The sequence below is a fragment of the Rhinopithecus roxellana genome, chromosome 7, assembly GCF_007565055.1.
Source record: "Rhinopithecus roxellana isolate Shanxi Qingling chromosome 7, ASM756505v1, whole genome shotgun sequence".
NCBI classification, from domain to species: Eukaryota; Metazoa; Chordata; class Mammalia; order Primates; family Cercopithecidae; genus Rhinopithecus; species Rhinopithecus roxellana.
The window spans coordinates 62,523,493-62,595,581 of NC_044555.1; the positions used below are offsets into that span (position 1 = coordinate 62,523,493).

Below are 72,089 nucleotides of genomic sequence, written 5' to 3' on the forward strand. Positions count from 1 at the left end.
TTGAACCAAACTTCAGAATCTGGCCAGTTTTAAAGATTACAAATTTTTCATTTAAGCCACAAAATTTTCATTTTCTCTCTTCAAAGAAAAACTGTTTTCTCCTTGACCAAATTTCAAGTGAGTGAAAAGGTTTCAAACTCTAAGAAATAAGACAAACAAAACCTTTACTGCAGAGAAAAATGAAAACGACAAATATGCAGTCCACAGAATCCCTAGAATAAAAGCTCTGCTTTAAAGTAGGAGTTTTCTCAAAAGACTCCTCTTGAGGAAACTCCTACCTTAAAATCAGAGCTTCAATTCCAGCTCCACTGAGCATGGAATTGAGTTGCTTGAATAAAGTTTCAATCTCAAACTGAAATCAGGGCAACTGAAAACCTGAGAGGAGCTCTGACAGAGACCCCCATCAGCTGCAACAAGGTCAGGTGAATGAAAAGCATTCCCTCTTGACATAATTAATTTAGCGAGTCCTGAGATTTTATTTTCTTTTACATGTACAAAATTTAGAAGTTTTTTTCTATAAACCCAAGTATTATTAAATCAAATTTAGCCTAAAGCAACCTCCTTACATAGTTTAAGGTCGGCCTAAAAGTTTCTCTGTACATCATGAAGTACAACTTAAATGGAGTTGTATATAGACTGTAGTCCACTCTTGTGCCAATCACTGAGTTTTGGTCAATCAACCGTGGCCAACGGTTCAAACCATATTCAAATAAGGCAAACCCTGAGCTGTAACCAATACCAAAATCAAATTTCAGCTTCAAAAATCAATCTTTTTTGACCTCTAACTTTGGGATGCTACAGAGAGCCCCTGAAGCATCCAAAAGAGAGGTAAACAGGATTATATGACATGTTAAGTTACATGCAAAGCATTGCCAAATAAGAAACAATGTTTAACTTTCTTCAGCCTATATTTTAATGAATGTTATTAATATATGTTCCAAAATTGTATGGAATTTCTAAGATTCCAGTATGTCTGAGTATATGCCATCAATCGTAATTATGGTTAAGTTACTGTAGACCACAGAAATAACCACATTTCCTTGTCAATTGTATCCTTAACTGTGACTATTTAAAGCCATTTCCATAGTTAACTGCTTGATTCTGATGCAGTTTCTGAAAACTTCACAAGCATGCAACATCCAAGAATATGATGTCTTTAAGGAGGTTCAGGAAAGGATGGAAAGGACCCTGAGAAGTACTCCTCAGTACAGGTTTCTAATAACTTTAGAATCATATCATTTGGACTGGGTAAGAATTCCCAGAACTTTAATGAAGAGACTGACTAGTATATAAAACTGCTCACCCAAGCAGAACAAAAATTAATTAATATCAAGAAAATATTTTGTAGGTTTTCATGCTAAATCAGCCAGTACCAAAAATGTTTAGATATACAATTTGAATGAACTCCATGGTCTAAGTAAAATTTCCTATGATAACCCATCAGTAATCAGTGCTATGCACCTAAATTGGAGAAATCGCTAGTATTCAAGAAGACACTAGTGTATTGTTAAGTATAGACTCATGGTAAGCCAGGATGGCTGTCTTGTCCTTCTTAAGTCCTTAAAGCTATGGTTATTAAAAGTTCTGAATCCAAATTAAATATATATATTGGTGTGGTGACTTCTCAGTTGCTAAAATACTTTATGACCAATGCTTGGTTTGTCAAACCCATATTCTTGGGAAGACAAAAATTTCAGGTACATTCTACTGTCTGATGGGCTACTTAAACACTTCTAAAGGGATTTCATTCGATTGTCATTTTCAGTTTATGTTTTCCGGTTGTACAAAACGTTCCTATGCAAGAAGGCTAATGTTATAACAGTAGCTCATTATACCAAAGTGTCTTTTCGCCAGGTAAAGAAAGCTTTTAATGGTTCACTGAGAGCAATTAACCTCTTCACAATATAGAACATGAAGATTAGACCTTCTAAGAATATCATTGAAAGACTACCCTTGCCATCCACACTGCAGCAAAACTTCTGGACCTTGAACCTTGAGTTCATAATCTCATGACTTAGAGGGGTCCCTCCTCACTCTTGGAACTATAAACACATTGGAAACCTTAAGGTAAAACTAGTCAGGGAAGTTTCTCCTCAGAAGAAGGTGGCATCCTTGATGTAGACAGCTTTATCTCAACATCACAGATCAAGACTTCTCTACTATCATGAGACTCTTATCTTTGACTATTTTTCCCTTACTTATGCCTCTATGAATGATAGAAGTGAAAGGGGGATCTGTTGTGTACACTTGTGGGGTATACTTTTATCTGTGAAAAATTTTGCAGCCAGCCTTATACATGGATAACCTCACGCCTTGATAGATGGAAGATGAAGGTCTAATGTACTTGAGAAATTGTAATGATACATAATTTGCCTCACAGTCAGTCAGAAACAGAACACTGGTCCACTCCTCTAAACCTATATTATAGGCTAAAAAGAACACTGCCAGGAGGTCTTCACTCTTCTGAAGGGCATTGTTTGTTAAGTCCTTTTTTCCATGGTTTAGAGTAAACGTGGTAATGATGAGAAATTGATCCCTCATGATATGCTTTATAGCAGATTCTACTGTAGAGGCTATGGTTACATAACAGACTTTAAAGTCTCTCATGAAAGTTATGCTGAATAATAGAATTGCTCTGTATTACTAACTAGCTAAACAGATGTATCTATGCAACTGCTGGAAATTCTTGTTGCCCATGAAGAAATACATCACATCCAGTATTACAGAGATTCAGTTATAGGGTATTAATGAAGAGATGGCTTAAAGTGAGTAGACTCTTCATCTAGCTCATTCTTTGGTCTATTTCATTTTAGTTGGTTTGATTTATGGGGAACCTGGCTAAGGAGCAGACTCCAAACTCTTGGTATTATCCTCCTGATAGTCTTAATAGCAGCTCCCTGGTACACTGTATTCTCTCAAAAGTTTTAAATACTTCCATGCAGCCATCTCTAAAATGTCAAATGGTCTCTCTTTAACTGGAATGACAAGAGCTGAAAGAAATACATGACCAAAAAGGCACTGTCACCCATGAATGACATGCTGAGACCAGAAATTCAAAATGATAGTAACTGAGAATGGCACTAAGGTCCTAAGTTTTGGTCACACTCTCATCGTGAGAATCTGACCAAAAGGGGGGAATTTTAAAACAAATTATGGGAGCCCATTGTTTGCCCCAGCAGACCAGATGAAACCAAAATGTAGTCATTTATGCTAAATGTGACATAATCAAACTAAGACTTTAAGGAAACACACAAGATTTTAGAACAGACCACGTTTTGTTTCTGTCCTGCAGCATAAGAAGGTATTCTCTACTCTAAACCTTACAAAAATAATAATAGTAATAACCTTAAGATCTTGTTTCCACCTTACAAAACCCGCAGTTCTGCTATTTCCCAGTGGGTTTCAAAACCAAGTAAGTACATTTACAATGGCGATAGCGACATCAATTACTAAAGTTTTGGTAAATCTCTCACAATTAAGAGGATGGCAAAATGGTGGGAATTGTTAAATCAAGTTTAGCCTAAAGCTATCTCCTTATATATTCTAAGTTCAGCCTAAAGATTTCTCTGTACATCATAAACTATAACCTAAATGGAGTTATAGATAGACTGTAGCCTACTCTTGTGCCAATCACTGAGTTTTGGCCAATCAACGATGGCCAACTGTTCAAACCATGTTCAAATAAGGCAAATGCCAAACTGTAACCAACCCCACTGTTTCTGTACCTCACTTCCATTTTCTGTATGTCCTTTCTTTTTTCTGTCCATAAATCTTCTTCTACCATGTGGCTGCACTGGAGTCTCTTAGTCTTCTCTGGCTCAGGAGACTGGCTGATTTGTAACTCATTCTTTGCTCAATTAAACCCTTAAATTTAATTCAGTTAAAGTTTTTCTTTTAACAGTACATATGGTCAAGTAATTTTCTACAAGGCCACCAAGAAGACACAAGGTAGAAAGAGTAGTCTCTCCAATAAATGGTGCTGGGAAAACTGGATAGCCACACACAGAACAATGAAACTGGTCTCTTTACACCATACACAAAAATCAACTCAAAATGGATTAAATACCTAAATATAAGACCTGAAATGTAAAACTGTTTAAAACAAAGGGGATGGGGAAGTTATTTGACATTGGCCTTGGCAGTAACTTTTTGGATATTACACCAAAAGCACAGGCAAAAGCAAAAATAAATAACTAGGACTATAGAAAACTAAAAAGTTTCTCCACAGAAAATAAAACCATTAACAAATTGAAAAGGCAGCTAATAGATTGAGAGAAATTATTTGTGAATCATATATCTAATAAGGGGTTAATATCCAAAATATTTAAGGAACTAAAAGGAAACTAAAACTATTTTCCTCAAAATACACTTTTTTGGTATATTTTGAAATGGCTATTCAGAGGACCTGCAGACAGGAATAGCTCTGAAAAGCTGTCATTTGTGGAGTATATATGCATTGCTACATTAGCAAAATAAATAGTCAGGCTTTCTTTGAGGCCCTACCCCTTATTCAGATCTGGAAATAATTAACTCAACCACAAGCTGCTACCTATTCTTTCTGATAGCTGTTGCCTTTGAGGTTTCATCTACATGACAAGATTGCCTTTACCCCTTGCCTTTATTTCTCTCTCCCTCCCATAACCTTGAAGCATGGTCTTGCCATGCTTTAAGCCCCTATTCTTCTGTTACCTCAAGATGGTATAAAAATGTCAACTCTCTGGCCCTGTCTTTGAGATTGTCATATTTTGTATGACTCCCACGCACACATGTGCATATTAATAAATTTTCTATGTCTTTTCTCCTATTAGTCTGCTTTTTGTCAGTTAATTTTCAGTGAATCTTCAGAGGTCATAGGAGACATTTTTCCTTTTAGCCCCTTCAGAACTCACAAAATTTTATAGCAAAATAATAATAATAATATAATTAAAGAATGGGCAAAGGACCTGAACAGACTTTTTCCAAAGAAGGCATAAAAATGGCCAATAGCTATAAGAAAAGATGCTCAACCTTATTAATCATCAGATAAATGTGAATCAAAAGCACAATTACATATCATCTCATACCTGTTAGGAAGGATATTACCAAAAGGCAAGAGATAACAAGGGTTTTCAAGGGTGTGGAGAAGAGGGAACTGTTGCACACTCTTGATGAGAATCTAAATTGGTATCGCTACTATAGAAAACAGTATGGAGGTTCCTCAAAAACTTAAAAATATAACTACCTTAAGATCCAAAAATTCCTCTTCTGTGTATATACTCAAAAGTTGTCTGTGCTCCCATGATGAGCATTTTTCACAGTAGCCAAGATATGGGAACAACCTGAGTGTAGTGTGAGTGGGCAGTTGAACGGATAAATTGTGGTAGATATATAATGGAATATTAACCTTAAAATAAGAGATACTGCCATTTGTAACAACATGGATAAAGATGGAAGACACTTTGGCAAGTGAAACAAGACAGACACAAGAAGAAAAATACTGCATGATCTTGTATGTGGAATCTTTTTTGGAAAAAAAAAAAAAAGTCAAATACTTAGCTCAAGGAGGAAATGGGGATGTGTAGGTCAAAGGTACAACTTACAGTTATGTGGTTTAAATAAATAAGTCGGAGATCTAATGCACAGCAAGAGGACTGTAGTTAACAATATTGTATACTGAAATTTTACTAAGACTTTATTTTAGATGTTCTTATCACAAACAAAGGTAAATATGGATGGATGGTGATGGATACGTAAAATTGCTTACCTGTGGCAATTATTTCACTATGGATATGTACATCAAAACATCTTGCTGCTCACCTAAAATTAATACAATTAAAAGGGAAATATGCTCCTGACCGGGCAGGAGGAGAAAGCTAGGTGACCCGGAGCCAGCGTGGCTGGGTACCTAGCGTCTTCAAGGAACTGCCACGCGCTACCAGTCGGGGGCACGGGCTGGGCTCCCTCCGCGGGCCAGGGGCGCGGTAGGGGCGGGACCCGTGCGAGCCTCCGGCCCTGGGAGCAGAAGCCGAAACCACCGGGTGCTGGCCCTCCGTCCCTCCCTGTTCGGCACCACCTCCCGCAGCCTGGGGAGGGGCCGGGACGGAGCTAGCCTGGTCGCGTGGGGCGGAGCGGGCGCGGGGCCGGCGGCGAGGGTCCTGGGTGGAATCGACGTTGCTGCGGCTGCCGACGACCCCCACCCGGCCGGCTGCCTCCGCAGACCCACCTTGGCCACGCCGCAGGGGGCACGCAGAGCCCCGAGGGAGCGAGTCCCAGCGCATGGGGTCTCGGCGGCTTTCCCCGTCGGGAGGTCGGGCTCCTGGCTCCCCGGACCCGCCTGGCGTCCTCGGGCGGCAGCGGCGCCCAGGAATGGCTTCGGTGGGCAGCGGCATGGAGGAGGTGCGCGTGTCGGTGCTGACCCCCTTGAAGCTGGTCGGGCTGGTGCGCATCTTCCTGACGCTGTATCTGGACCTGGGGGCGGTGCTGAGCCCGGCCTGGGTCACTGTTGACCACCAGTACTAACTGTCGTTGTGGGAGTCCTGCCGGAAACCCGCCAGCTTGGACATCTGGCACTGCCAGTCCACGCTCAGCAGCGGTGAGGGCCCGGCGCACCGCGACCCCTGCCTCCCGCCCCGGACTGCCTCGCGTCCCACTGCCAGGAGAGCCACCACCTGTCCCCACCTCTTCGCGTCCCCTGCCCTGGCCCGTCTCACCGTGTCCAGGCCCTTCTCGGATCCTGGGGCTCCAGCCACCTCCCTGGCGCCCGCCCCTCTTCCCTCCCCATCCCTGGCCGCCAAACCTAAAGCGACAGCCCACGCCCTCTCCCTCCCCCGTGGCCATTCCTCCTGTTCTGCAGTAACACGTAACGCTTATTTTGGGTATTTGTTATTATTTGAGGCAAGAACCATGTGGCTTGTAAAAAATGCGACGCCTTCCACACCCCCGTTAAAAAAGAAGCAGGCAAAAACTCCCCAACTCCACCGAGATGCTGCGGGCGTTCTCTGTTCGGTCTTCCCCACTCTTTTTTCCCTCCTCTCTCGAGGACGAATTTGCCTAGGTTTACCTCTTAGTGTTCACATTTCTGCCTGTTCCACTCCACCTTATCTGGATTTCCACCAGTTAACTCAGATTGGGATTTTATTTCCTTAAACTTTTGGGAGATATGAAGAGTTGGGAGAGGGAGGGGCTTACTTTCTTTTGTGGTCTTTGGTTTTGAGTTGCCCTCCCATTTCCCCAATCCAAAGTACCTCTCCTCTCCAGTCAGACCTTTATTTATTTCTCCTTTGCAAGAGCTGCTCACAGATAGCCTGGGACTTTATAGCTTATTCGGCCAGTACTAAAAGCTGCAAATGGATCCCCACTGTGGGAGATCCCAGGACGGAGTTGTCCGACATTGGAGCTTGGAGTGGAAACAAAATGGTATAAAGACATTATTGGAATGATTGTTCAGTTTAAATAGGGATAGTTATTGTATAATTAGATAATATTGTATTAATGTTGAATTTCCTGATTTGCTCATTGATAGTGGTTAAATAAAATAATGTGTTTTCTGGCCAGGCGCGGTGGCTCACGCCTGTAATCCCAGCACTTTGGGAGGTGGAGGCAGGCAGATCACCTGAGGTCAGGAGTTCGGGGCCAGCCTGGCCAACATGGTGCAACCCCGTCTCTACTAAAAATACAAAAAAATAGCCGGGTGTGGTGGTGGGTGCCTGTAATCCCAGCTACTCAGGAGGCTAAGACTGGGAGAATCGCTTGAACCCAGGAGGCGAAGGTTGCAGTGAGCCAAGATCGCCATTGGCAACAGAGCCAGACTCTGTCTCAAACAAACAAACAAACAACAACAACAAATATATATATATATGTTTTCCTTTTTTTAGTCAATATACACTGAAATATTTAGGGGTACAGGGTCACAACATCTGCAGCTTACTCTCAAATGGTAGAAAATATGTATATATGGTAGAGAGAAAAAATGATAAATGAGACAATGTTAAAAATTGATGAATATGGGTAAAGGACTTTTCTTGTACTATTTTTGTACTATTCTTGCAAATTTTCTGTAAGTTTTAAAGCATTTAAATTTGTAATTAAAAATATTTTTCCCAGGTATAAAGTACTTTTAGCACAATGAATTCGAAGTGCTTGCCGTTTCTATAAAGGAGAATGACAAAGTAGGATGAAAAGTTATTAAGTGTGTGAAAACCGTTAGATTATCTAAAATTTATATTTCTTGAAAACATACAGTGTGAAAAAACAGATTTTATGTCTTAAACATATGAACCATATTGAACTCTAAACATTCCATGATATTTGGTATAGATAGTGAACGCTTTCACAATAACATTTAGATGACATTTGCAAATAGTACTTTATTCTATTTAGAATATATAATAGCTCATGATTGGTCTAGGAAGGTGAATACCTTAAGACAAAGCCAGTTATGTTAAAACACACACATATATGCATGTTCAACCACACACTCAGAGAAAATTGTGTGAAGCCCTCCCTATTAGAGTGAGACACAAGATGTATTTGTCTTCTAGCACATGTGACATCACTTGTGTAGCGTCTAGTGTTATTTTTGTGCTGCCCAGGACTGGATCTTTATACAATGGCTACCTCTGGTAATGGAATTTCCAGCTGTGGAGCAGTTCTATGGAATTTTCACCCCCACCTTGTGCTTTCCTATCCATGCTCTCTTTGAATAGCATGTAGTCTAGAGTAAAGAATGGTGGGCCAGGCGCAGTGACTCACACCTGTAATCCCAACACTTTGGGAGGCCAAGGCAGGCTGACCACCTGAGGTCAGGAGTTCGGGACCAGCCTGACCAACATGGTGAAACCCTGTCTCTACTAAAAATACAAAAATTAGCCGGGCATGGTGGCAGGGGCCTGTAATCCCAGCTACTTGGGAGGCTGAGGCAAGAGAATCACTTGAACCCGGGAAGCGGAGGTTGCAGTGAGCCGAGATCGTGCCATCGCACTCCAGTCTGCAGGACAAGAGCGAGACTTCGTCTCAAAAAAAAAAAAAAAAAAAAAAAAAAAAAAAAAAAAAAAAAGAGTATTCTCTTAGAGTGGGAAGGGAAGTCCAGATATGTCTTTTCTTTTGCATGAGAAGTAAAACCTTTTAAAATACTATCAGCATCTATTAACTTCCTTCATACTTTGTCTCTCATTAGGCAAAGCAATGATGTTATCTATAACCTTCTAGAACAAAACTTTGTGTGAATCAAATCCTTCCCCCTGGCCAAGGTGATAAATCCTAGCTCACCAGAGTCCTATAGAAATGGGGCTCTCAAAGACAGTCCAGCACACAGGAAAGTGAACCTAGTTCTCCAACCCACATAATATTATTAGTTAAAAGCATCTTCCAGAGTTCCTAACAAGGGTAATTTTTGTTTGTTTGGTTTTGTTTAAAATGCCCAGGCGCATTTTAGTAATAAAAACTAACAGTGCCAAGTTAAACAAGTCAAACAATTAAAGTCTCTTTATATTCCATAAAATATTACAGAAAAGTTTGTGTTTCAATAAAAAGACTTTCATTTTAGAACAGGGACCTAATAGCAACTGTGCAGTTAATGGGTTTTGTGAATAAATTTTAAAAGAGACTACTGCCTGTCCTTAAATTCCTTGTTCTTTTTATTAAAAAAAAAGAACTATTAAAAATGATTGACAAATTTTGAGTTAAAAATTGTTAAAATATCCTCTATATTTAATTTCAATTTTATAAAAGATTACAGGAAGATGCTTATGAAACAAATACATTTGTTTCAGTACATGTCTTTAAATGATAGACTGATAAGTATGTAAACAGCTATATAATAAAAGGTTTCCAAACGTTGCCTGTAAGAAATCAGGCAAATTTTACCATAAGCAATAAACCATTCCAAGCCTTCCAAACAGTCTCCATTGCCGCACCAGCATGGCAATAAGCTTTAACCAAGTGAAAACAAAGAAACAAAAGCACTTTGCAATTTGTTGCTGCAAAATAGGGAGAGAAAAGAGTGTATAAACTTGATGGAATCATGACAGTCAATATAATTTAAGGAAAAATAAAGTTAATAAGGTTGATGGTGTTTATTGTTTAAAAAGTCGAATTCTGCTGTTTGCTTGGGGCTCTGGACACCGTACCACTGAACAAATGGAAAACTCCACAGAGTCTCGCTATCTGCCAGTGGGGTCGCCGTGCAAACTCAGGGCAAATAAACGGCATCAGGTGCTCACCATCCACAACAGGAGGGCGTTTTATTTTCATGCATGTGGATGAAATACAATTTCTTCAGCAAACTCAGCAAAAACTGTTAAGGGGCAAAACTGAACTCTGCACTTAAAGAAAAATAGAAAATGAAAACACAAAATACTCAAAAGTAAATAAACACTCTGCATCAGCACACTGGTATCAAAACACATCCACAGCACGTCCTAATCCTACGGGAAACAATCCTTGCTTATTAAAGGTGCACATCTAAATTCAGTAGCTTACCAATGTCTTCTTGGGAGTAGGAAAAAAGGGAACAGAAAACCCACATTTAAAAAAAAAAAAAAAAGTTTCTTTTCCCTAAATGTTTTCCTGAAGCTGAATTTGAAGTGGGGAGGACGTCAGTCGTCCTTGTCATTCTCATCGAAGTCATCATCCTCCTCCTCGTCCTCCCCGACGTAGGACACCAGGGTCTCCCCCCTGGAGCCGCTGTACTGAGACTCGTTGGAGCTTGTGGCCAGCACCCCATCTGCACCGTTGGTCAGGTCACTGGCAGAGAACCTTGTGCCTTTAGACGTGGAACCTGCCGCTGTGATGAACACGCCTCCAACAGTTCCCTGAGCCATTTCTGTCACATACGGCTCCAGTGCCTTTGGGACCAGACTTCTGGCCATTTTAAGGTCTTCAGCAGAGCGGCTCCCGGACTCCAGCCAGCAAGCCATGCCCATCCGCTTCAGCACTTCTATGTCACCGTGGATTTCAAACGTGTTGTCAAAATTAAACAGATACTCGAGTTTGTCGTTGGAGATGCTGCAGTCGATGACGGTCTTCTTGCTGGTGTTGACGATGATGAAGGGCAGATGGATGACGGAGTTGGGTGGTGGCGGCCGGCTGGCCTGCTGCTCCGTGTGCCAATTTCTCTGCACCAGGTTCTTGAAGGCAATTTGCTGTAGAATAAGTTCTTGAAGTTGAGACTGTTTCTGTTTTATTCTTTCAAGTCTCCTCTGTCTTTCCACCTCTAAGTTCTGACATTCCTGAGCCGAGTTGGTGGGCAGACCAATCCACTTAATCTCCTTCTTCTCCTTGGAGATGATGTTCATGGCCATCAGCACGTTTAAGGCATCATAGACGCGCCGTCTTATGTTCTTCTGGTCATAAGCTGACTCGTTTGGTAAGATGTGGTTGTTGGCAGCACTGAACTCTGCGACCAGCTCGTCCGCCACTTCGTTGTAAGAAGTGGTCCCTTTCCTCTGCACCTTCTCGCAGACCTTCATGGAGAAATGCCGCAGGCCCTTGCAATTCTCTCCCTTCCTGATGCGCTTCCCTGCAGACCGAGGTGAGGAGTCAGAAGGCTGGTTCTGAGAGGCAAAGTGAGTGCTGGGGGGGTGTGGGCTTCCTACCGCCAGGCTGTTTGACGCTGCAGGTCTCTGAGGCATACCAATCACCACTTGCTGGGCAATGCTGACATTGGACTGTCCAAAGGCTTTTGGCAAAAGCTGCTTCCCGAGCGGGTTGACTGTGGAGGGGTGAACGGCCACGAGGGACACCACGCCTTTCCCGGGACTAAGGTTCTGATCTATGAAGACCTTGAGTTCTCCGTTGGCTTCAATTAGACCGGCATCTTTTGCCATGTTACCAGATCCGGGAAATCAAGGCTACAAATGTTCACCTTCCCAGAGAAGAAAAATGATTTTTCTGGGCGCAGTCCCGGGGTCCCGGCGCAACGTGCAGGCTCGCGGCGTCCACCCCGGACACTGGCGGCGCCGGCCCGGCAGACCGGTAACTCTGACAGGTGGGCTTCCGGGGTCCTCGCCGCGCGCCTCTCACTAGGCCTCGGGCCGCCTCCGCGCTAGGCGCCTCCCGCGCGCGCCGGAACCAGGTCCCCGCGGGCCGCCGTGGGGCGGCCTCCCCTCCCCCGCCCTGCGCGCCTCCGGCCGACCCTGGCCCCGGCCCCCACCTCCGGCGCCGGGCGCGGGCGCTGCTGTCTGCCGGTAGGGCCGGGCCCGGGACCCCCGCCCCACGATTACCTGGGTAGCCCCAACCAGCGCCGAGCGCGCGGGGTCCCCGAGGCACAGGGGCGCGCGGGGCGCGGGAAGGCGCGGGTCGGGGCCGCGCGGCGCCTACACGTGGCCAGGGCACAGGGTGGGGTGGACAGGGGTCCCGCCCGCGCCCCTGGCCCCCGCTTGTGGCTCCCGCGGCATCCCCTGCCGGTCCGCACCTGGTTGCCCGATACAGCCGCGCGGGTGGGGGCACGGTGCGGGTGCGGGTGGGGGCGCGGTGCGGGCGCGGGGAGGCGCGGGCGGGGGCCCAGCCGGGCGGTCCGGGTCCTGGCGGGGTCCCTGCCCTGGGCCGAGCGGCGCCGAGACCACAGGGTAATTTTTAATTACTAGCAGTGTACGTAATTCAGGGATGCAGATTTCAAATATACACCAAAAAGGTAGGCAAATCTGTGCGAATTTTTCTTTTAATTCCCAATATACTTACTTTTTTAAAATTATTTTCAAAAGCTTGTCTTGCTTCTTTGAATGTGCAGACTTCTGTGTACTCGCCCTCAATCTTGGCTAGCATTTTAATACTGAATTGGCTTTCTTTCTGTGAAGAAAACTAAAAAGATATATAATTATAAGCAAAAAAATAATTTTTTTATTGAGACAGTATCTCACTTAGTCACTCAGGCTGGAGTGCAGTGGTGATTATGTCGCACTGCAACCTTGACCTCCCAGGTTCAGGTAAGCCTCCCATCTCAGCCTCCCGAGTAGCTGGGACCACAGTTGTGCACCACCACCACACCTGTCTAATTTTTATATTTTTTGTAGAGACTGAGTTTTGCCATGTTGCTCAGGATGATTTTGAACTCCTAGGCTCAAGCGATCTGCCCACCTCAGCCTCCCAAAGTGCTGAGATTACAGGCGTGAGCCACTGCACCTGGCCAACAAAGAGTAATTTTTTTTTTTTTTTTTTTTTTTTTTTTGAGATGGAGTCTCACTCTGTCACCCAGGTTGGAGTGCAGTGGCGTGATCTTGGCTCACTGCAACCTCTGCTTCCTGGGTTCACGCGATTCTCCTGCCTTGGCCTCCCGAGCAGCTGGAATTACAGGTGTGTGCCACCACGCCCAGCTAATTTTTTGTATTTTTAGTAGAGAGGGGGTTTCACCATGTTGGCCAGGCTGGTCTCGAACTCCCGACCTCAAGTGATCCATCCGCCTTGGCCTCCCAAAGTGCTGGTATTACAAGCGTGAGCCACCACGCCCGGCCGAGAGTAATTTTTTTTAAAAAACCCACATGGAAAGTTAATATACCGGATGAAAACTGCTAGGTGCTCTCTAGAAAACAGCCAACATCCTAAACCTCTTTCTTGGAGTCAGCAATGGAGTAACACTTAATTCCAAACTACTGTATCTGCTATCTTCCTCATCATGTGAGTACCTCCTTTCAGTAGCAGTTGCCCTGGGCAGGGACAGTGACATAATTAACTGTGTTATATTAAGACATTAGCACATTCCTGCAAACCAAGGGTGTTTATGATAGCACTATTTATACTCATTAGTATAAGTAGATACCCCAAGGCATTCTGCTGTTGGACAGAAGCAACCAAATCAAAACCCAGCCTCTAGACAATGTCTTTGTCCTGCTTCCTGAAAATAAATAAAACTTCAATTGACCCATATAATATAAACCAAGAGAACCATTACTTGTATGAAAAGACAGGTGACAAAACAACATTGAGGAGTTAAGATTCATTTGGCCAAACCCATTCCAAAAAAGAAATAATAGTTTTAAATAAAATTTAATTATGTATAATGTGACATTTTAACACATACAACCCTATTCCACTGCCCCTCAGAAAAAGAAAATTCTTCTCTGTGATGTATGGAGATATTGCCACATAGATAATCAAAATTTATACCCATGATACCCTGTGCAGTAAATAAGGCAATGGCTATATATGCACTCATGGAGAATTATTTTTACTTTTCTATACAAGTAAATATAAAATGTACTTCAATTACGTATTTCTAAAAAGAAATCTTCCTTGTTTGTATACATAAATAAAATGCCACTGGAATTAAATCCCTGTTAATATAAAAGGCTTACAACATTTCTTAATCTTATAAATTTCTAACATATGAAAAGTCACATTAGTACAAGATTTTTTTTTAATTTGTATTTTCCAAAGGACTTTTTAAAGTATTCATTTTCCAGAGAACATTTTGAAATAAATGAAAAACAGAGGTGCTTTTTTAAGAATGAATGTCCAATCAATGAATTTAAACTTTACTTAATTATGTGTATTTCATATGACAGAAAACAGATTTTTAACCTAGTATTTTTTTAAGTATCCAAATTGAATCAGCTAGATGACACACAGTAACAACAACAGTAGGCCCACAATGAATGTTTCCATCCTTCCACACTTCATAAGCATAGCCATCTAAAAACAGTCTTCAAGCATGGCTGAGTGAAGAGGTCAGTGAAGTATCTTTGCAAAAAGCAATGATAAACTGGATACAATTGCCAACAAAGATCAGTACTCTTGAAAATGACAAAAGGCATACAACAAATTGAACGTATTGACTCAAGAAATACAGTGAATTTGTGGCATTATTAGCCTGAGCTCCTGCCATCCTGCCTGTCTACCCCTAGCTCTGTGGTGTAGCACTTCTACTGTGGTGTAGCAGCAGGCTATGAGACTAGATGATGGAGAGGGCTGATTTTAAAGTGCAGAAAAATCTATGCTGAGGGGTGTTGTTGAAAACAATAACGGTTTTAGTGGCAAACAACTGAGGAAGATCAACATCACAGCTAAATTGGGGTTGCAATATGAGTTGGGGTGAGCTACAGATAAGAAAGTCAGCTGTAAATTTAACAGAGAGATCCAGCAATAAGACAGCCACAGTGAACCTTAAGAAGCTCCCATATATCCCAACTGTTATGAAAGGCTATATTCACTCAGGAAAGTCCAGAGATTGCCCTAGCTAGCAACTTGTCCCTGGCTACATGTGAAGCCTTGCGTACCCAGAAAGTAAAAGCCAAGGCAGATTACAAGTTCCTGAACTTCGAATGTGACTATATTTGGAGATAGGGCCTTTATGGCGGTAATGAAGGTTAGATGTAGTCATAAGGGTGGGATACTGCTGACAGAAGGGAAACCTCTAGGTATCCAGGTTTAAAAATAAAAAAATAAGACTTTAAAAAAATGAGTAGAAACATTAATAGCTACACACCACAAGAGAGACAGACCCTATAGAATGAATCTGGGCAGAATCTGTAGCTGCTACAATACAGTACCAAAAATGTCCACTTCTAAAATCAATTATAAGACATGCAAAAAAGCAAGAAACCGACTTGTACACAGGAAATAAAGCATTAAATGAAAACTATCCCTGAAGGAGCTGAGATATTAGACTTAGAAGACAAAAATGTCAAACCAACTTTTATAAATATATTCAAAACTAAGGAAACATATTTAAAGATTAAATGAAAAGTACTAAGACAATGAGTTGTCAAATAGAGAATAAAGACAGAAAATACAAAAATTCTGGAGTACAAAAGTACAATAACTAAGATGGAAAAATTTCACTAGAGAAGCTTAAAAGCAGATTTGAACTAGCAAAGAAAGAATCCATGAAGTTGAAAGTCAATCACTAGAGAAAACTGAATGGAGACTCACAGACCAGTGGAATACATCAAGCACACCAACCAACATATGAATAATTGTAGTCCTAGAATGAGAGGAGCGAGAAAGAAGGGAAGAAAAGGTTTTTGAAGAAATAATGTGAGAAAATCTCCCAAATTTAATGAAAATCAGTCTCACCTAACCTGATCAACCAAATCCCATTTTCAAAAACACAGAGATATGGCTGGGCATGGTGGCTCATGCCTGTAATCCCAGCACTTTGGGAGACTGAGGCAGGCAGATCACCTGAGGTCAGGAGTTTGATACCATCCTGACCAATATGGCGAAACCGCGTCTCCACTAAAAGTACATGTAAAGAGCTAGTTTTAAAATATAGGTTGTCCTTTCTTGAGATTTTTATACTTGAGCCTCAAAGGGAGTTATTTGGTTTCATAAAATTAAAAACACGTCATCTGTATTCCTTCCTTCCTTCTGCAAATATGTATTGAGCATATTCTGTTTGCCAGGAAGGTGCCTGTCATTCCGTTCTGTAGTAGTAAAAAGGCACTGGCAATTAAGAGCTTGGAGTTGCCTCAGCTGAAGGCTCCCTAGGAAACATGTAAGATGAAAACAAAAGTGATGCTGTACGTGCAGTGAGCAATACACCCAAAAGGGAAGCCAGAAATGCCAGAGAAAGGAAACAAGAAAATTATAAAAATGGCTTGTGAGAAAAATAGCAGAAGAAAGTCAGGGAACAAATTTGTAAGAAACTTTTTGCTTAGGCCGGGCACAGTGGCTCAAGCCTGTAATCCCAGCACTTTGGGAGGCCGAGACGGGTGGATCACAAGGTAAGGAGATCGAGACCATCCTGGCTAACCCGGTGAAACCCCGTCTCTACTAAAAAATACAAAAAACTAGCCGGGCGAGGTGGCGGGCGCCTGTAGTCCCAGCTACTCGGGAGGCTGAGGCAGGAGAATGGCGTAAACCCAGGAGGTGGAGCTTGCAGTGAGCTGAGATCCGGCCACTGCACTCCAGCCTGGGCGACAGAGCGAGACTCCGTCTCAAAAAAAAAAAAAAAAAAAAAAGAAACTTTTTGCTTCGTGGTTTATTTCACAACTTGCCATTTAATGTCACTCCACATACTTAACCATCCATGCTTGTCTCCAGCATCGCACTACCAGTCCTTTCAATATGTTCTATTCAGGACTTCTTACATGTATCTGAATGCCTCCCAGACACCTCTCTACAAGTTTTCAAGCTACTTTGGTGAATCTAGCGGTGAGAGTAAGCAACTAATTCAGTCCTGAATCCTTACGACTGGTTTAGAAGCTCTGCCCACTCCCGTGAAAGTTCTCTCAACAAACAAAAACAATTGCCATTCAGTCAACACTTATTGGTATAATTAGGTAATGGGGAATTTTGTTTAACACTATTAGTAGCACCATCCCAAGACAGCAGAAAGTTCATAACTTTGGAGAAGAACTTGAGTTCTGGATGAGGCTCCATCTCTTATCAATTGGGGGCCATAAGTCCCATAGGTAAATCTTGGGTTGTATCTGTTGTTAGACTCCCCACTGGTTGGTGCCTGTCAAAAGTATCCTGCTTGGGCAACAAATGTTATCATTATTCTACTTCTCAACTGTATAACCTTTGGAAAGCTACCTAACCTCTCTGCAATGTTTTCTATTTTCTATTCTGAAAATGAATGTGGTAATAATATCCAACTTGAAGAGATACTGCAAGAATTAAATAGGACAGCTTATGTAAAATGCACTTAGCAACTTAATGGTCTATATAATTACTAGTTTCTCTTAGATGCAGTGACTTGGAAGCATTTTAGGATCTTGGAGCATCTTAGAGCCACTGCTGTGAAAAACTGTTATTCTTGCTCTGCTTTAGATAAATGGTTCAACCAGTCTTTATTGTATGCTAATCATCTATCTTTTCACTTTCAATTATTTTAACTGAGCCCTATTCCCATACCCCTTTTCCCTGGCTAGAAGCTTAATATAGGTCCAGTCCTCATTTTTAACTCAATACTTTACTAGGGAAGGCACAACAGTGTAAATTAAACCATATGAAGATTTGAATCAACACAGAGGTATTCAACTCTTCATTCTACTAATAAAACATCATCATTAAATCTTAATTTATTATGGCTTACAAGGATATCAGGGATATATCAAGCCATATTTTTGATGAGGAAATGTTTGTTGACAAAATTTATCTATAAATGACCACATCATTTCTGTTATTAGATGGCATTCCATAAATGTTCTCTAAGAACACTGTTTAATCATTGGGCAGGAAGAGGGTAAATGTGAGGAACAAAACAGAGTGTGTATAAATAATGGCCAAAAAGCACAGGTAAATTCAGTTAAGGAGTCCTCATTTATTTTCTTGTTGTTTATATCTCAAAGAAATACCTGTTTATTGTTTTAAAAGTCAAGAGTTCTTCAAAATAATAGCAGGCTCCTGCCCCCACCTATTCCCACCCATATATCAACTCCTGTGAGGCAAAAAATTAAAACACTTTCATCTGTATATTTTTCTAGCAACTTATCTCCATATTTTATAAATGACATCCTTACACAACTATTTCTTTATGTGTTCATTTAGGCATTCTATATTAATCTGCTAACATGGAAGATGAAACTTTAGCTTTTTTATAATGTCTCCATACATACATCTCCTTTCTTACCTACCCAAAATAATAGTATCACATTATTTGACTAAGTCAATATTCATTGAGCAATATCATGTGCAATTAGGACTACTTTTGTCTCCTTTTTCTCCCCTTGGTATTAATACCCAGCCGCGATCCTGGACTGTCCTTTTACTACTACCCTGGAAGTTCCCTGTGACCCCCTGGTATTGGGGCCTCAGGTTTTGTGATCCCATATTTTCCAATGTTTTGGTTCATTCCCTCTTTTTGACAAACTACAAAAAGGGTATCTTTTTGGAGACCTTGCATAGCTAAAGATATGTTTTCTACTTTCACACTTGATAATTTTGGCTGCTATAGAATTCTAGTTGACAAAGAATTTTCTCTATGAATTTTGGAGACCTTGCTTCATTGTCTTTTCAATTTCTAAGTTGCTATGAAAAGTCCAATGCTAATCCTTGTATGGAACCAGGTTTTTTCTTTTCTTTTTGGAAGTTTTTAGAGTCTCTTCTTTATTGTTTTTCCATTGAATATGCTGGTGGGTCTCTTAAATCTGGCAACTCATGAATTTCACTTATAAAAAATATTCTTGCTTTTTTTCATAATTTTCCTCTTTCCCTTTGTTCTCTTTTAATTGGCACCAACTATTAGACAGAGGTTGGACTTCTCTAATCTTTTCTCTTATTATCAATCTCATTGTCTTTTGGTTGAACTTTCAGAGACGTTTATTCAACTTATTATTCTCATTTTTGCATTTAATTATTTTTATTTCTGCTATCCTATTTTTTTAATTTCTAAGAGTTCTTTTCTGTTCTCTCAATATTCCTTTCAACAATATCCTGCTTTCATTTCAGACATGTGATTACTTTCCTCTCTGACAATATTAATTATAGATTTGGGCATCTGGAAATTTTCTTATGCAGTATCATCTGTTTCCTCCAAGATTGGCTTTCCTATTTGTATGTTTTGTTACCATCACTGCCTTTTAAATCAGACACGTTCCTCAAATGTCTTTTGAATGATAGTTCCTGTTTAACAGTTTCACCCTAGAAAGCTCCCTGGCAATTCTGGGTATGGGAAAGGGCGAGCTAGTTGATGGGCTTTAGCAGAGGGCGATGAGACAGTGTACCTGCATTTACACTGGGATGGAGTGCTCCTCCAAATGTCAGTATCTGTGGTTCTTTTTCTTGAATGTATCTGACAACCGTATATCCTCCTTCAGCCAACTGCTTGTTGGAAGCAGTGGCTGCCAATGTTCTGAATGTGGATTTGAGGAAGAGGTTAACTAAATGTGTGTGCAGGAGGGAGGTGCCCACAATTCAGCATGTAAACTTTCATGTCATTCTGCTTTCAGTGAAGTACCACATCTCTGCCCTTGACTGTGCCTTGGGCCTCAAAGCTGAGTTTCTCTAATTCAATCTGTCAAAAAAGTGAATCTGAAGGCTTCTACTAAGGTGTGGAGGTCCCAGGTGGAGGAACTGCAGGTTTCCCCACCAAACCTTCTCAGATGCTTCTTTATCAGTTCTTTGAATCCATCCCCCTATGTCCATATACTTTGCTTCTAACAACTCTCACCTGCAGGCTTCTTCAGAGCCCTACTTTTGGGCTACAAGGGCAACTTCAGCAGCATGCCAAGAGAGTCGGTAGTACCTGAAAAGTTACATACCCCCCACCACCAGCTGGAGCTCATCACTGGTACAAGAGTGTACCTCTAGCCTGGAGTGTAACATACACTCCAGAGCTTCCCTACAAGATGAGACAGAGGCTGGAATTTAGCCTAAGATCACACTCTTGCTTCGTTTCCTTCCATTCACTGCTTCCTACTTTCCCCATTCTCATACTGGTTTCTCCTTGGAACACTTCCTTAATAAACAATTCCACATGAATCCACATCTCAGGGTCAACTTTTGGGAAACCTGGCCTAAGACCATCATCTGGTTGCTCAGATTTGGGAAAGTATCTGGGAGTCTAACCACTGTTTATCAAACCTGCAACTAATTCTGTTTTCATACCTGACTCACACCCCCACTAACACCAGAGACACCTGGAACCTCCAATTCCTGAACCTTTCTACTGTTCAGGAGGCTGAGACTTCCAGGCTTTTGGAAGTTTGTGGAAAATGTAGAGCACCTTCCTGTATTGTCATTTTAAGTAGAAACTTTAGAAACATTTTGCATTTGATAGAGTTGAGTTCAGGCTGTTCTTCCAAACGTCTTGGGGTACAAGCCCAAGATTCTCTTAGAAGTGTGTGCTTTAGAAAAAAAAAACATGCAGACGGTTTACCTGACTTAAATCTGTAGAATTTAAGAAGTTATATAGTCAGACAAACGTCGGTTCTACTGCTTTACTAGCTGTGTGATGACAGGCAAGTTACTAAGCCTCTCTAAGTCACAATTTTCTCACCTGTAAAATGAAGAAAATACGCTTATCATAGTGCCTGTCACATAGTAAGTCTTATCCTTTGATTTATTTTCTGGTGGTGATAAGTTTATGGTACTGCTGACATATGCCCTCACCTAGTTCCCACATTTCAGAGATGTTTGGCCAAGGTTAAGGGTATAGTCTAAGAAATTAATTCTCAAAATATTTTCCCCAGACCAGCAGCAGCTGCAGCATCACTGGGAACTTGTTAAAAGTGAAAATTCTCCCTGTAGTGCCAGCTACTTGGGAGGCTGAGGCAGGAGAATGGCATAAACCTGGGAGGCGGAGCTTGCAATGAGCTGAGATCCGGCCACTGCACTCCAGCCTGGGCAACAGAGCGAGACTCCGTCTCAAAAAAAAAAAAAAAGTGAAAATTCTCAGGTCCATCTCCAGAAACTTGGGCAGTGGAGCCCAGCCATGTGTGTTTTAACAAGCCCTTGAGGGATTCTAATGCATTGCAGGTTAAGAAACACTTGTGTCAGAAAAAAATAATAATAATAATAACAGACCCACATGGAGATTAAAGCCAAGACTTAGAACCCCAGTTGGTGTGGTATCAAAGATCATAAGCAGAGCTAATCAATATACATGACACCCCTACCCCTGATTAGGGATAGGGGAACGTCATAATTATAGCTTTATTATTAAAGTAGCATAGTTGTTAATATCAAGAGCATTATGTGATAAATGAATATAAATAGGAGCTAGGAATGAAAGAGTGAAGTGCAGATTTAAGTTTGTAAAACTGACAGTGAGTCTATGCCACGTAGCTTTCAAATACTAATAGAGAAGTGCGTTAATGCAAGAAAAAAATACTTTCTGAGCCCAGAAACTGAAGAAACACTTGAAAGAATCCTTAATTGTATTAACCCTTTTCTGAAACAAGCTAATAAATGTACATGACCTGGAACATTTGCTGAGGAAAACTTATTTGAAGTTGTCACTTTGACAGTGTCACAACTATTGAAATTCCTCTGAAATTCTGAATTAGTGCTATGGAAGCAAATTGTCTCTAGAAACAAAGAAGAGAACTTAAGAGCAAAAAATAGCTCATTGAATCCACCACTCAGAATAGGGGGTTGGAGTGGGGAACAGTAAGAAGCAAATATTCCAACGTCACCTGCATAGCAATTTACAGTATCTTCAAGCCAATCAGGTGATTTACTCCAAGGAGCACAAATCAGAGAGACAGGAAAGCCAATTCTTATAACACTGCAAAGATCCTACAGTTTTTAAAAGAGAAAAGAGCCCTTTCCCTGGAGGAAGTGCAGAGTAATTCACACAAGTCCTTGTTTAGGGGTGATGCCCACCCACTCAATTTACTTTGACATATAATCTGCCTGAGCAGCTCAGCTTAATCTCCTGCATGGCAGAGCAGAGGGCTTCCCCCCAGCCCTTTATGACCTCTGTGTGAAAATCTCAAAGCTTTGCTGTTGCCATCCGGGACACAGCAGCTCTGAATGCCACCACAGGGAATATTAGAAAGACTGGCTGAACATCCAAAAGAATACATATGCTATTTAGTCAATGTAGAGTGCTTTAGCATCCTATGCTGAAGCACACCAATACTCAGAATCAATATCCAGAACACTGGCAGCCACTGTCTTCACCAAGCAGTAGGTTGAAGGAAGGTTTATGGTTATCAGATAGATCCAAGAAAAAAGAATCACAGATACTGACATTTGGAGGAGTACTCCATCCCAGTGTAAATGCAGTTACACTGTCTCATCACCCTATGCTGAAGCCCATCAATACTCAAAATCATGGCTGGCACAGGAAATTCTTAGTCTATGCCTGGGAGCATCCTCTGCCAAGCACATGACCACACATTCTCAGTGGCCCTTCATAGCACACCTATGAGGTAGGTGCTGCTTGAATTGCATTTTTTTGGTGAAGAAATTAAGCCTCAGAGATGCTAAGTAACTTGCTTAAAGTCAACCAAATATTGCAGTGGGGTCCAACAATCGCAAGGCTACCTGAATCTTGACAGGCTGTTCTTAACCATCATGCTTTATTGTCTTCATTGAGAGTCCAGCCTATTTCAACAATTGCAATTTGTAATAAATGTGCAATTCTCTTTGCTTCACAAGAAAAAAAAAAACAACATTTTAAAAAGCAAGATTATGTTAATGATATATGCATAAGGACAATATTTTGTTTCTGGTTGGACACTGGATCTCTTCGGCTTTGGATAGCTGTAAAGTCTGTTAGAAATGTGTCTCCTTCCTAAACTCATTGTGTAAGCAGAGATTCAGCTGGTCCCGACAGTGCTTGCTTTGAGATTGGTGATGCTTTTGTTGCCATAGACACCAGATTTCAACACACCACTGAGCACAGGGAATCCATTCCACACAAAGTAATGCAGTCAGCAGATGGGCACAGGAACAGCTAACTGCATATAATGCCATGACCAATATTTGTTTTGCCACCTCTCATTTAGATGTTTTTACCAATGAAGTCTGTAAGACTTTGTCTCTCATCTGAAAAACAGCTTCTTTATGACCCAGATAGCCATACTCACACTTTAACAGGCCAAAGTCGTTCATTTCTCTGGTTCGTTGAATGGTTAAAGCTATTCAGAAAGGAAAATCTGATCTTACACAAAACACTCCTTCATTCAGCTTGCAAAAAGAAAGATCAAATACTTCTTGAAAATTCAGTTTGTTCAAATGGCTAGCACCCCAAGAATAATAGGCCTGTTATCTTGGCAGGTTTCCCTAGTAACTAAAACCATAAAGAAAATAATTAGGAAGAGTTTAGTGATGTGTGCATGTGTGTGTATCTTATATACACATGCATACATATATCTATGTGCATGTGTGTGTATAATGACAACAACTTGTTTTTTTATGAGACAAACCAAACAATCAAGACATTGTATTTGACTGGTGGTCAGAGATGAACTTGTAAGTTGAATCATGAAGAGAAAGACTTGGACATACCATGAACTGTTGGACCAGTTTACCAAGAGACCATCACCATGTGGGGATACTACAGGACCGCCCTGTCACTTGGAGGAAATCCATTGTATATTGTGTTGCAGCCAATCACATGACAAACGTCATTTACTAAATTAACCAGCAAAAGTGTAATTAGAGAAGTTAGTAAGAAATTAATATAATCTGTCATTTTCACATTCAAAGGCCAATACATTCAATAAAATTCCATTAAAACAATCTTCTTATAGAGCACTGGGAGTTTAGTTATTGGCAAAATAAATAATTAAGTTCATTTAAAGGAATTTTTACGGTGTTTAGTTTTCCATTTACTCTAACAAAAATCATGAACTATGTTCTCTTTAAATATAATACAAATAAGTTTGGGTTTTAGTGGAATGTATATTAACAGATGAAAGATATAAATAAAGTGTATCTAAAGCTTTTTGGATTGAGTAGGTCTGTTAAATCATTGTGATTAGAAAATCAAAAAGAAAATATCTGATCATTTTTAATTTAAATTAATTTAGAGTTGGAAGAGAAGCTGCTTTATGTGATACAGGTAAAAATCAATTGAATGATTAAACAGGCATTGTATCATGATTATCAGGCTCATGTTTTCTGTTTGAGAATAATGTAATGAAGTGTCTCTTGAATTACAATGAAATAATTTAAAACTGCTGGGATATGGTTTGGGCCTTTAAAGGAATTCTAAAAACTTGCTGTATATGGTGAAAAATTACATCTATTAGGAAAAAGAAATCCATGCATTTGCTCATTCATTCAATAGATGTCAGCAGATTCCTTAAACATGCAAGGAGATACACCAGGAAGTGACTCTTTCCTTCAGTATAACATACGAACCGGAGAGCTGCTATTTTTGCACCTATGGAAGAAGTCATCCTTAGAACAAGAAAAAATGATGAAAATCATGAAGTTTGTGGACTCGATTACATTTGTTGACAGGCAACCCCATAAAACTGGGGGAAAAAATTGTAATTCAGAGTGTTGTGCTCAAGTCTGCTCCATAAACCAGCAAGAGCGGCATCACCCAAAGCTCAGTAGAGATGCAGAATCTAGGGGCACACTCCAAACCCACTGAGCTAAAAGCTGATTTTTAACAAGATCCCTGGGGTTTGTATGCACATTAAAATATGAGGATCACCAATTGAAATCACAGATTTGGCAACCAGCCTGGGGAATATGGAACCCCATCTCTGCCACTGACTTGCTGTGTGATCTGGAACAAGTTTCTCAACCTCTCTGTGCCTCAGTTTCCCTACTGGATATGATGGCGGTAATAATGGTGCCTATGTTATAAGGTTGTTGGTAGTATTAAGTGACATATATGTAGAATCTAAAAACGTCTAACTCATAGAAGGTGAGAGTAGAATGGTAATTGCCAGAAGCTGGAGGTGGCTGGGGGAAGATGGGCAGGGAAAGGGTAGAAGTTGGTAAAAGGATACAAAGTTTCAGTTACACAGGAGGAATAAGCTCCGATGATCTACAGCAAGGTGACTATAGTTAACAATAATATATTCTATACTTCAAAGTTGCTAAAAGCGGATTTCAAATGTTCTCACCACAAAGAAATGATAAGTATGTCAGGTGATGGATACGTTAATTAGACTGATTTGCTCATTCCACAATGTGCACGTGTATCAAAACATCACATTGTGTCCCATAAATATATACAATGATTGTCAATTACAAATAATGAAATTTTAACAAACAAAGTTACACTTAGCTACATTTTGAAAAGTGACATAATACATGAAAAATTCCTACAACAGTGTGTGGAAATAAGTGATCAATCATTGTCAGTTAGTATTATATCATTTTAGCACTCACTGGGTTCTGGGTCATGGATAACAACGGGTCTAAGCTGTAGCCCATAGAAGTGCCCGCTTCCTGGTGGATCTGTAACCAGCCAATTAGGAATTGACCCAGCCTACAAAAATCCAGCTTGCCCAACCCTGCTGTCATTTCAAGCCAAATTTCAGGGTTTCAGGGTTTACTTAGGCAGTATGCAACACACACCTGCCTAAAAAATGGGGGCTGCTCAAATCCAAAGACTGCATGAAATCCTACACATGCATTTTGTTTGGTAAAAGTTGAAAGGAACAATAAGGAGACTCAGTTTCTACCCTGGAAACCTCCATCCTAACTTTCTGCTCATCAGTTTGGCATATATTAAAAACTCAGATGAAACCCAGTGAGAACACAGGCACTCCCAAATGCGGGTGGAGGGAACAGAAATTGATGGAACATTTTTGGAGAGCAATTTGATAATCCTCTATCAAATAAAAAATATATGTCAACTTTGACCCAACAATTGTGTTTTCAAAATTTATCCTACATAGATAATTGCAAAAGCAGGCAAAAATACAAATATAGAAAGACATATATATGTGTGTTTCAGTTACCAGCAGACATCCAGGGTCCAAAAATACTATGCAGAAAATTCCAGAAATAAACAATTCTTGAGTTTTAAATTTCATGCCATTCTGAGTAGTGTGATAAAGTTTTTGGACATCCTGCTCCTTCCCACCTGGGACGTGAGTCATCCCTTTTTCCAGCGTATCTACTCTGTAAACCACCTGCCCCTTGGTCACTTAGTAGGAGTCTCTAGGCGTCTCGGTTATCAAATCGAAAAAGCAGTATATGTAGCATTTGTTACTAACCACGGTTTCAGGCATCCACTGGGGGTCTTGGAACGTATCCCTGGCAGATACAGGGAGACTACTGTATATGTATATGCATGTATATTATTTATGGCACTATTTATTTGTGATAGTGAAAAAGAAGAAATGAGTCAACCTAAATGTCCATCAATAGGGTTAAATTATAGTACAACATTAAATGGAACGAGTATAAAGAATGTTACATCTCTCTATATAATATGCAAAGATTTCCAATGTACATTAATCAAGAAAGCAAGCTGTATAATATATGTATAATATGATAATTTGTATAAGTGGATAAAATACAGGTATTTTATGGAATAGCCTGTTCTAAAAAAAGAAAAAAATGTTAACTTAAAACAAATTTTAAATAAACAATTTAAAGACTCATTTTGTTTTAGATCTTTGATGAGAGAAATAATTTTTAAGAAAAACTAGGAAAAATGCAGTTGCTGCCATAAAATATACTCCCCAAACTTTACTAAACTTTACTAGTTTAAATCTTAATTAATAGTTAATATCTTAGCTTTTATTTAATTGGCAGCTAGCTGACAGAAAAAACAAGATATCTTACAGGTGTCATGATGCATGGAGGTGACCTGGAAAAGGGAAGAGAAACACCAAAGGGAGGAAAAGCAAACGGATAAAGGAGGTCACAAGACAGACCTTGCCAAGGAATGCAAAAGGGCAGATGCTTTGGTAATGACCCAGTAGCCATTTCCTTCTTCCTTTTTTCGTATCAGAACCTATGTCCAATGATAGAGGTTAAAAATAAAAACACTAGCCTTCCCAGCCTCCCTGAAACTAGAACTGACTAATGACCAAGTGCTGGGCAATGAGTCAGAAGGGAAATTCTTCTAGGATAGAGTGTTCTACATGACGTTAGACAAAGATGCAGGGGAAAAAAGCCTCAGACTTTCCCTCACTACTTCAGTTAGGGGAACACGATTAGTGTACAATCACTACTTCAGTTAGGGGAACACAATGTTTGCAATGACAGCAGCCATCTTACAACATTGAAAGGTGAAACAGCTCAAACACTGAGAACAGCAGAGAAAACAGCTGGAAAGAGCTTGGATTTGGATAACTCTCCTGAGTTACTGAAACAGTCCTGGAGTGGCCTAGTTTTCCACTCCTTGCTAAGTGAGGTAATAAATATTCTCATTATTTAGATGACTTTTTATTGGACATTTTGTTATTTACAGCTAAAAGCATTGCCCCTTATACAGCTGCCAACCACCTGCCTTAGAAATGAGCCAAAGACCCAATTAACAACTTTGCAGTAATTTGCTGTTGTTGTTGTTGTTTTCAAATCACAGCAGGAAGATAGGTACCTCATATTGAGTATCATTTTCTATCTGATATTCAGAATTACCTTAGGTTTTCTGTTAGTAGTAGTGAAAAAGGCTACCATTGATTCCATTTAGCAGCTACTATGTGCCAAGCACTGTGCTAGGTATTTTATCTAGGACTGCTCATCACAGCAACTTCCAAACCAGTCTCCTTTGGCTGGGGAAATAAAATCACATCTACATGTTTCCCGCCTTACTTAAACAACTTAGCATTTCATTACAAATGTAAACCACAAACCACCAGTTGTACTTGTGACTTTGTAACCTATAGAAATCACAGATATATGCATGCCACGCTGCAGCTGTGGAAGGTATCTCAAAATATCATTGACTCTCATCACTGTTTCAAAAGTATCATCATCATTAGACCTGCCGTAAAATCTTATTTAATGTGTTAATAAAGGAGCACATACGCTACTGCTCACACATTTTAAAAATGTTTTGGTAACAGGGCTGCAATATACTTGACTTCCTTTGTAATTCTGTGCTTTTTATTTTATGCATTTAAAGATATTATTCTAAGAAGAGGTCCTATAGGTTTCACCAGACTGACAAGGAGTCCTTGGCATAAAACGGGTTTAGACCCCCCATAACCAGTCCCCCTTGTTATCATTCTTAATATTGTCAATCCACTCTTAATACAGAAAACCGGAGTCATCTTTCTAAAAGGTAAGTTAGATCAAGATATTTCCTCCTTGAAACACGAAACAAATGCAGACTCCTAACTTGACTAACTTGAGCCTCCAGGATCTGATTTTACTCTGCTCATGTCTCCTTCCATGGTTTCAAACTCCTCTATGCCCTGCTCTCTCTGCTCCAGCCATGCTAGCCTCCTTCTGTTTCTTTGAAATGTCCAAGTCATTTCCTACCTTAGGGCCTCTTGCCCTCTGCCTGGAATGCCTGTTCTTAGAGCAGCCACTTGGTTCCCACGCTCTAGTGATTAGCCAGGACGTTGCCTCCACAGAGAAGCTTTCCTACCAAACAGCAGCCCTCCCCTTTCCCACCTGTCCTCAGTTAGTCCCTGATTACATCCTTAAGAACACTTAACTAGAAGGACTGATGTTATTATTTTCTTCACCAACAGACTTGTATTTTTTGTTCACTACTGAACCCAAGCATCTAGTAAGTTGCCTCACACCATGTAGAAACTTGACGTTCACTGAATGAATGAATGAAAACCGGAACAAGTCAACGAAGAAGCTCTTATTAATCAATTTACAGGTGAGGAAATTGAGGCTCAACGATGTTAAAATATTTTTCCCACTTTGGGAGGCCGAGTCGGGCGGATCACGAGGTCAGGAGATCAAGACCATCCTGGCTAACAGGGTGAAACCCCCGTCTCTACTAAAACTACAAAAACTTAGCCGGGCGCTGTGGCGGGCGCCTATATTCCCAGCTACTCTGTAGGCTGAGGCAGGAGAATGGCGTGAACCCGGGAGGCGGAGCTTGCAGTGAGCCAAGATCGCACCACTGCACTCCAGCCTGGGGGGAAGGGCGAGACTCTGTCTCAAAATAAAATAAAATAAAATAAAAATAAAATAACGTAACATAACATAAAATAAAACAAAATAAATATTGTATATTTTTTTCCAAGATCACTCAGTGGCAGAGTTATTATTTTGACTGAGATCCTAGGTCTCCCCCTAATCCCTCTGCCATTGTCCGCTCCATTTCCACCAATCAGTGGAAAGCCAAATGGACCCAATGTAAGTTTTTCTGGCATGATTTCTTGAGACTTCAATGCCCCATTGCTCAAGGATATCTGCCTAAGAAATCCTTGGAGCTATTCCAGGAAGGCCAAGTTAAGTGAAAATACATGCCTGGAGAGAGGGATTCTCTGTCTCTTGCCACATACACATACATCTTTTTCTTATATCTGAACCTTGTAAACATAAACACAAACAACGAAAATCAAATAAAAAGAAAAGAACCTACAAAAAAGTAAACTAAGGAAGAAACAAATTAGATAAACCCAGGGGAAATGTCTACACATAAAAATAGATCTGCTAAGGTACTGTATGCTAGCTTATAGGGACCACAGTTCTAGCCATACACTCCCTAGTAGCCAACACAAAGTGAGAAACAGAATCAGTTACGTGACATATTTTGAAGATTTTTACAATTCAATCAATTACCAGGAGTCACACAACTATTACTGTCTCTACAATCTGAGAGCAATTCCTCTTGTGGGTCTTTAGAGTGAAAGGTAGGATATAGTAATCAGCATTCTAAACTACAGACCTTTTAAATAAACCTATCAAGCTTCATAGAATGGTGTCTTACAGTATGCCTTAATAGAGGTGGCAATTATAATGCTAAAATCTGTGCAGCATAGTATTGCTCACTATTCAAAGCATGCTCTATGGACCTGCAATATCAGCATCACCCAGGAACTTGCAGCTCTACAAGATCTGCAGGTGATTCCTAAGCACATTAAAGTTTAATAAGCACTGCTTTATTGGTTGAGCTTAAGCCAAGAAAAGTAATTGAAAGAAACTATAATTCATTCATTCATTCATTCATTTAACAAATATTTACTGAAACTTTGGCAGTAGCATAGAATTTCTCTAAACATGACACCAAAACTACCACCATAAAGGAAAATATTGATATAAATGGGGCACCACTAAAATTGGGTGATATTTGTAAACACACACAAAGCTGGGTATCTAAAATGTGTCAGGCAGTCTTGACAATGAACATCAATGAAACCAAAAATGTCTACCCTTATGGAGCTTACATTCTAATTGGCAAAGGCATAAATAAACAATTTAAGTAAAACGAATCATGAAAGGGGGATAAGTTGAGGGTGGTGTTGCAATTTTAAATAGGGTAGTCAGGAAAGGCCTCAGTGAGGAAGCAAAGACCTATATGAGGCCAGGCACAGTGGCTCATGACTGTCATCCCAGCACTTTAGGAGAATGAGGCGGGCAGATCACTTGAGCCCAGGAGTTCCAGAACAACCTAGGCAACATGGTGAAACTCTGTCTCTACAAAAAATACAAAAAAATTAGCCGGTGTGGTGGCACATGCCTGTGGTGTCACCTACTTGGGAGGCTGAGGTAGGAGGATCACCTGAGCCCAGGAGGTCAAGGCTACAGTGAGCCATGGTTGCACCACTGCACTCCAGCCTGGGTGACAGATTGAGACCCTGTCTCAAAAAAATATATACATAGATCAGGTGCGGTGGCTCATGCCTGTAATCCCAGTACTTTGGGAGGCCGAGGCGGGTGGATCACCTGAGGTCAGGAGTTCGCGAGCAGCCTGGCCAACATGGTGAAACTCGTCTCTACTGAAAATAAAAAAAATTAGCTGGACGTGGTGGCACACGCCTGTGATCCCAGCTACTCGGGAGGCTGAGGCAGGAAAATCGCTTAAACCCCGGAGGCAGAGGTTGCAGTGAGCCAAGATCATGCCATTGCACTCCAGCTTGGGCAACAACAGTGAAACTTCATCTAAAAAAAAAAAACTATATATATATATATATAGGGAGAGAGAGAGAGAGAGAGAGAGAGACCTATACAAGGTCAGAGATCTAGCTATAAATATCTAGGGGGAGTGTTCCAAGTAGAAATAACTATAAGAACAAACAGCCTGAGACAGGAAAGTAACTAAAACAGTAAGATGGCCAGTGTGGTTGAAGAAGAATGAGCAAGGAGTAGAGTAGGTGTGTAGGAGGCTAGATCATGTGGGGCCTTCTCAGCTATTTTTAAGAATCATAACTTTAACTGTGAGATGACAAGCCACTGGAGAAAAAGTAATAGGGAGCCACTGCAGTATGCTGAGCAGGGAAATAATATGATGAAAAGTGTCTTTTGAAATATTTGTTTCTTAGGGGTAGATGGAACGGCTTGAGTGGGAGATTCCAGCTCAAAGTATGTTGCACCAATCCCAATATATGGTGATTCATTCATTCAACTCTTTATTAGATGGCAAAGATGTGCCAAGTAATGTGGGGAGGATCTAAATTAGAGTGATAACTGAGGGAACTGCCAGAGGAATGTGAATATAAATGACATCGGAGGGGAAGAAACGCAGGACATACTGACAGATTATTTATAGAGAAATGACACAAATTCGCAATTCAATTTAATCAAGGTTTATGGATCACCTACTGAGGGCAAAGTCCTGTGCTGGCTAGGACTTGCGGGGTGGGGATGGTGTGTAAAACTTGTACTTTCCCCTCAAAGGGCTTCCAGCCTGGCGTGCTTAGCCCTTGCCCTACACCTTTCAAGCCAGAAAGTCTTGAATTGCCACAGCTGCAGCTGGCACTGGAACTAACTGGTTTGCTCAGGTTAAGAGATGGCTGTTGCTTTTGTTGTTGTTGTTGTTATTCTTGACGCTTGTTCCATCTCCTGGGAGCAGGGGCCAAAACACCTCAACTCGATTAGTACAAAAAAAAATAGATCTGGTTTGGCAGGAGGGCAGAAGAGAGGTCTTAATAAATGTCTTTGTGGCTCAGTGTTGCAGATTGGCCCAAACCACCAGTTTTTGGGCAGAGTCCTTCTGGTCTGCTTCCACCTATGTGACCTGGTGGTCACACACTGTTCCCACTCCATTCTGAAGAAATCGCCTCAAGGCATGGAAGGGGGAAGAGGCAAGATTAAGGAAAACAATTGGGAAAAAAAAACTTGAAAATCGCCTGCTGCCAGACTACAAGGTGAGGGGAGCAGATGCAAATACAATGCAAATGATATGTAAATATCTCTGTGGCCTTCTGAAAGGTTTTCTACAACTGGAAGGGCATTTGAATAACTACTGGCAGTAACAGTGACTCAGAAGCACAGCAAATTATTTCAAGACAACTTTGTGACATAGACCTTTGCTGCCCAGCTAACACAGTGCACTTTCTTTAGTCATCTTTTTTCTCACTTGAATCAACCTCACCTGCTATTAAAACAAAAAAAACAAAAAACAAAAAAAAAACCTGTCTGCCTCTGTAGATGTTATCTAAGTTACTCTTTTAAAACACTCTATATACCTTTAATTTTTCTTCAAACGCCTTTCTCACCTAAATAAAGCCAAGTTAAATGTGTCACTTCCTCCCTAGAACAATACTTGGCTCCAGTGGATTATGAATGAAAGTGCCTCTCTCTCAGTTCTAGTCACTATGATCCTTCAGAGTTTTGTTCTTTTTCCTACTCCACAGGAACTGGCATATTCTCTTCCAATAACCACATGCTGATTTCAAAGTGAGTCCAGGAAAAAATATGTATGTGAAAACCAATTCACTTTTAGGAGCCACTGTAAAGTTATTCATCAAGAAAAGCTGCCTGTCAAGAAAGCTGTGGTCTTGCCCATCCTAAGCAAATATGTTTAAGTGAAATAATGCACATGCAACCGCAATGGGGTACATTTCCGGGTACATTTCCGTCTACCTTTATGTATTTTTAAAGGGGACACTCCTATCAGATATGCATTTAATAAGAGCCATGGGTTGAACTGAATAGTAAGCAAGACAGTAAATACATCAGACCCACAGCTGAGCAGTTATTCTTGGTTACAGACCCAGGGCTCCAGAAGCAACTTACCTCCACATCGGCCCCGAAAAGTTCCATTACTTTCTAGCACTCTAACATTCGAGGATGCCTCAGCTTTTGACAGCAGAGTCAAAGGAAAGGAAATCCCTTCCATTTCTGAGGTTTTCATCTTACTTGAAAGGGCCACACTGTCATCCCCCAGAAAGCTAACAGGCATCTGGAGTGATGCCACGTTCAGCGTAAAAACACGGACAAAGCGCAGACGCCGAATCTCAACAAATGAGAGACTGAAAAAGACAGGAAAGATGACGGACAAAAACAGGAGGCAGACCTCAAGAGACTGACGAAATGCTAGCACCACACGAAGAGTAACAAAGAGATGGAGAGCAACCCGGGGCAGTGCTGCCGGAGCCAAGGAGTCCGGGGAAGGGAGGCCGGGCAAGCGGCGAGCGCCCTCCCGCGGCCGGGGCTACTTCTTACCTCCTGGGCGAGTTTCTGTTTGAGCCCCAGCGCGGCACACAGGTAGCCTGCGCGGCCCACGAACAGCTAGTCGGAGCCGCACTCCAGGAAGGAGACCGGCGCGCAGACGGCACACAGAGCCCGGAACTTGCCCAGCGGCTGCACGTAGTCGGACCGGCCCAGGGCGTGGTACACGAGCGTGGCCACGGCGTACACGCCCGCGCCCCCGAGCAGGAAGGCAGCGCGGGTGTCGGCGTCCGGCTCGCCCCACTCCTCAGCGCCGGCGCACGCGTCGATGAGGCGCATAGCTGAGCTCAGGTAGCGTTCCCGGGGCTCTGCGAGACGTGGTAGAGCATGTAGGCCACTTCGGCCACGCCGTCAAAAAGCCACCCCTGGCAGCCGCTAGCCCCGGCCGTCGCCGTTCGGGCCTCGGCGCTGCCCCAAGTTGGGGAAGCTCCTGGAGGATGCGCTGGATGGTAGCGGTGACCAAGGGCGCCACCGCCTCCTCACACTGGCCCGCCAGCAGGCTGCCCTGGTAGTCATCGAAGCGATTGGCGAAGCAGCGCTTGGTGTCCATGCTGTTACCCGTGCCCCCTAGTGCGGAGCTGAGGGCCGCTTGAAGTCGTGCCCTGCAGCCGCGCACACCACCTCCGGCTCTCTGAGGCACTCGGATGGCGGTGTATGCGGCGGGGAAGGAGCGAGAAGGATAAGACGGGAGGTGACAAGAGGAGGCGGGCAAGTAGCGGATGGCCAAGTGGGGCGCCGGGCTGCGATCGCGGGGATGCGTATCGTGCGCCCCCCTCTCAGAGGCCGCGCCCTCGCCGAACCCGCCCCCTCCTGCCCCGCAGCAGCTCAGCGGCCTCTCCAAGGGGCCGAGGTGATCTCTGGCAGGACCCACGCGGGGCCCGCGCCACGCCTCCCGCTCCGCCCCCGGCTCTTCCCCTCCTGGCGGAAGGCCGGGGACGTGCGGGACGCTGATCTGGGACTCTGGGACTCAGCATACACACACCTGGTGGTATAAGTGACAGTCTTGTCCCTTGTATACTCAAAGTGTGGTCCTTGGGTTAGAAGCATCAGCATCACCCGGGAGCATGTTAAAAACGCAGCGTCTCAGGCTTCGCTCCAGACCTATTGAATCGAAATCTGAATATTCAGCAAGATCCCCAGGTGATTCGCGTGCACATTGAAGTTTAAGGAGCCATGGAACTAGGCTAGAGTACCAAGACAAAACTAGGCGCCTTCTTTGACGTTTGTATTTCATCTTGGTCGCTTCGGAGTTCTCATTATGAATGTTTCAATCCCAAAGGCTGCGGTATTTGAGCACATCATGTTTAATGCATTAAAACGGTGAAATACCCCGTACGGGAACTTTTTTCCCAGCTTTGGTTTTTGTATTGTTTTCTTCGAGTATACAGGAGTAAAAACTCAAAGAACCACACCAGGTTAAGGCAAGGAAGGGGCACTCCCCTCCTGCCATGCGTGCATAGTAAAAGTTCAATACATATCTTGAGGTCGTTAACTAGTTAATATTAGGATAAACGCTCTGTGATAATTTAATTAGGCTTTTTATCTCCCCCTTCCCTCCCTTCTTTCCCATGTTTGTTTTCTTCTGCTTTTTTCCCAAGGGCGTTATGGAGGGTCTCCTATGTGTCCTGAAACCTGGAAATAGATGGATGAATAAAATTTGACATGGTCCTATATTTCTTGGAAATTACAATTCAGTAGGAAAAACAGAAAATGAACAATTACAAAAGCTAGTAGCCTTTCTTATACTCAGCTGTTTGAAATAATTCTGACTTTTCCAAAGTGTTGACTGTTGAAGACTAAAGAGGTCACGTCTCCCAGGAGTATTTGCATTTTGATAGGGACTATGCAAGACACAAAGGAGTAAGTGGCTCATAGAACAGTTTCTGATACTTTGTGGGGAGAGTAACTACTCCACTTACTTGAAAGGCCAGTTTGGATGCATTTTTTTTTTTTTTCCTCAGAAATATTAAATGTCACCATGATTGGGAAGAAGAAATTAAATACTCTGCCCCTCCACCCTTACATAATGTAGTCTGGGAAAGAACCTTAGTTTGCCAACATGATTGCCAGGACTGACACATCCACATAGTTCAAGGATAGTATGGCTATCATCCCCCTTTGATGCTGCCAAAACAGGTTTATTTTTAGTAATAATAATAATAAAAGTCCACTTTAGGCAGGGAGCTTGATATGTTAAAGGAAGGAGAGGCATCAAAGAAGCAACAGGAAAGTTGAGTTTCTCCTTGAGACGTCCTTCCTCATCCCTCAACCACAACAGGCATTAGAGGTGATTTTTGTCCCCTCAGACAAGGAAACATAAAATGAAGCCTTTACCAGCAGAAATCAAGCCTTATTCCACTTCATTCCTCCACACCTCACTCACCCTTGTCATGAATCTAGAGGCAACTCTATTAATTCTGACTCTGATTATTCTTCCGAACACTCCAGCCTAGAGGTAGCGCCAGCAACAACAGGGATCTGCTAACTGGCTTCAAAACAGAACTGTATGTAAACGCGTCTCTGAGAAAAGGAGCTCTTCTGCTTTTTCCCAGTTGTGTCATCTGTCCATTGCCCCAAAATGCTGTATAAAAAGCAATCACAAAATCTTATGGCATATGACAGTAAGTTTACTGTTCATGCATCTGGGATCTTGGCTGGGCTCATTCAGGTGTCTGGAGGTGGGTTGGATCTTGCTTGGGGAGACTGAAGTGACTGGTCTGTAGCCCATGTGTCTCTTGTCTTTTAGCTGACCAACCCCAGCATGCTTGCATGGCAATGGCAGAGGGGCTAAAGCAAAAGCAGAGACATGCAGGACTTCTGAGGGTCTAGTCTCAGGACCACACACTATTTTCTGCCTTAGTCTATTGGCAAATCACATGAGGAAATATAAGGTGTTTTTGTTGAACTTCAAAGTTGTATGACAAAGGGTATAGACACAGCATAGGGTGAAGTGTTAGGGTTCTTTGAAACCCCACACCTAATTGTCCTATACTTAATTTGCATGCAGCGTTATTTATTTTAATACCATTACTCCAGTAGAATATACTCCCCGTGAGGGCAGGGCTTTTTCTTGCATTTATTTACTGATATGCGAGTCTAGAATAGTCTCTATTCTACTACTACTACTACTACTACTACTACTACTACTACTACTGCTGCTGCTACTACTACTGCCACCACTACTACCTGTAGTAGATATTTACTAAAAGTTTATGAAATAATGAATGAATTACAATGAGAGTGCCATGAGAGACTCAAGGTACCCTAAAGTGTAGAATACAGAGTGAGGCCTTTTTTGAAACCTCAACCTGACATGTCTAAACTCCTCCTATATTCTTGGATCCTTTTCCTCTTGTGAGTACAAAATGTAAACATTCTGCAGTTTCTGCTCTTGTCTGTTTCTCTATAAGATATAGTGACTTCTATACTTTATCTTGAATTCAGGGCCTTCACACATTCTACTTTTGCTAACTAACCCTGTGCAGCAGCTTATATTTTTCCAATATGGCTACAACAATATCTCCTATGCCACATGTTCCTCTACAATCCATGTGACCGTGACATTCCTCTCATCAGGAGGGAGGTACATGTAACCTCTTCTGAACTCTGGGTGGGCTGATATCTCATCTGTAACAAATAGAATGTGATGGAAATAACACAGTATGGCATCCAAGGCTAAATTATAAAAAGTAATGCAGCTTCCATCTTAAATGTTGCAGCACTCACATTTGGAGCCTTGGGCTACCTTGTAAGAATCTGACTACCCTGAAGCTGCCTTATCGGGAGGAAGCCCAGACAACATGAAGAGGTCACTTGGAAGTGCCTGGATTGACAGGCCGAGGACAGCATCAACTGACAGCTATGTGAGTGAACCACTTTGGATATATCCAGTCCAGTCAAGTCTTCAGATTACCACCATCCTAAACTCTTCCAGAATTCCTGACCCAAAAAATTACAAACAAAAATATAGTTGTTATAAGCCTCTAAGTTTTAGGATAATGTGTTATGGAGCAAGGTAACTGGAATGTCCTGCTAGCTTCCCATAATCCAATGCTATGGAAGTCCCCTCTAATCAACAGTCTACACTCAACAGGGCAATGAGCAGTTAGGAAGATAAATATTTTAGAGAAATCTGGAAGACAGAGAAGTATGCAGCCACCCGAGAAGATGTGTTCTGAAATAACAATTCCAATTGGATTCTTTAAAAGTAGTGATGACCCCACAAGAAATATGCAGTCTGTACAAAATCTTGCCAAGGCCATTTATTTTACCATTATCTGCAAGATTTGTCCTGATAGTCACAGAATTTCTAGGAGCATTTGCTGACAGGCAGCTCCCAACATATGTTTCTGTGATCTTGCTGAATTGCTCAGTTCCCAGTTCTTCTTCAGTATGTCCTTATTATGCAGATTATGCAAAACTATGGATGGAAGAGAGTATTAGTGGGTTCATCAAGGAAATTGCATAAAAATTATGCAAAACTATCTAGAAAAGAGAGTATTAAAATCAGGGTTTCTCTTATGCAAATTATTGCTCTCTATGGGTGAATATGAAAAAAATCAGTAATTGTTTAACTGTCAAACCTTACCAATTAAGGTTTAATACATTTAAGGAATAATGCATCTTAGAAATGCTTTCAAAAGATTTTCCAAAGTTTTGCTCAAAGGGTGCATCCTAGAAATGCTTGAGATAACTGAATAGTGCTTTGTTCATTCCTTACAGCATATCCTCTGTGGAGACTCATCCCTACTTTATTAGATTAACAGCATAATTGGAAACTTTCCCTAATTCTGCTCTTTGCTTTGCAGTTTTCTCTCCTTGGAATACTCTTCAAAAATATTACCTCCTGGCTTGCCTCTTCACCTCTTTCTCAATGAGGTTGTCTCCAACTTGTTATTTTAAAGTTACTACCCTTCCACCAACCATGAGTATCTAACGACTATATATTTTACTTACTTATTTTGTTTCCAATCTATCTCTCTCCACTAAAATTTAATCCCCAGAAGAACAGGAAATTTTGTCTGTGTTGTTTCCTCTTCTATGCTCAGCATCTAGATCAATGCCTGACACATGATATGTGCTCAGTAGATACTTATTGATGTCTGTGATGCTCTTCATAATGTCAAAATTTTCTATCCATCCATGGCTGAGTTTTGCTGTCTGCTTTCCTGACCAGTTGCTTGATTATACACCTCTGCCACAAGCAGTCACAAAAATGTGCATTCTAACATAGGATTTGATTCTCTTTATTGTCTTTTTCCCTCTACTTCCAGTTTTATCAATTTATAGTACTTTGTTAGCCATTATAGGCTAATCATGATTGCCAGTACACATGTAATCCCAGAATTAAAAGCCACCTGAAATAAGCAAGCAAAGTGGCACTCGCCACTCCACCTGAAGGAGGGGTAGCTAAGTTTGATTGGATCACATTGGCCAAGAACGAGCAATGGTGCACACCCAAGCTTATTGGATATGAAGGAAGTGTATGTCAATTATGCCCTTGGGTATTACAATGTGTGTTTATGGATGAGTGATTTGAATGAACATTGCTGTATGGGACACTGCTAAAACAGGTATTCCTCCCTTGTAAACTAATGCATCTGTGTAAGGTACATTAAATTGGCAAGTGGGGATGTAGGTGTTCCTTTAGGTAGAGTAAATTATTTAACTGGAAACGTTTAACAGCTTCCTACATGTGGTCATTTCTAAGGTTTTCACCAGCATTCAGAAGGGTAGGAGGAAAAGTGATTGTAAGTTCTTACGGTGGTATAGTTCACTGGCTATTAAATAACCTAATAATAGCCTAGTGTTGATAATGCATTAACATATCTGCTTTTTGTCTTATGGTACACTAATATTTTTCACTTGTACATTTGCAGTTCTCCTTATTGTAAGAAGTTCCAATGTCAACAGCATAAGGTAGAAGTAATTCTCATATATAATTTTTAGACATTTGCATGAATGCAAATGGTGGTAGTCAAAAGAGCAGATATGTTCCAAATAATTCATATTGATTTATACTCTGGAATGGCCATGGTCACGCTTAGCGAGCTGTTCTCAATATGAGATGACTGCTCAACAGGACTTGACCCAGCATTCTCATGAGATACAGTAAGAGGCGATAACCAGAAAAACACAGGGTCCATAATCCAAAAGGTAGACAAACCAATTACCAAATGATTAAACAGAGCTAACTGCTTTAGGATGGCAAGGATTAACAGAATCATGGAGCTGGAGATCATCTCCAAGAGATCATCTCTTTATGCCTTTCCTTTAACAATAAGGAAACCAAGGTCCATGGAAATCATACAACAGGGAATCGCTGAAAGGCTGTTAAGAGGAGAGTCGTGGGATCACATCTGTGCTTTAAAAAGATCAGTTTTCTTGAAAATTAGAGAACATATTTGAAAGGAGGCTGATATGTCAGAGTGGTAAGTAGAATAATCAAGAAATGAGGAAATCTGAACTAGGGCAATAAATAGCAGGAAGGGTGGCAAGACTTGAAAGAAGTCGAGAGATCTGAAGCGAGCAGGTTTACAGGGTTTTATGAGCAACGGGCTGTGAGAGTAAAGGAGGATAAAAGTAAAAGATTATGGCTGGTTTCTTCTCTGGACAATTGGACCAACAAAAGTACTATCCACCATGCCAAAGAATACATGCAGTGGAATAGATATGAGGCATAAAGAAGAAGGAAAATAGCTAATTCAGTTTTAAAACCTGAGTGTGGCTTTACAGTCCCATGATGTAAAAAGAGAAACAATAAGGCAATAAAATGTTAACAATATGTCCTGAAGGTTAAAAATTCAGTACAACTGATTAAAGGAGGTTGATAGAGGTGAGCTTTGGAAATTGGTTAATATAGGGATAGTACGGATAAAGGCATGTAGCTAGACTTCAGAATGAGGAAGCTTGACCACCCAGCTTTAATGGCCTTCTACTATCAGCAACATCTTGAGTTTATTTGGAGAAACCACCATTCACCATTCCTAGAACATGTGATTTAAAAGAAACGATACCATTTCCATGTCCCCAAGGGGGACCATATATCCCAGGTCTTCCCAAGGAGAAGCAATCCTGAACTTTCTTGGCTAAAACGATTGGGAAAGCTAAGATTGCTAATGTAGAAGGATTAAACCTACAGCTACTGCTGGCCCTCTTATGACTGCAAGGAGAAAGCATGTTGAGGATTAAACCACACACAGGAAAGCAGAACTGTGCAAAAAAAAAAAAAAAAAAAAAAAAAGTATGACATGCTATAACAAGATGTCTTAGAATAAAAAAGAAAAATAAAATAATAAACCACTAAAACAAAAATTATAATAAAAAAAGAAAAAAAGTATGACAAAAAGTGTGACCCATGACATTATTAAAATGCCTGCATCTGGCCTTACCTGAAAAACTCATCAACTATGGAACCCAGTACATTCCTTCTTTTACTTAAATGTGGGTATGTCACTTGGCAAAAGAAGGAGACCTGGAATAATTCAGGGTTTTTTTGTCCATTTGAAGTAGTTTGCTGTGATTCCGTTAGAGAAGCTAGGTAGGCATGGATGAGAGCAAGAAAAATATTTGCTGAAGTCACATTTGAGAGGATTGTTGACAACAAAGAATTCTATGAGCCTGTGAGCAATGAACGAGTGGAGGTGTTGAAATGAGACTTGATGTCAAATTCCTGCCCCATCAAACCTCACTGTGTGTCCTTGGGAAAGTTATTTAACCTTCCTAAGCCTTGGTTCTCTCGTCTGTAAATTGGTAAAGACAATGGAATCTTTCTCGAAGTATGGTTAGGATAATGCCTATAAAGGGTTTAACTTGATGTCTAGCTCTGAATAAATGTTAGCATTTGTCCAAAATCATTATTATTCTTGATGGAGTTGCTTTGAGAAGTGGATTATTACTGCGTGCTTACGGCCTAACCTCTTGCATCTTCCTCTTTTTCTAAGTTGGTTCTCCTTAGAAAAGAGTCATAGGTTTTTGGTTTGTTTGTTTGTTTTGCTTATTCTTTCTCAATGATTCCTAAATAAAATGTGTTCCGTTTACAAGCCTAGCTATTTTTTTTAGGTGACAAATTCAACTTCTAAGGTGAAAAAAGAAATCATGTTGTGTTTCTCAGCTTTTATGTGATCACCGGTAATAAAGATTCAAGTTGACAACTTCAGTTGCTGATGCATGAGACAGAATAAAGTTAATCTTTTCAAGGCTATCTGGTTCTGCAGCAGTAAGAGTAAACAGGAAAGCAAAAGCATGTGACAGAAAGCTATGTGGGTGAGCAGATCTGCAAAGAGAGGATAAGCAGATAATATCTGAGGGGGCACTCTTAGTTATTTTCAATCTTTTAAGTTCTGTGGAAGTTTCCCACAGTTTCTCTTTACCAAGCTCTGTACAGTCTTTGCAACTGGTTCATAAATCAAAAATTATTCTAAAATAAAAGGTTTCCAATTTAGACTATATATTGCATCATGATAAATTATCAGCAGTCTAGATGTTGCTGTGGAGGTATATATATATATATATAAAGAGAGAGAGAGAGAGACAGAGAGAGAGGGAGAAATTTTATTGGTTTATGCAACTGTGGGGGTTGGCAAATCCAAAATCTGCAGACCTGGTTGCAGGTTAGAAATTCAGGCAAAAGGTGATGTTGTAGTCTTGATTCTAATGGCTGGAAACTGAAATGGATCCGTCTTCTTGGGGGAACTTCTGTCTTTTTCTTGAAGGCCTTCAACTGATCGGATGATGCTCACCCATCCTATGGAAGGTAAATCTGATTTACTCAAAGTCTACTGATATAAAATATTAAATGACAACTTAAAAATCTCTCCACAGCAACATCTAGACTGTTTGACCGAATAATTGGGCACCATAGCCTAGCCAAGTTGACACAGAAAATTAACCATCCCAGAAAGTAAACTTATCAAGAGCTAATAAAAGCAAAAGAATTCCAAAGTGGGTTGGATCAGAATGAAAATGATTGGGTATCTGAAAAAGGCTGGCAGGTGCTGCATGTGGGTGGAAGAGGCAGCAAGGCTGCAGATAATGTGAGTCTGCTGGAGGGTGAAAATTGTGTCCTGAGTTAAGTTTGCAGTAAAGGTTGTAAGTAACTAAGAGCAGTCAGAGGCACACAAAGATGTCAGAACTGAGACTACTTAAGGCTCCATTAAACCAATGCATTTCATCACATTGATTTTCATTGTTTATTTTAATTTTCTTGTATACTTATTCATTATATGCTGCTCTACTCAGAGCATTTTGACTTCCTTGAACATTTATTTATTAGCTTGTTGGTGTTGGTTTCGCTTGTCAGCTGCATTATTCATTTCTGGAGTAACACTTCATACTAAGGCGATTGTTGCTTGTTGATTGAACAGGCCAGTTGTAATTTCTCTGTACTCTATAGTGATGTCAGTTTTCTTTAACCCAAGAAGTGCTGTTTACACAAGTTGCTTTCACTCCTAGTTTTTTTTTCACTGCCAGTCAGGTACTCACCAAGCTTTGTATCTTCTTTACTCTTCTATCATGACTTCATTATCCTGTGGGCCCACCAGTTATGTACATGTCATCTAAGTGAATGATTTTGTCCACTGGCTCCACTATCTGATTTTTACGTTCCCATATAGCACTTGCTGAAATTTAATTTTCTCCTAATTTGGTGACTTTGGATAATACCATAACTACTGTGGTTTTTAAACTCTTTGAAAGTCTTCGGGGCCTATAAAAGGCACAGGGCTTTAGAAAAGTAATTCTCACCTATTGGTGTGTATAATTTAGAGACCATGTAAAATGTAGATGACTGGCTCCACTTTGAAAAAATTATGATTTACTATATATGGGGACAGAGGGGCCACAAGTATGCATTTTAAAGAAGCTATAGCTTTCCCTCGTATATGATTAGTAGTGATTTGCTGATAATTTATCATGATGCAATATATAGTTTAAATTGGAAATCTTTTATTTTAGAATAATTTTTGATTTATGAACCAATTGCAAAGACTGTACAGAGCATTTTCATGCACATTTTACCCAGTTTCCCCTAAAATTAATATCTTACATGGTACATGCATTTAAACTAAAAAATTAACATTGACATATTACTATTAACTAAACTTCAGACTTTATTCAGATTTGTAGATTTTTTATACCCATGTCCTTTTCAGTGTCAGGATACAGCTCGGTCTACCACATTGAATTTAGTTTTCATGTCTCTTTAATCTAAAGTCTATGTCCAGTTCTCAGCTTTTACTTGTTTCCCATGACCTTTATGATTTTGAGGAATACTTGAGAATTTTGTAAGATGTCCCTGGACTTGGGTTTGTTAGATGTTTTCTCCTCAGTAGACTAGGATTCTGGAATTTAGAGAAGAATACTACAGAGATGAAGTGTCTTTCTCATCACATCCTATCAGAGTAGTGCATGATACCAATGTTACATCTCACTGCTGATATTAACATTCATCACTTGGTTAAGGAGAGAACTGCCAGGCTTCTCTACTAAAAGGTCACTATTTTTCCCTTTCCATATTCTATTTTTTAGAATCCAGCCCACACTCTGGGGAGGACATTTAAATTCCACCTCCTGGAGGGAGGAGTATCTATGTACATTTTTGAAATTCTTCATAAGACAGATTTGCACCTTTTTTTTTCATTTATTTATTTGTACAATCATTTGTATCAGTATGGACTCATGGATATTTTATTTTATATTGTGTTATAATTTTAAAATTTTAATTCTCATGTTGCTTAAATTGTTTTAACTTTGGCCATTGAGTGCTCTTTCAGTTTGGCTCCTGATCTGCTTTTATTCTTTTGTTTTCTGAGAACTTCCTATTTTCTGTCATTACGTAATACTCCAGGCTCATCTTGTGTTTTCACTGCCGCAGGCCTAGAATTACTCATTTCTCCAAGGATGTCTCGTTTTGCTTTTGTTATTTTGGATAATTGTATTTAGAAACCAAGATCTGGGCAGTGGATGTACTTTTCGCTACTTGGATGTCATTTTTTTCTAGTTTCTCAGCAGACAGAGCTATAAAATATATGCATGTATACTAACCAATATGTGCACACAAATATATGTATTTCTTTAAGTATGTATCTCTATACAAGTTAAGCTATTATGTATTATACATTTTGTTTTGTGTTCTCTGTTGTCTTACTGTTAAGTTTTAATAATTATTTATGTACTCTGGATATGAATCTTTTGTATAATATTCTACTTTGAAAAATGAAAAAAATGAAGTGGCTGTAAAGTACAAAAACTTTTAATGAACAGCCACATGAAAAATTTTGGAGATGCCCAGTTGACCTTTAGGAGCTTCAATGTGTGTTTTTCTCTGGGATTATTTAGAATATAGAAGTTTTATTCAAACCCTCACCCACTTTAGATAAATGAGAACTCATATGAGCTTACTAGTTAGAGTACTGTTATAGAGAATTGTTGAAATATTGGCTCTTGAATTTAACATACATTCCATGGAATTTTTCCAAGTGAGAAAGTTAAAAATAAATCCTTACCAAAATGGTCTTAGCAACTTCACATTATGAAATCTACTAAATATGTTGAGAGTTTAACAGATTCTTATAACTGATAAATGAAAATATTTGTGACATATAAATAGATCTGTATGATTTCTGCTTCTCCTTTATTTAGGCACTGAATGTAGAATATTTTTATTTTCAAGTTGTAGTAATCCTATATAAAATAACAGTACTTTACTGGATGCTTATTCTGCGCCAAACACGATACAAAATCAAAACAAAAATATATGTTATATAGATTATCTTGATTTACACATAAACCATTTTTTGCATTAATGAGAAACCTAAGAGGAATATATATTGATCTATTTTACAGAGGAGGAGCCACAGGGAAGAGAGGTATTGATCATGCCTTATTTACAAGGAGGAACTAAGGCATACCTGCTAGTAATGGTAGAAAACATTGTTCAGCTGCGCTTAACAAGGGAAATAAGAAAATTTCTTTTAAAAATGAATAAGAATGTACAGAAAAAAATTACCATGTGATGAGAAAATAATATGCTTAAGGAATAATGCAAGCTGAATTTGTCTATAATTAAATTTTTTATAAAAAATCTTTTTCATAGTTATAGTTTTAAACACCATAAGAGAGATAAAAATTTCACTGATATTATTCAAAGGAAAATCAAGGATTGCAACTGGACTGAGCAGAGGGGATGAAGATACTCAGTTTGGAAAGAAAGAAGGGAAACTGTCTTTATTCACAGAAGACATTATCATATATATAGAAAATTCAATGAACTCTACAAAAATGCTCCTGAAAGTAATATGAGAGTTTACCAAGCTTGTATGATACAAGATGGATATACAAAACTCAATATTTATATATACTAACATCAAAAAATTGGAAATTTCAATTTAAAAATACCACATATAATAGTATCAAAAGCAATACTTAGAAAAAATCTGGGAAGAAACAATGTGAAAGACATATGAACTAAAAACTACAAAATATTCCTGAGAAAATTAAAAATCACATAAACAAATGGGAAAATGTACCTTTTTCAGTGGTCAGAAGACCTCCTATTGTTAATGTGTCAATTACCTACAAATTGATCTACAGATTCAACAGAATCCTAATCAAAATCCCAGCGGAATTCTTTTTAGGCAATGAAAAACTTATTTTTAAAATATCTGTAGAAATTCAAAGGACCTAGAAGAAGCAACTTTTTAAATGAACATTGTTAAAGAACTAATACATCCAAATTTCTAGATTTATTTTAAAGCTAAAGTAATCAACAGAGGGTGAAATTTGTGTGAGAGAAAAATCTGAAAGAGAAAAGAGTGTCAAGAAATTGACCCACAAAAAAATATAGACAGCTGATATTCTACAAATTTCCAAAGGTAATTCAGTAGAGAAAATATAGTCTTTACAAAAATAGTTCTGAAATTACCAGATATACATAGGCAATAGACACTTTAAAAAAAATAAGTACTTTGATCTGTATCGTGTGCTGTTTACAAAACTTTAAACAGATTTAAATTTTAAAAAATCTCTGTGACCTTTGGATAAGCAAAGTTTTCACAGATACATCAAAAGAAGCACAATCTGTGAAAGAAGAAATTAATAAATTGGACTTTATCAAATAAAAAAAACTTCTCTTTGATAGACACTGTTAAGACAATGAAAGGGAAAAGCCAAGGATGAAGAGAAAAATTTGCAAATCATATAAGTGATAACGGACTTAGATGTAGAACAGAACAAGAATTTTCAAAACTAAATATGATATCCAGCAACACAATTTAAAAATGGGGGGAAAAATCAACAGAAACTTAAACCAAGGAGAGATAAGGATGGCAAATAAGCAAATATAGAGATGTTCAATACCAGTAGTCATTAGGACACACAAATAAAACCCAGAATGAGATTCCACTACACACCTGTTAGAATCCGGGCTGCGCAGGTGGCGTCAGCGCTGCCCAGCCTCCAGGAAGGAACCTGGGCTGCACGTGGCTGGCGGTCTCCTAGCGACTAGAGCCGCAGGGATCAGGAACCGTGGAAACTACAGAGGTGGCACCCCAGCGAGGGCCACCATGGGGGACCAGAAGCCGCAGGACCGGCCGAGGTCCCCGGGAATGGACTCCAAGCCCTGGTACTGTGACAAACCGCCTTCCAAGTGCATCGCAAAGCGCATGGACCCTCGGAACCGGGTATTTGTGACGCAGGGCATGGACGACTTCCGCTACGCCTGTACGTCTCCCGAAGATACGCTCGTTTGTCGCCGTGACGAGTTTTTACTCCCCAAAATATCTCTCAGAGGTCCCCAAGCTGACCCCAAAAGCAGGAAGAAAAAGCTGCGCAAGAAAGCGGCCCTGTTTTCCAAGCTCTCAGGAGCCAAACCAGCAAGGAAGGCGTTCGTAGAGGAAGTGGAAGCCCAGCTGATGGCCAAGCCTCCGTTGGCCATGAACTCCAATCTGGGAGAAGATACGCCTCCAGATCTCCTACTACAGGTGCTGAAACCGCTGGATCCTGAGAGGAAGCTGGAGGACGCATGCGCTTGTGAGGGCCAGGAGACGACAACCGATGAACCCATGGAGCCTGGTAAATACCCCTGCAGGGAATTCTCCCCTCAGCCGCCCGAGACTCTGGTGTCCTGTCTCCGCCCAGAGCCTCCCAAGACTCCGGTGTCTAGTCTCTGCCCAGAGCCTCCCAAGACTCCGGTGTCTAGTCTCCGCCCAGAGCTTCCCAAGACTCCGGTGTCTAGTCTCCGCCCAGAGCCTCCCAAGTCTCCGGTGTCTAGTCTCTGCCCAGAGCCTCCTGAGACTCAGGTGTCCAGTCTCCACTTGGAGCGTCCCGAGACTGGAGTATCCCATCTCCTCCCGGAGCCTCCTGAGACTGGAGTGTGTCATCTCTGCCCAGAACCTCCCAAGACTCGCGTATCTCGTCTCCACCCGGAGCCTCCTGTGACTGGAGTGCCTGATCTCTGCCCGGAGCCTCCTAAGACACGCGTATCTCATGGCCCAGAGCCTCCTGAGAATGGAGCGTCTCTTCTCTCCCCGAAGCCTGCCAAGACTCGCGTATCTAATCTCCACCCGGAGCCTCCCAAGTCTGGAGTGTCTCATCTCCGCCCAAAGCCTCCCAAGACTCCGGTGTCCAGTCTCCGCCGGAAGCCTCCCGAGACTGGAGTGTCCCATCTCCGCCCAGGGCCTCCCAAGACTCGGGTGTCCAGTCTCCGCCCGGAGCCTCCCGAGACTGGAGTGTCCCATCTCCGCCCAGAGCCTCCCAAGACTCGGGTGTCCCGTCTCCGCCGGGAACCTCCTGAGACTGGAGTGTCCCATCTCCGCCCAGGGCCTCGCAAGACGCGGGTGTCCCGTCTCCGCCGGGAGCCTCCTGAGACTGGAGTGTCCCATCTCCGCCCGGAGACTCCAGAAACTTGTGTATCTCGTCTCTGCCTGGAGCCTCCTGACACGGGAGTGTCCCATCTCTGCCCGGAGCCCCCCAAGATACGCGTATCTCATCTCTGCCCAGAGTGTCCTGAGACTGGAGCGTCCCATCTCCGCCCAGAGCCTCCCAAGACTCCGATGTACAGTCTCCGCCTGGAATCTCCCGAGAATGGAGTGTCCCATCTCGGCCCAGAGTCTCCCAAGACTCGGGTGTCCAGTCTCCACCCAGAGCCTCTTGAGACTGGAGTGTCCCATCTCTGCCCAGAGCCTCTAGAGACTTGCGTATCTCATCTCCGCCCGGAGTCTACTGAGACTGGAGTGTCTCATCTCTGCCCAGAGCCTCCCAAGACCCGGGTGTCCAGTCTCCGCCCGGAGCCTCCTAAGACTGCAGTGTCCCATCTCCGCCCACAGCCTCCCAAGACTCAGGTGTCCAGCGTCCGCCCGGAGCTTCCCGAAACTGCAGTGTCCCATCCCTGCCCGGAGCCTCCCGAGAGTCGCGTATCTCATCTCCTCCCGGAGCCTCCTGAGACTGGAGTGTCCCATCTCCGCCCAGAGCCTCCCAAGACTCCGGTGTCCAGTCTCCGCCCAGAGCCTCCCGAAACTGGAGTGTCCCATCTCTGCCTGGAGCCTCCCGAGACTGGAGTATCCCATCTCAGCCCGGAAACTCCCAACAGTCGTCGGGTGTCCAGTTTCCTACTACAGGTGCTGAAAGTGGATTCTGAGAGGAAGCTGGAAGACACATGGGCTTGTTGCGAGGGTCCGGAGACAACAACCGAGGAACCCACCGAGCCTAGTGAATACCTTTGTGGGGAATCCAACCCGCGGCCTTTCAAGAGTTGGGTGTCCCATCTCCCCCTGGTGCCTCCCAAGACTCATCGGGTGTCCAGACTCCGCCCGGAGCGTCCCAAGACTCGTCGGGTGTCCAGTTTCCACCCGGAGCCTCCCAGGACTCGTCGAGTGTCCAGTCTCCGCCTGGAGCCTCTCAAGACTCGTCGAGTGTCCAGTCTCTGCCCGGAGCCTGCCAAGACTGGAGTATCCCATCTAAAAGAACTGTTTCAGGAAGATACACCAAACACAACGGAGTGTGTTTCTGACTCTCTTCAACATAGATACACATCGAGAAAACTCTGTGACTTCAAGTGGGCAGGAGACCTGGGAGTTGATGAAGAATCCATCAGCAGTCTGTTTGACTTTACCCCTGAGTGCAAAGCAAACTATCAAGACCAAGAGATTAAGAAGGTAAACGAGTGTTCCTCAGGGCTGAAGTGCAGCATGGAGCTAGATGACATGGATGAGGTCAAATTCTTCTCACAGAAAAAAGACTTGGATGAGCAAATCCAGACTGCATCGAATTCTTATAGTGCAGAGCATGTGAAGATGGGGTATGGAGCATGGTACCTCAAGCCTAAGTTGGGGAAAAAGCTAAGAAGTGATGAACCGTTGATTGACCCCAAGCTCCTACTTGAAAAGCCTGATGAACCCGACATTCTTGACGGTCTTTATGGACCAATTGCCTTTAAGGATTTTATATTAAGCAAGGGCTACGAAATGCCTGGCATCATTCAAAGGCTGTTTGCCAGGAATGGATGGACTTATGACTCTGTTAAGACTCCTATTCAACGTGCGATGCAAGTTTACAAGTACAAAGAAGACGTCACAGATGCAGCGGAAAAAGATTAGATGGTTTTCAATTTACTACTTAATTGGGTATTTCTGGCTCTCATTTTAAACATCAATCAGAATTTATGATGACTGGCCCTGTGAATGTACAATGTTGGCAACATCTGTAAATTCACTACCTAATGTTTATAAAGATTTCTTAATGACCCGCTTTGAGTTCATTATTTCATATATTTTATCAATTATGTGATTAATATTCACATATACTTTTTTCACATTTTGAAGCATTGTGAATATTACGTCATCATTTCAATAACTTGTAAAAATACATACAACCAGAAACAAAAAGAAGAATTAATCTTAGAAAGAGAAATGGGGTCGGCTGCATTGACTCACACCTATAATCCCTTCCCACTTTGGGAGGCCCAGATGGATGGATCGCTTGAGCCCAGGAGTTCAAGAGCAGCCTGGGCAACATGGTGAAACCTGGTCTCTACAAAAAATGCAAAAATTAGCCAGGCATGGTGGCATGCACGTGTAGTTCCAGCTACCTGGGGGGCTGAGGTGGGAGGATGGCCTCATGCCACCACACTGCAGTCTGGGAGACAGAGCAAGACCCTGTCTCAAAAAACAAACAAACAAACAAACTATGCTGAGTAAATTAGAATTCTGTAACTCTTCTTATATGAAAATTCTAATGAAATAATTATTATGACAATTATTTTGTTAACCAAAAATTGGAGACTATAGCCAAAATAATGTTAACACTTTTTAATAGTAAAATTGTTATCTTCCTCTTTGGGATTCCATCAACCCCCCCAAAACAAGTTTGAAAACTATTTATCAAAATCATAGTTGAAACTTGAGTTATGCCATTTTATCATATCTCTCAATAGAATGTATGTACTTCACCATGTTCATAAACCTTCACAACAAAAGACTATTACCAAATCATATAAACATGTGCAGAATTGGAGGTAGCTTCAACTCCCTGGCAAATCTCATGTGCAAAATAGGATCTGTATGAGAAAAAGCTACCAAGCAACATCAAATAGCCTTACATATCTATTCAAGTTCAAGTAATTTTCATTCCATTAATAGCAATTTAAAATGCATTCATAAGTTTAAAAAATAACCAACTGCTTTACCTTTCAGACATAGCAGGTAAAATTGTCTGGTATATCATTTGACCCAGCCATCCCATTACTGGGTATATACCCAAAGGATTATAAATCATGCTGCTATAAAGACACATGCACACTTATGTTTATTATGGCACTATTCACAATAGCAAAGACTTGGAACCAACCCAAATGTCCATCAATGATAGACTGGATTAAGAAAATGTGGCACATATACACCATGGAATACTATGCAGCCATAAAAAAGGATGAGTTCATGTCCTTTGTAGGGACATGGATGAAGCTGGAAACCATCATTCTCAGCAAACTATCGCAAGAGCAGAAAACCAAGCACCGCATGTTCTCACTCATAGGTGGGAATTGAACAGTGAGAACACTTGGACACAGGAAGGGGAACATCACACACCGGGGCCTGTCATGGGGTGGAGGGAGGGGGGAGGGATAGCATTAGGAGATATACCTAATGTAAATGACAAGTTAATGGGTGCAGCATACCGACATGACACAGGTATACATATGTAACAAACCTGCACGTTGTGTACATGTACCCTAGAACTTAAAGTATAAAAAAAAAGTCTGGTGTAGGTAAATTTGTAGGTAAATACATTTGTAGTGTAGATCTGAAATGCACTTTTTCTTTCAGTGATGAAAGAGTCTATCTGTAAATGGACATATATGCATATATTTCATCCAAGTCAGCAGTGATATATACATCTGTCTATGTGCAAATTCTGTTTCCAGTGAAGTTTGTCTGTGGGCATTGTGTTCCTGAAAAAAACAAGTATTTTTTTATGTTGTTTTCTAAGCCAAGGCCTAGAATTTCTCTTCAAATTCATCATCATAAACTTAGGTTCATGTCACCACTATCTCTTACTGTATTTCTGCAACGGTTTCTAACCCATGTCTCTTCTTGAGTGTATTTTTGCAAAATACAAGCATGGCTTGTTAATTCTCCAGGCTCATCTAAACTTATCTAGGTACATAAATACTCACACATGTGCATACACATACACGCACACGCTCCTGCATTCCAGACTCCAGTTAATATTCTTTTTCTTACCTCTGTGTGTTTCTTGTGTCTTTGTACATAATCTTCTCTACTGTTAGGACTTCACTCAGGCCATGTAATCCTGTTTCAGTGCTCTCCCCATCAAGGTCAATTTCATGATTACTTTTATTAAGATCTTATATCTGTAGACAAGGACCCTCATTTTCCAGTTGTCTTCCACTGAATAACTTATGTCAGTATCCTAGAGAAATGAGTCATTAATGCCTTCAAAATAAGGGAAATTCCCATACTTATTTATTATGACTTCTGAGAGGCCAATACCATGCCTTATGGCTCAGAGTTATCTGGTTTCTGAGGTTCTCCACTGAAGCCTTGGGCTTCATGCAGCAGCATTCAATGTTCACTTCCTTTCAGCAAGAGACAGACCTACTTTTCCACATTTGGTTATGTGACCTTGCACTTCACGGAGGAAGTATCCTCACCTACACAACGGACACCATATCATCAAACTCAAATTCTGGTGAGACTTAAAGGATTACTTATTGGAGTGCCGAATGCCTCAGGCATCACAGAATTAATACAAAACCCGTATTTGTGGAAGAGAAGGAGGGGGTTGTAAAGGAAGAAGGATACGAAAAATATCACAACAGAAATACACTATAAAAACATAACTTTTTGATGGTGTTTATCTGGTGATAACCTTCACCTGTATCACACACAATCTTAGCCATTGCTAACATGAAAAAGTAGTGCTTGCTTTGGCTGCACATATACTAACCTTAAGATGAAAAACTGTAATTGCAAAATAAGAGCCACTGGTTAGGGTTTCTATTGCTTCTTGGTAATGGCTACTTCCAGTGAAATAAACTTTCCTCAGAGAAATTATGTGGGTTTCTCCACACTGTAATTACACACATTGGTATTAGTTTTCACACAGATATAAACAGAAACAATATTTGATCTATTTGAATTTTTAACACCAGTTGGACTTCTGAAAACATCCTGACTTCAAATCCATAGGTTTTAGAAAGAGAGAATTCAAGAGAGCTTGATATGTAACTGTGCCTGTGTAGCCTAAAGCTATGAATGGTATATTCCATAAATACTGTAGTAATCAATCGTATTACAGCATCACATAGGTTTCACAAAAGCTTTGGAGAATTTGATTGTAGGAATATGTGATTTAACGAAGATGAAGGGAATTATTTTTCATTTCTGAGAGTCTGTATGAATGAGCAAGGCCTTTGGAGCTAGGCAAAAATGAGCTCACATCCCAGTGCTGCCATGTTCTTATCCTGCAGCTTTAGGCGGAGGCAGAACAGGCAGAAGGAAAATACAGAGGCTGGGCTGAAGGGGGAGGAAGCTAGGAACCCCTCCTAGGGCTAATGCACACCAGAACGTGTTCCTGGCCCCCAGTGACTCCTACAGAGGGGATGAGTTTAACAGGCCCACTCTCACCATGGGCCTTTGGAATTTCAGCAAGAGGAGACCCTAGACCACCATGGACACTTGAGTTGGCAGGGAAAGCTACTTAGAGAAGTGGTAGTGGTAGAAATCCAGTCACAGGCAGAGCACAGCGGGTGCCCCGTGGGAGCAACTGTAGTGGAGCACCGTCTGAGATGTACATCCCCCTAGGCTAGAATTGCTTGCATAGGATCATTTAGTCCTAGGGGAACTTTTGGACCTGAACTCTGCAGGGCAGTCTTACCCATGAGACAGGACTAGTCCAACCTGAGCACCTCTCAGTCTCCTGGCCTCCTGTGGGGCCCCAGCCTGGCCACAGCTGCCAGGTGCCTCTTGGGGCCCACATTACAGCTGGTGGACCACACCTGACTGGCAGAGTGCTCCAGCGGAGTGACCTCTGAAAACACATAACAGCTCGTTTGCACCCATGGCCACCCTCCACATCACGATGCTGGTACATATATGCCCAGGCAGACCTACCCTTCTATTCCCCGCCAGCACAATGGTACACCTGCACCCTGTCTTGCCACTGCTGCTGGAGTGAGTGCACCTCCTCCCCCCACCCCCCACCCCACCACACCGCCATTGGCTTCAGAACATTGGTGGACATAGAGCCCCTCAGCCCCCACTGTCAGCACCCTGCCCCTGAGCCTGGGCCACCAGAGCAAAACTAGGCATGGAAAACAGTAGACTACCCCCTAGCCTTGAGCAGCCACTGCTGTCAGCGTGAACGTGCACAGAGGGCACACACAGTCCTGCACCCACCAATGCTCCCACCTCCACGCTATAACCACCACCTGCAGGGACATGCACACAGTCCCAGTGGGGGCTCCTGACCCCCACCAAGCCATACTGCTACCACTGCTGCTGCAAATATTCACATCAAGGCTAGCACCCCGGCCATGGAAATGAAAAGGATTGTAAGAGACTACTAAGAATAATTATATACCGGCCGGGCGCGGTGGCTCAAGCCTGTAATCCCAGCACTTTGGGAGGCCGAGGCGGGTGGATCATGAGGTCAGGAGATCGAGACCATCCTGGCTAACACGGTGAAACCCCGTCTCTACTAAAAATACAAAAAAAACTAGCCGGGCGTGGCGGCGGCGCCTGTAGTCCCAGCTACTCGGAGGCTGAGGCCGGAGAATGGCTGGAACCCGGGAGGCGGATCTTGCAGTGAGTTGAGATCGCGCCACTACACTCCAGCCTGGGCCACAGAGCGAGACTCCGTCTCAAAACAAACAAACAAACAAAAAAAGAATAATTATATACCAACAAATTGGAAAACCTGGAAGAAATGGATAAATTCTTATAAACGTATAACCTACTAAAACTGAATCATGAAAAAAATAGAAAATCGGAACAGATTCATAACTAGTAAGGACACTGAATCCGTAATCAAAATCCTCCCAACACGCTGGGCATGGTGGCTCACACCTGTAATATCAGCACTTTGGGAGGCCGAGGCAGGTGGATCTCTTGAGGTCGGGAGTTCCAGACCAGCCTGGCCAACACTGTGAAACCTCGTCTCTACTAAAAATACAAAAATTAGCTGGGCGTGGTGGCGGGTGTCTGTAATCCCAGCTACTCTGGAGGCTGAGGCAGGAGAATCCCTTGAACCCGGGATGCTGAGGTTGCAGTGAGCTGAGAACAAGCCGCTGCACTCCAGCCTGGGTGACAGAGCAAGACTCTATCTCAAAAAAACAAAAACAAAATACCTCCCAACAAAGTAAAGCTCAGGACCAGATGGTTTCATAGGGGAATTCTACCAAACAGCTAAGGAAAGATTAATGCCAATCTTTCTTGAAATCCTCCAAAAATGTTAAAAGATGGAATACTTCCAAATTCATTTTATGAGGCCAGCATTATCTAACAGGGAAGCCAAAAAAAGACACTACAAGAAAAGAAAACTGCAGGCCAATATTCTTGAATATAGATGCAAAAGTCCTCAAAAAATAATAGCAAACTGAATTTAACACATTGAAAGGATTATAAACCATAAATAAGGGATATTTATCCCTAGGATGTAAGGATGGCTCAACATATGCAAATCAATAATATAACACATTAACATAACAAAAGCTAAGAAGTACTTGATTATCTTAATAGATTCAAAAAAAATTTTAATTCAATTTTTTAAATAATAAAGGCAGTCAACAAACCTAGAATACAAGGAAATTCCATCAACATAATAAAGGCTGTATATGAAAAGTCCACAGCAAAGATCATACGCAATGGTGAAAAACTGAAACTTTTCCTCTATGATCAGGAACAAGCAAGGATGCACACCCTTGCCACTTCTATTCAACATATTGATCAGAGCAATTAGGCAAGACAGAGAAATAAAAAGCACCCAAGTTGGAAAGGAAGAAGTTAAATTGTCCCTATTTGCAGATTACATGATCTTATGTATAGAAAGCCTTAAAGATGTAACAAAAAAAAATAATTAGAACAAATACATGAATTTATTTAAGGTTCCAGGTACTGAAATCAATATACAAAATTTAGTTATGTTTTTATACATAAACAATTAACTGTCTGAAACAAATTAAGAAAATAATCTCATTTATAATAGTATCAAAAAGAATAGCATTCTTAGAAATACTTAACCAAAGAGGTAAATGACATGTACACCGAAAACCACATGCTATAGTTTGTATGTAGTTTGTCTACACGAAAATTCATGTTGAAATTTAATTGCCAGTGTAATGATATTGGGAGGTGGTAACTTTAAGAGGTGATTAGGTCATGGCTTTCTCACAGGAGTGAGTTCTTGGTCTTGTGAGACTGGATTCGTTACCATGAGAGTAGGTTGTTATGAAGTAAGGCTGCCTCTCGTGTTTGACCTCTTTGTATGTGCCTGCTTCCCTTTCCAATTCTCTGCCATGTTATGACACACAAAGCCCTCACCAGAAGTTGGCCACATACAACCACCTGATCTTGGACCTCCCATCCTCTAGAATTGTGAGCTCAATAAACCTCTTTACTTTATAAATTACCCAGGTATTCTGTTGTAGCAACAGAAAACAGACTAAGACAACATATAACATTGATTAAATAAATTAAAGAAGCCAAGAATAAATGGAAAGGCATCTCATGTTCATGGATAGGAAAAATATTTTTAAAATGTCCAATTACTCAAAGCAATCTATAATTCAATGCAATCCCTATCAAAATCCTTATGATTTTTTTTACAGAAATAGAAAAAAATCCTAAAATTCATATGGAACCACCAAGAACTCTGAATAGTCACATGAAAGAACATTATTTCTCTTTGTTCTTCAGAAAAACAGAACGAAGCTAAAGGCTTCCTGTTTCCTAATTTAAAAATATATTATAAAGCTACAGTAATAAAAAAACAGTATGGTACTGGCATAAAGACAGACATATAAACCAATGAAACAGACTAGAAATCCAGAAATAAACCTGCCCATATATGGTCAACTACGAAGAATAAACAATGCAAAAACGATACTCTCTTCAATTAAGGTGGTGGGAATATTGTAGAGCCACATGCAAAAGAATGATCAGATCCTTGTCTTGCATCATATACAAAAATAAACTCAAGATAGAATAAAGACTTAAATGTGAGACCTGAAATGCTAAAACTCCTAGAAGAAAACATAGAGGGAAAGCTTTATGACTTTTGTCATGACAATTATTTCTTGGAATTCTCACTTTGTAAGATTTAGTGGAAGTCAGACCTTACTTCCTTTTACAGAATTGAAAATGCCACATTCAGATTTTTCACAACATTCCTTGCAGCTAGGATGTGAGTACATGACAACATTCTGTCAATCAGATGCTCTTGTCAGTACTATCAGACTTTGAATTGAAGCTAACCATGCCAAAAATCTATGACAATGGAGATTCACCTTGGGTGGAAAGTTTGGTTGTCTCAAAATCGAATTCCCAGGGAAGCAGAGACAGGGTCTTAGTGGCAGCATGAAGTGTCCCATACCGTGGTAGTTCTGACACAAACTGGATCATCTATTACATAGTGACGGTGGCAACTGAGTCCTCAATAGGCTTTTATGTGGGGTGATTTAGAGCAATATTCCTGCCCCTCAGTCTCTGCCCAGCTTTCTAGCCCTCCCAGAGTTTCAGAGAGCTACACAATTTTCTTTTAATAAATTCCTTTTCTGTTTAAATCAGCAAAAGTTATTTTCAGACTGATATAACCTCTGATCTTCATCAGTGTCCAGGGTTTCTCTTTTTTCCTGATCTTCATTGTTCTAACTTTTTCAGTTTGAAATTAATTTTCTTCAATGAAAAAATAAAGAAAAAGAAATGGAATAGTTTTGCCTTCCTTCTATCAACTGTTATGGAACAACCAATACTCCTACAACTTTTTGTCTCTTCTTTCTCAGAGAATAAAAGAAAGGAATTGTGCCTTACTTTTGCATGTTTACTTAATAATCCTAAACTCTCTCTGCCTTTCTGATGCCATTTTTGGGCTTCATGCCATTCTTCCAATTCATATTTGGTTAGTTGCTTCCATCTCACCTTTGTGTTTTGAGGATCTTTGTCTTTCAGCAAATTCTCTCTGCAACTTCAATGGACTTTTCAGCTGCCTCTTTATTAGGCAAGAACTCATCTCGCCCTGAGTTTCTCCAAAACAGAACTGATGGTTTGAAACCAAGAGATCCTGGCATGGCTTACACTAAGCACTAAAATAATGATGTGAAATTTTTCTCCCTTTCTCCTGCCTCCTCCTCCTCCTTGTCCTCCCCTCACCCCAGGTTGGATTCATTCTGAGGCAGGCTTTTTCTGTAGTTTAGCAATCTTGATAGAAAAAGAGTGTTTCTCTGTGGACACATAAAAGGGAACCACAGACACTGGGGCCTATTGAAGGGTGGACAGTGGGAGGAGGGAGAGGATCAGGAAAAATAACTGATGGGTACAAGGCTTAATACCTGGGTGACAAAATAATTTATACAACAAACCCCCATGACATGTGTTTACCTATATAACAAACCTGCATATGTACCTCGAACTTAAAATAAAAGTTAAATTTAATAAATAAAATGAAGAAAAAGAGTGTTTCTCTCAAGATTTTGACTCTCTTTGGCCTAGTTTTGTTCACATGCCCATTCCAGAACCAATCAGGTTGGCCAAACTTTGGTCACATGCTTATGCCTGGGAACATGTTATGAGAGTGGGACAGAAGTGATTCCCCAATGAAAATTAGGGTGTTGATGGCAAAGCAAAGGCTGTGGGCTGCTGGGCAAGCAAAATCTTCCCAGTTTGAGTGTTTCATCCCCACACTTACAAAGTAACTGTCAAGGAGTTTATTCTTGTCTGTGAGAATTTTGAAATTACTGCTTCCCAAATATGAGCCCAGATGTATCCAGGATCAAAGTCAATGTATATAACAACAATGTACTACTCTTCCTATTCCTAACACTTCTGAATCACTACCATCATTACCCAGTTTTTCCTTGTGGTTAATATTAAGTGAACATCAGTGGTTCCCCTTACTTTTACTTTCCATTGACAGATAATACATGTATTTGGGGTAGATAGCAATGTATCAGATAATCTGTCTTTAGTACAATGAGATTTCTGCAAGTGCCCAGTGGCTGAAACCCTCCCTTATCACTGAACCAGTTTTGCTATAATGCTAAGCTAATTGGAAAGCATTACAGGTAAAAACAACTCAAAGTTCTCAATCTCCTCCAAGTTTTACTTATCCTTTTCCACCAAGAAGGAAGATTCGATAAAAAATTTATTTCTGGTTTTTCCATACACTAGTATGTGACCTTAGGCAAGTCTTCTCTACTTTCTAGCATCTCAGACTTTAAATATATTTTAGAAGTTGGTTGTAAGCTAAAGTGTGGTAAAAATATAATAAAATAATTTAAAAATAAGAAATTATAAGATCTTAGCTATACTTATTAAACTGTTTTAGTTTGAAACTCAAATCAAGCAAATTTGGACAATTTATTGGCTCACAAAACCAAGGGAATGACAGGGAAATAGCTAGGCAGAAGAGACAACTGGAACTAGGAACTTGAGTGTTGTTAGAACAGTCTCATTCTGTTTGTATTCCTCTAAGCATAAGGGAATATGGCTGCCTCACAATTCACAATGTTCTCCATCAAAGGGAAACTGAAACATACTCCACTAATTCAATTTAATTAGCTCCTACTATGTAACCGTCATTATTCAAGGTGATACACATATATCAGAGAGCAAAACAAAGTTCCGATCCTCATGTAGCACCCAGTCCAGTGGCCATAAATTTAAAATTCTAAGGAAGAACTCTCATTAGTTCTGTTTGAGTCATAGGCTTACTCCTGGGCCAATCAGTGATGGTCAAGTGGAGCTTGATAAATGGAATGGTCTTGTCTCTGGAAATTTGGATTCAAAGAATGGATCCTGAGAATTTGTGTTTTTAACAAGCCCTCCCAAGTGATTCTGATATAGGTAATTAGTGAAAGAAACAGAAAAACACTTTTCTCTTGCACAGAGGCACCATCATTTTTTGGCATTATCTTAAAAAGTCACATTTCTGTCTACATGCCCTGATGCTAGTAGCATGCTATCCTCCAGTAATACTTTCTCGTACCTTGGTATTAAGGGCCAACCATGACAATGAATGAAGAACTACACAGTGAAAATAGCAACAACCACATTGAAACAACTGTGGACTTTTATAAAGAGCTTGCATGAGGCAGCAACTCAGGCATGAGGAAGCTCACGGAAAAATGACTTTCCTTTAACATGTGTGACAAGTGATGAAAAAAATACTTTAGGTCTTTAGAATTTCTGCAGCAGCTTTTTCTTTTGGTCAGGCTACATGTTTATAGAAGCCTAATTTGCATGGGAATTGGTTGAAGTTAGAGATCAATTTAAGCTGGTAGGATGACTTCTGAAATTCAATGTCCAAGTTCTTGATGGAAAGAATATCCCAAGGCATTGTAGGTAATGGAGTTAAAGCAGACGTACTCAGGAAAGGTCACTTTCCCTCTCCAGGGGGATGTCCCTGCTAGGCGATAGAGAGAAGGTGCATTTTGCTTGGCAGCCAGGTTGCTAATTTCATTTGCATGCTATGAGAGTTTTGCATGTCTGTGTCCCAAATGTGGCTGAACTGAAAATATGTTAGGAAAACAGAATTCATGAAAGGGAATTGAGTAAGACTGGTTTGGTTGGCAAAGAAAAGAGATTTGATGAAACCTCTTGTCTCCTTTTTCATTTCTAATTATGGCTTTTTGAAAAATCTGTCAGATTACATTTGAATAATTTTAGTAGGCATTAATCACAAAATAGTCCAAAAGATAGAATTTGCAGTGGTATAATTATTCTCACCATTTCTTACTTTAAACTGCTTTCAATGATGAATTCATTTCAAAGACAATTTCACTTGGTTATTTTTAAGTCATAAGATTTTTAAATATTTGTTCTGCCTTCCCAGAAAAACAATCGTTCAATAATATACTGTTTAAGTTCTTCAGATATCACATTTGACTTAATTAATGCATATGTCTATAAAATGAATGTGTATTCTATCCTATTTGAGAAAACACAAACAACATCTTGGAGCACTTCCTCTGTATGGGAGTCTGTGAGGCATTGGATCAGGGAGAGGGCAGAGAACAGGGGCACAATGGGAATAAATCAGTTCCCATTCATAAGGACCCTTTAACCCAATGGAAAATACAGATGTATAAAAACATAAATGACTAACTGATAAATGTAAAATAAAAAAGTATTAAAGAATACTGAGTATGTAAAACTCTGTGTATGTATATTTATATATTTATGCAGAAATATGCCATTAAAAGTGCCTTCAGTCATGATTCTCAGAAACAAACCCTGAGAAGATGATTGGCATGCAACTGATTTATTAAAGATATTCCTGGAGGACTTGGGGGACTGCTAATGGGAATGAGAGAAGCAAAAAGGAAACGATAAAATGACAAGTAAAAGTACCACTTTAAATCCAGTCTCACAGAGGATAGCTTCAACATGACATCAGGAGTAAACTCTGGAGTGTAAGTTACCCTTCAGAGTTGTCTGAATCTGAATTGAAGAAGCTGTGATTTCATACTTCCGCATCTACAATCACTGAAAAGCAGTTCCTTTAGCCTGAGTGGCATTTTCCTCCTGAAGAAAAGCTCCAGATGTTGGCCCGATTGTTGAAAGCACACCAAAGTGAGGAAGTGCCATGAAAACTCCTAAAAAGGGATCCTTGTGCCCTCCACAGCAGATGTGGAATATTTTGCCTAATTGCAAAATATACATTATCTCTTTTTGTGAGTCATTATCATACCATGATATTTCCACGTAATCTTGCTAAGGGGTGATACTTTCATATTTTCATGCCCCACTGTAGGCATTTAAGACATATAATTCCTTAGAGTAGATATTTAAAATGATTTACTGTTAAGTAATAAGTGAATGAATAAATTAATGCATAAAGCAATAAAAGTCCAATTCTGGTAATATGGAATTTTCCTTGGAAACCATATAGATGAAGTAAGAGACTATAGTTCAGGAATTTACAGAATGCATAATTTAAAATTTTTCCCTTAAACAGTAACTGCCTCATAAAAAATGCATCTCATAACCCCATCATTTTCAAAACCAGATGCTTTCTGGGGGTTTCTATTTTGCCTGAGTAGAAACTTTGCCATGTATATGGCAAATCTCCATGCGGGGAGATGATTTTTGGTTTCAATTATTGGTCCATTACATACATATTTTTGGAGGGCTTAGGAATCCTAGATGTTCAAGAACATCTGGTCCCTCTTCTGAAGGAGCGCCCAGAGTAGGAGGGGCTGCAGCACCCACAGCAGATTAATTCTAATCAGAGAAGGCGGCATACAGGATGGAGCCTCACCTGAGGGCACTTAGGGTGAGCTATGCAGGGTCAGTATTTGAATGCTAAATTTGCATTTTCCAGGTGAGGAAGGAGGGGAAAAGACATTCCAGCTGAGAAGTTTTCCCATTTTAAGGCAGAAATAATAATAGCTAGCTAATATTTATTGAGGGCTCTCTTTGTGCCCAGCACTGTGTAATATGAATCAATATAGATTTGTGAAAGACCATGGGATTTTGCGGCAATGTGACTGAAGTAAGTAGAATCTGATTGCAAAGGGTCTTGTGGAATGAGGTTCATAAATGGTGTCAGAGTAATCACTATTATTAATGAACTGATTTCCTGTGATAATGAGGAGCTCCTAACAAGAAACAGAATCATCCCTTGCCTTTGGGAGATCATTACAACCATGCATCTACCTTGGACACAAAAGACTATCCACACCCATGGCCTTAAAATCAGAAACCGTTAAACACAAATGCTCATGACTATCTGCCTCAAACACAGAGAAACAGAGGTTGGAACAAAGGTAACACTCATGACCTTGATCTTGTTAACCCCAATGATTCATTTGAGCAGTCTAGAATAATGCTGCTCAACCTTTAACATGCATATAGATCTCCTGCAAATGTTGTTTAAATGCAGATTCTGATTTACAAGGTTTGGAATGGGGCCTAAGATTTTGTACTTCTGACATGTTTCTGAGAGATGCTGATGCTTCCAGTCTGTGGACCACACTTTGAGTAATAAAATTCTAGTTCACTGGTTCTCAATACAGGATGCACATTTGAACCACCTGGGAAGCTTTACAAACTACTGAGGCCTGGATTCCACCCACATAAATTCTGATTTAACATGTCAGGGGTGTGTTCTGAGCACTGGAAGTTGTTTAAATTTCCCAGGTGATTCTAATAAGCAACAAAGACTGAGAACCACTATAGTTAGTTATAAATTCACAGGTAAATTATCAAAGGTATATATGACATATCGATAAAGCACCGTTGAGAGGAGAAATAATTTTGCTGAAAAGATGATTTTGGAAAATGGAAAGAGTATCACTTCTGCTTGGAATAGAATATTTAACAAAGTTAAACAAAATTACCAAGACATGCAAATGATATTTCATATTGCAATGCTTGATCATTCAGACTTTCTATTAATAACTTGGCAATTAGGATTGAAAGTGTGTCCTTTAAAGTTTTACATATATCATAATATCGAAATCTTAGTAAAATATTTTTTCTCTTTAGAAATGTAATGTGTGCTCATCATAGAACATCTGAGAAATAAATCTCATAATTTCAACTACTAGAGAAATGTAATATTTTCATATATTTTCTTTCGTAATATTTCATGCATTTTCAAAGGGTGTGTTGAGTTTTATAAAACTGAAAATGCTGTACTTGTTATTAAAAGTATCTTAAAAGTATAATTTGTAATGGCTACTGTTGTGTATCTAGTATTTAGTTATTTTTGTAAATCGTTGTGGGACATATTATTCTTTTCTTTGGTAGAGTGGCTCATCATTGTCCCTGTTACAGCAGAACATGAATAATTCAGTTAAATAAATTTTACTAGACTGCCATTCTCTATCATTTCTAAAGCAAAGACCTATAGTGAGACCTCAATATGAAAATTACTTGACTATAAATAGTAGCAAAACTGAGCTGCAACACAGAAATATTTCTGTTAATGTGTTGGGCTTTACTTTCCCTAGGCACAAATGGGGCTTAGACTAAAAGTACACATACTGATGCCTTATCTTGCTTGGTTATTCAAACATCTACTTGCTAATTTGGATGCTGGAACTGCTGCTAAAGAGATATATAGAAATTGCTCAAGACCTGACAGATACTTAAAATAGCTCAAACCAAACTCCAGGAATAGTCTTTGGCAGAAAAGTGCAATCAGATTTGCTCTAAGATTTCTGAAGGAGGAGTCTTTCTTATCGTTAGCAGTAACTGAACAGTAACTCTCCTTATTTAGTTTGATCGGGTGCTAGAGATGGCTTTTATAAATTTACCCAGGCTAGCAGTTGGTAGCTTTATCACTTCGTTAAAACTCCCCAAATACTTCATGCACATAATCAATGATGAAACTTTGAAAATGGTATTATAATTATTCCTTTACTATTTTTAGTTGGATAATTTTAAGACTGTACTCTTATTAGATCTTATGTATCTTCCCATTCTAGAGGTTGTTATAATCCTAAATTTTGTGTTTATTATTTCCATTTATGTGTTTATACTTTATGTATACATGTAAAATTCATACATACATATTTATTTTGCAAGGTTAATAAACTATTTATAAGCAGTATCATACTGTGTGTACCCTTTATAACTTGCTTTTTGATCAATGTCGACTTTTTTTTTTTTTTTGAGACAAAGTCTTTCCCTGTCGCCCAGGCTGGAGTGCAATGGTGCAATCTCAGCTCAGTGCAACCTCTGCCTCCCAGGTTCAAGTGATTCTCCTGCCTCAAGCCTCCCGAGTAGCTTTGATGACAGGTGCCCACCACCAAGGCCGGCTAGTTTTTTGTATCTTTAGTAGAGATGGAGGTTTCATCATGTTGGCCAGGCTGGTCTTGAACTCCTGACCCCGTGATCCACCCGCCTCAGCCTCTCAAAGTGCTGTGATTACAGGGTGAGCCACCACGCCCAGCCCATGTCGACTTTTTTGAGATCTATCTCTATTGATACAGATAGCTTTAGTTCATTGATTTTCATTGCTGTATAGTATTTCATCATGTAACCATACTATACCACAACATACTTATCCATTTTGCAGATGAATATTAAAGGTGTTTTTATCTTTTTCCTACAAAAATAATGTTGTAAGAATCTACTCATGTTTATGTTTGAGAGTTCCTTTAGGGATTATACGTAGGATGGGAAATGCTGGGTTGTAAGATTGGCCCATCATACATTTTACTAGATATTGTCCAATTTTAAGCCGAAAACATTGAAGCAATTTACAGTCTCTAACAAGAATAATAGAGAGGTTGAATCACTTAACATCCTCACCAAGCCATGGTATTATCAAATATTTTATATTTTGTCAATCTGATGGATGTAAAATAGTACCTTGTAGTTGCTTTAATGTTCATCTCCTATTTTATTGCATTACTATTCTGTGTATTAGTCAATTATTTTTCCTAGTCTATGAATTGATATCTTTTACCCATTTTTGATTGGGTTGTTCATCTTTCTTATGTTAATTCAAAGTAGCTTTTAATATAGTCTGATAACTAATCCTGTCAGTTGTATATGTTATAAAAATCTCTCACAGTCTGTGTCTTGTCTTATTTTTGTGGTGTTCTTTGGTAAATGGACATTTTGAATTTTAAGGTAGTTAAATTTATCAATCTTTTCCATTATCGTTTATACTTTTAAGAATTCCTTCCCTACTTTGAATCATAAAGAGAATCAGAAAATCATTCTCTTTTAGTTTCCTTCTAAAACTTTTACAGTTTTGTTTTTTCACATTTGGATCTTAAAATATACTGAAATTGTTTTTGGTATGTGGTGTGAAGTATGGATTCAGTATTTTTCTATGTTGCTAACCAATTGCCTGAATCATTTATTGAATTGTGTATCCTTTCCCTACCTAACTGCAAGGTACTTTATAGGTGGGTTATATACTTCCATCATGAGGTTCATAATGTCTGGGTTATTCTATTTTCCTTTTTCCTTTTTGCTTTTTGTGAAAATAGCAGACCCTGAAGATCACTGCCTGGATTCATTATATCAATAGGAGTCACGGATTGGAAATATTCTATCTTGCCTTCTTCATTTATTGCTGGAACTCTTCTAGAAACAGAACTCTTCTCATCAACTATTTGGTTACTTTGGCATACAGACCATATAGGAAAGGTAGAATAAATGCTTGGGTTCTTTCCCCTTATTACAAGCTCTCAAAATAATATGTTGTTTTCCTGGTATAGCTTTAAAAATATTTGATGTGTTTTAATTATTGTTGCTATTCTTACTGATGTCCTCTTTTTTTTTTTGTAATTGTTTTTATTTTACATCAAAGCTATATTTGCAGAGTATAAGGAGCCAAATAATTTCCCCATTTACCACCTTCCAAAGGCAACAATTTTGTATTCTTTTAGCTGATTAGTTTGGTATCTTTAAATACCCTGATTATTACTTTCTTTATTTTCAGTTTTCAGCATTATCCGCTGACTTCTACTTACTGAAGATGAGGATTTAGATCACTTCACTTTCCCAAACCTCCACCACACACATGCACCCATCACCTATCATCTTCATATAGTTACAGGATAATCATGATTAGTTCAATCTTAAGTGTTTTCACTATGTAAATACTATTCACAAATGAGCCCCAAATAACAGTAAGATTATTTTTTCCATTTTTGCACAGCATTTTCTTTTACCTGTAGTTAATAATTGCCATGTTTTCTGCTTGTTCAGTTTCCCACATTCTTAGTACAAACTCAATCTCCACCTCTCCATTAGTTGTCTAAATCTCTTCCTAGCTCATTCAATGGATCAAACGTTCTCTCCATTTCAATATCTTGAATAAGCTCTCTGAAGTCTTCAGGCTACCTCCAACCCAGTCTGCTGGTGTATAGCTACCATTGTGTGATCTCCCCCATCCCTCAGCCTGTGAATTTCTGTGGCCTCTTTCACTGCATCCACTGTTTCCTGGCTTCCTTATCTCCCTTTTCCTGGATTATTTCCTTATTTTGATGACGCTCATCCTCTAGTACATTCCTAAGAACAAACACATAGGAAATAAATTTTTGAGACTTCACTTATACAAAAATATTTTCATTTGACTCTCACACTTAGTTGAAAATTGAATAGAATTCTAGCTTCAGAATCATTTTCACTTAGAATTTTTGAAGGCATTGCTCCATTGCCTTCTAGCTACTGGGCTGCCATTAAAATGACTGAAGCCATTCAAATCCCTGGCCTTTTGAATATGAACAGTTTATTCCTCTCTCTGGATAAAGGAAGGATTGTCTCTTTGTCCCTAAGGGCTCCAAAATTTAGTGATCATATGCCTTTCTATGGGTCTATTTTTTGTCAATTTTGCTGAGTATCCGATAGGCTATTTAATCTGAAAGGTCACATCCTTCTGTTAAGGGACATTTTGTTACTAGTCCTTTAACAATCTCTTTCTCTCAATTTTCTTTGTTTTATTTTTCTGTAATTCTTAATAACTGCATGTTGAACCATCTGGATTGGTTCTTTAATTTTTTTTATCTTTACCCTATTATCTATTTGTCTTATTGCTCTACTTTGTGGAAATTTTTCTCAACATTGTATTTTAAACTTTTAATATTTTCATAATTTTAATTTTCAAAAGAATTGTTTTTGTTCTCTGAATGTTCCTTTCACTAGCACCCTTTTCTTACTTAGTAGATGCAATATTCTCTTCTCTCTGAGGATATTAATGAAATTTTATTTTATTTTTTTATTTTACTTTAAGTCCTGGGATACATGTGCAGAATGTGCAGTTTTGTTACATAGGTATACACATGCCATGGTGGTTTGCTGCACCTATCATCCCGTCATCTAGGTTTTAAGCCCCGCATGCATTAGGTGTTTGTCCTAATGCTCCCCATCCCCTTGCCCCCCATCTCCTGACAGGCCCCAGTGTGTGTTGTTCCCCTCCCTGTGTCCATGTGTTCTCATTGTTCAACTCCCAATTATGAGTGAGAACATGCAGTGTTTGGTTTTCTGTTCCTGTGTTAGTTTGCTGAGAATGATGGCTTCCAGCTTCATCTATGTCCCTGCATAGGACATAATCTCGTCCTTTTTTATGGCTGCATAGCACTCCATGGTGCATATGTGCCACATTTTCTTTATCCAGTCTATTGTTGATGGGCATTTGGGTTGGTTCCATGTCTTTGCTGTTGTAAATAGTACTGCAATAAACATACGTGTGCATGTGTCCTTATAATAGAATGATTTGTAATCCTTTGAGTATATACCCAGTAATGTGATTGCTGGGTCAAATGGTATTTCTCATTCTAGATCCTTGAGGAATTGCCACACTGTCTTCCACAATGGTTGAACAAGTTTGCACTCCCACCAACAGTGTAAAAACATTCCTATTTCTCTACAGCCTCGCCAGAATCTATGGTTTCCTGACTTTTTAATAATTACCATTCTGACTGGCGTGAGATGGTATCTCATTGTGGTTTTGATTTGCATTTCTCTGGTGATCAGTGATGATGAGCTTTTTCTCATGTTTGTTGGCCGCATAAATGTCTTCTTTTGAGAAGTGTCTGTTCACATCCTTGCCCACTTTTTGATGAGGTGGTTTTCTCTTGTAAATTTGTTTAAGTTCCTTGTAGATTCTGGATATTAGACCTTTGTCAGATAGGTAGATAGCAAAAATGTTCTCCCATTCTGTGGGTTGCCTGTTCACTCTGATGGAAAAATACTCCATGCTCATGAATAGATAGAATCAATATTGTGAAAATGGCCGTACTTCCCAAAGTAATTTATAAATTCAATGCTATTCCCATCAAGCTACCATTGACTTTCTTCACAGAATTAGAAAAAACTAATTTAAATTTCATATGGAACCAAAAAGGAGCCCATATAGCCAAGACAATCCTAAGCAAAAAGAACAAAGCTGAAGGCATCACACGACCTGACTTCAAACTATACTACAATGCTACAGTAATCAAAACAGCATGGTACTGGTACCAAAACAGATATATAGACCAGTGAAACAGAACAGAGGCCTCAGAAATAACACCACACATCTGCAACCATCTGATCTTCAACAAACTTGACAAAAACGAGCAATGGGGAAAAGATTCCCTATTTAACAAGTGGTGCTGGGAAAATTGGCTAGGCATATGCAGAAAACAGAAACTGGACCCCTACCTTACACTTTATACAAAAGTTAACTCAAGTTGGATCAAAGACTTAAATGTAAAACCCAAAACTGTAAAAATCCTAGAAGAAAACGTAGTACCATTCAGGACATAAGCATGGGCAAAGACTTCATGATGAAAACACCAAAAGCAATTGCAACAAAAGCCAACATTGACAAATGGCATCTAATTAAACTAAAGAGCTTCTGCACAGCAAAAGAAACTAGCATCAGAGTGAAATTTTATTCTTTAAAATTATCTTGTCCTTACAAATTCCGTTTGTCCTCCCACACTGCTATTTCTGTTTGTTTGTTTGTTTTGTTTTGTTTTGTTTGACCTCCATCTTTCAGTCTGGAGGATTTCCTCGGAAAATTGCTCTCTTTGGTTTGTCTGTTCATCCTTAAATATAATGTATTGAAAAGCTGACTGGAAACTCTATGGGAGTAGCTGGATTTTGTCAAGTGTGGGTAACGTGGTAATGTGGTGACATGACTGGCCTATTCCCTTGGGGAACCTTTAATGTAAACATCCACAGAGAAGGACTATCCAATAACCTGCCTGAAGGGCACAAGTCTGACTGCCATTGCTACAGGAGCTGAGTGGAACAAGAAATCTGGGAGATGCGGCATCTCAAATTTTGTCTATAAATGTTCACTTAATCCACTAGTTTTCACACGATACTTCTAACCTCAACTATGCCTGATGTTCTCTGGTCCTGAAGTTCCTTGTCTTATCCTCTGCATAGACTAATCCCCAGTTGCTGCTTGAGTCTGGGCAGGACAATCAAATGCTGTCCATAAGGGAGGAAACCATCCCTCATACTGTCTTATGCCCAATTTCTGCCTCCAAAGAAAGAAGAAGTAAAAACTAAAAGGCAGAAATAAAATTCACAGGCAGATAGCCCGGCGTGTGCCCTGGGCCTGTTAGTTAAAAATCAACCCCTGACCTAACTGCTTGTGTTATCTGTAGATTCCAGACATTGTGTGGAAAAGGATTGTGCAAATCCCTGTCCTGTTCTGTTCCATTCTAATTACCAGTGCAGGCAAACCCCAGTCATGTACCCCCTGCTTACTCAATCAATCACGACCCTCTCACATGGCCCCCCTGAGAGTTGTAAGCCTTTAAAAGGGACAGGAATTGCTCACTCAGGGAGCTCGGCTTTTGAGACACAAGTCTGCTGAAGCTCCCAGCCGAATAAAGCTCCTTCCTTTTTTAACCCAGTATCTGAGGAGTTTTGTCTGTGGCTTGTCCTGCTACACACATAGTGAGGGAGGTGTACTGGATTCCAAATGCTTTGTACACAAAAGTTCGCCCAATCCTTCTGCTTTTAGTCCTATCCTCACCCCAATTTTCAGGGTTCACTATTGCTACCAGTCCTAAGCTTTTCAGGGTGCTGCTGGGTGGATCAGATTGGGTCTCAGCTTTCCTCCCTGCCAGTTTAGAAATTAGATTCTTAGGTTTTCTGGGTCATTTACTGATTTTCAGTTTCCAAATTGTGTTGCTGTTGTCTTATCTCCCATTGTACTTATCCTTTTAGGTTTCTGTTTTTAAAACTCCACTTTCCTCTTATTTCAGAGGAGCTTTGGGAAAAAGCAAAGAGAAGATAATACATTTCCAGATGCACAATTCCTTTTGGAGTAGAAACTCTTTGTTCTATCTTCTATTTGTTCTTTTGTTCTCTTTGTTCAGTCACTGATTTTCAAGAAATAAAATCATATTCCAATTGTATATATAGAACATATTAGGGATAGGCTTTGCACGATGGCTCATGCCTGTAATCCCAGCATTTTGAGAGGTCAAGGCAGGTAGATCACTTGAGGTCAAGAGTTCAAGACCTGCCTGGCCAATATGGTGAAATCCCATCTCTACTAAAAATACAAAAAAATTTAGCTGGGCTTGGTGGCATGTGCCTGTAAACCCAGCTACTTGGGAGGCTGAGGGGAGAGGATTGCTTGAACCTGGGTGGCAGAGGTTGCAGTGAGCCGAGATGGCACCACTGCACTCCAGCCTGGGTGACAGGGTGAGACTCACTCTCGAAAAAAAAAAGAAAGAACATATTAGGGATAAATAAACTCACTTTTCCAAGATGACAGATTTGGAGGTGGGCAGTAGCTCAGTATATCCGTGTTGAAGAAAAAGCCAATGCTGTAACACTATGCAGCTGTCACATGCCTGACATAGGTTACTCTAGCCTGCCTGCTCATTGCTTTGCAGTTGACCTCTACCAATGTCGTGGCCAAGTAATAAAAGCCAGAGTCAGTTGCTGAATACAAAATGACCTGACTAAAACATTCACATGTTACTCTTATTTGCAAAAGAAAAAAGAAAAACATTGAACTGATGTGACCTAGTATTTTTCATGATAATAACTATAATTGCCTAACCAAGCTGAACGAGCCTTGGAATTCATCTGAGAAAAACTACCAATACTAGGTTCTGGAAACTG

At 40.4% G+C, this 72,089-nt stretch overlaps 1 protein-coding gene and 1 pseudogene across 4 annotated transcripts; one reads left to right on the forward strand and one right to left on the reverse strand.

Annotated features, from left to right (window-relative positions):
* Positions 1-10,037: 10,037 nt before the first annotated feature.
* On the reverse strand, positions 10,038-34,589 carry LOC104654912 (annotated as a pseudogene). The gene is made up of 3 exons (XR_004058269.1): positions 33,808-34,589; positions 12,658-12,777; positions 10,038-11,842 (listed from the first exon to the last, which is right to left on the reverse strand). The product of XR_004058269.1 is annotated as a transcription factor Dp-1 pseudogene (transcript).
* A 12,786-nt stretch (positions 34,590-47,375) lies between these two features.
* FAM47C (family with sequence similarity 47 member C) lies at positions 47,376-50,405 on the forward strand. 3 transcript variants are annotated; one of them, XM_030933461.1, is made up of 4 exons: positions 47,376-47,930; positions 47,997-48,218; positions 49,152-49,606; positions 49,673-50,405. In XM_030933461.1, exons 1-4 carry the CDS (start codon positions 47,376-47,378, stop codon positions 50,403-50,405), a joined length of 1,965 nt encoding a protein of 654 aa, XP_030789321.1. The 3 variants fall into 3 exon arrangements, with proteins under 3 accessions (XP_030789321.1, XP_030789320.1, XP_030789319.1); XM_030933460.1 differs by having other exon boundaries at positions 47,376-48,038; positions 48,132-48,575; positions 49,218-50,405; XM_030933459.1 differs by having other exon boundaries at positions 47,376-49,436; positions 49,560-50,405.
* The last annotated feature ends 21,684 nt before the right edge of the window (positions 50,406-72,089 follow it).

Bases quoted from the DNA above. Each gene is read 5' to 3' on its own strand.
- FAM47C (XM_030933459.1), top strand. From the start codon at position 47,376: ATGGGGGACCAGAAGCCGCAGGACCGGCCGAGGTCCCCGGGAATGGAC. The intron at 49,437-49,559 runs GTGGATTCTGAG...CGGCCTTTCAAG, and splicing joins TCCTACTACAGGTGCTGAAA to AGTTGGGTGTCCCATCTCCC.